We start from the raw sequence: 72,089 nt of genomic DNA, 5'->3' as shown, positions 1-72,089 counted from the left end.
TAGTTATTATGACCTCTGGCAAAAATTGTTGTAATTATTGAGAAGCGGACTTGACGAAGAATTCAAATATCACAGCTACACTCTTCTATCTAGCTCGATCTTGTGTTATGATGTAAAGAGTGTCAAACCTAAAAATTTTCATCAAACGACACATAAAAGGCATTGTGGAGCAAAATATCTTTTATTTAAGATATGTAAAAACCTCAAAATGATAACCTGCCCAAAAGTGTCTCCTTTTGACATGACACGTCACATATGTGACTGGACACTACGAATCAGCCGTAAAGTCGGTCCCGGTCAATTTTGTTTTATTTCGTGTGTAGAAAATATATATCATAATCTTTAAAATTGTATATCATTTGACTTCAAACGATATCAAGAAGCGGGGTTATGGTTTGTTGAATTCTGCTCCTTCAACAAAATGGTACTTTTTTCGGTTCTACATGTGTCCTTTTTCCACATTGCTTGGAAATAGTCATAATTGGCGGTCATTTCAAACCATCCCCAAGTCAACGAGGTTCAGAAATGTCCTCTTATTGTTAATTGTTGGTTGTACACAAAGAGCTTTTAATAAACATAGAGTGGCAATAGATTACGAACGCATTGTTCCTATGTGCCGATTTGATTTACCGACACGCTATTCATCGAGAGGTACCTTTTGTTCGGGACAAAGGGCTTCCGCCATTAAATCGGTAACTGACCTGACATCGTATTATGAGCAAATGAGTTAATACGATGAGCCAGTATTAACCCACCACTTGAACAGGATTTAGCCAAAGCAAACAAAGACTAGAGCTATAGGCCTACTTAAAGAATCTATAGAAATAGGTAGAAGATTATTATCCTCTTCAGCAATATGATTATTGAATGGTTTAAACGCTATCAAATGAGAAACTTGTCGCACCAAATTGAGGTACCTATGAATACGACCTTCACGCACATTTTACACTGTAACTCTTAATACATAATACAATTTGCCGACTTTACGGCTCATTCGTAGTGTACGGGCACATATCTCAAGAACAACAATATACTAAACAACTTTTGAAATTGCATATTTTGCATTCCGTACCCATTCAAATTTTGAAGGTGTAACTTTTCATTAATCTCCTATTAACAAACCCAACCCTACACTCCTGCATCTGCAGTAGCCGTAGAAGGTGTGCATTTTTAATATATTTAAGTGGCATATATTTTGATATCATCTAAAGAATTTGATCACTTTCTAAAAGTTTTGAATATTCTATCGTTTATATGGAAATAGGCATACGACTTTCTTTTGAATTTATATTTCGCTCTGTATACCGAAAAATGTTTCAACCAAGAGACTTCAATATCTTAATTATTTTGATAAGGCTATTTTATTAATAACTGGGTATTTTGTTTGTTCTGGTTCAAGTGATAAATAAATATCAACGCATGCAACATATTTTTATTTATACTGAACAACGCACGACCCGAATGGGGTAGTGCGTTATGATGAACAAAAATAAAACTGCAAATGGATTGACATTTCTAATTTGAACGTCAACAAAATAGTATTATACTAAATATCTGATATAAATTCATACACGTTTAAATGCAAATGAACCAATAGACCTACCAGCTAATATTCGAAAGTTGTGTTTCATTTCTAATGCTAAAAGTGGTTTTTGAATATCGGAAAGGAAAATGGAACGGAAAAGAGGTATATATATATATAATATAGGAGTTCTTTGTTACCGCCGGGATTCGAACCCCAGGCCCCTCGTGAACCAAGTTCTCCATCGCCGACCGGTAGCCATTAATATTTTTTTCGCAAGAACGCTAGTCACTCGATCAGTGGCTATTGTTATACAAGGCTCACTCAGTCAATTAGGCAATTGGCCAAATGAAAAGCAATTATTTTAGTTTTTCAATTTAATATTAACCCATAATGCTTGATACTATATTTTGTCTTAAACTTAGGCGTGAAATTTAGTTTTTTAGTGTAGAAAATTCGATTTTCAAAGGAACATGGCCCATGAGCAACTTTCTAAGTTTCATAATACGGGGCTAGATATCATAGTAGGTATGTCACAGTGGCTGCTCAATTATTCTGCCACACTGTGCATGATGCAGGCATAACAGTAAATTGAAAAGCGCGCGCATCAAAGTTGTTCAACGAGTTGAAATATAATATTATGAAAGTGAATTTAGAGGGAGTAATATTACAAACCACAATAGCTCTAAGCCATTGTGTGTGTCCAAGGCCACACCATTTTTGTATACACAGTATAGTGGAATGGCGGTTCCTTTTACCGTTTGCCCTCCCATGTTAATCCAGTTAACAAAATTTAAAGTCTCATTGCAAATGAATTTTTATATTTACTTTTCGGATTTGGCTTTGAGCAATGGTGACACATACCATGTTTACAGAAAAAATGAAAATTATATTCCAGACACCGTCAAAACGTCAAACTTTGCATTTTTTGTATTATATTAGAGTAATTAACTGCAGTTTCTTTATTCAACATCATAAAAGGTTCATACTTGATAAAACTATGATGAATAAAAAGACTTTCATTTAAATAGTGAAAAAAAAACCCAAAATTACTCATGCCTAATTTACATAATAATATCATGAATACATAATTAGCTGTAATTAGCTAATTTGCATAATTAATTACTTTTTGTGTATTTTTGTTATCAATTGAAAGAACTTTGTATACGTATGTGTGCACAAAAAAAACGCACCCTGATACCATGTACGCTTTTCTATTGGCATCAATTTTGCATAGCTATTAATTAGCTGAACTTAGTCATTTTTCAGCTTTAATTTGTCTGCAGATTGGCCGAAATTGCTAAAATAGTATATTTGGTTAATTTATTATAATTATTTAATGATAGATTTTTAACTTGTACTTAAATTAACACTGCTTTTTCAAGCAAGCGTCCAAATAAACCTTCAAAATCTCGAAATGTGCCAATTTTGTAATTATAGCCATTTGTGGCAGATTTCCATTCCATTTATGAGCATCCTAAAATTGACACTACATCACAATGCATTGACCGATTTCAATTCCGTTTTTTTTTTTTGATGCTTTAACGAAGCTTATTCATGTAGAATTTAGAAACAATAAATAACGTGTTTTTGCTGCGCTTATTTTTGAGGTGATATGCCTAATCATAGTTTTATTAGAATTGTTTTTGATTGCACCATTTTTGCACTTCGCTCGGGCATGAATACAGTATAATAAGATTTGTACAAAATTCTAATTGAGCAAATACATATGCAATGAACTAGTTTTCAAAAGGGGCTATACAAATAATTTTTATGTATTTTATCACTGGTTTGTATCATAGTCTTTAATTTCAAAAATAAATGTCCATCTGAAACATATGCCTGATAGAGCTGGAAAATATGTTTCACTTGCGAACTATATTAGTTTGAAAAGCTAAATATTGACCCTAAAAATGCTCAGGGCCAAGTTCAGGCCTGTCAAAATCTCCGGCAAAATCTAAAATCTTACACTAAAAGACACAATTTTATGCCTAATTTTAACACCATGATTTTTTGTTTTTTTTTTTAATTTGACCGAGAAAATTAATTTTAAAACAAAAAGGTATATGTCTCGAAATTGTGTTGATTTCAACATGTATCAATCGACTTCCAGCACGACTATGCATTGGTACCACATGTGTACACTCGTGGACATCACTCGTGGTCGATAGTAGCTCTAGTATAGAGCCTCTGCCAATGCCCAATAGCACAAGTAATTATGAGGTCTGACTATACCATGTACAAGCAATCTGAGTTCTGACGCGCCTCTTCACACCTCGGCGCTGCTCCCCCCGAAGTCGGCGCTACGCGCCTCTACTGTTGGACATCGCGAGCCGAGGGAACTGACCAAGTTCTAGGCCGATAGCGATCTGATCGAGTTTATTAGAGATTGCGATTTCAAACGTAGCATCGAACATACGTGGAATCTATTCAAAATCCCGTTACATGAGAGTGATTTTGAATAGATTCCACGTACGTTCGATACGTACGTTTGGAAATCGCAATATCTCTCATTTTGAGCTTTATTCCGTGTTAAATTATGAAAAATTGAAAAAAAAAATGTTTTGTAGTTCAACATGACAAATATCAAAGCACTAATCGTTTTATTTCACAACTCCTGCAGACCCTGGAACAGATGCTGTCAATGAAGAAGATGCTGCTGCAGAAGACGCAGATGCAGATGATGATGATGCAGATGATGATGATGCAGATGCTGATGATGATGCAGATGATGATGATGATGATGATGATGATGATGATGATGATGATGATGATACAGAAGAAACCGCAGCAGAGACCGTAGAAGGTAGGTATTTCTCATTTGAATGTCAACAAAATCGTATTCTACATAAATTATGTGATATAAATTCATACACGTTTTTTAAAGGAGGATTTCGTGATCCTAGCGTCCTCTTTTTATGACATTTTTCAGTAGATATCCACGAAAAAAGCTTATTTACAAAATTTCAGTTGATTCCGATTTTGCGTTTGCGAGTTATGCATGATTATGTGTGTTACACTGCTCCATAGACAATGTGTTGTAATTTCGTTCTGGTGCACCAGAACGAAATTCAAATTTGGCGATATTTTTGCTAAACGAATTAATCTGCAAGAAATATTTGGTACATAAACATTATGTAGCCAGAGGTATCCAGTGGTGTAAAAATCTCAACTTTTTTGGGAAAAGTGGGGGATGAGGCTGTGGATCACGAAATGCCCCTTTAAAATGTAAATTAACGAATAACAGCTGATATTCGAAAAGTGTGTTTTAAATCATATATTGTGTCCGCTTTGAGCGTTGACATAATTCTTAGAAAATGTTGCCAATCCGTATTCATGAGGATGTACAATACACGACCAGTTTTCGAAATTGGGTGACTTGTGTTTGGCAGGTGTGAAATACATCTGACTGGGCGTTATTACGCAACGTATAAAGGCTTTGGCTTTATCGAATGGCTGCCTAGTTCTATAATAATAATTAATATTCCATTTATTTATTCATTCCTTTTATTAGGCCTACTTTAAAAGTCCCTCTCTTCCCTTTTCACTCTCCTCTTTCTTTCTTTCTTTTTGTCTTTCTTTCTTTTCATTTCTCTGTGCTTACTCTTTCTTCGGCCTATCTTCTTTCTCATAAAGTCGCAAAGAAAATCAAGGTGCAGTTTCCGGATCTTCTTCAGGAGCATACGTTGACTGCCAACTCTGTGTGATAAATGTCTCATATGTTGTGTGACTTGTCCAAGGAATCCTCAACATTCGCCTGGGGAACCCAATTTCAGTTGCTTGCAATCGATCTTCCATTTGCCTTTGACATTTACCAGCTCTCGCAACAATATGAATTGGTAGTACATAGCAATCCAAGACCATGGTGATATTCAAATTACAAAGTAGAGTGCTCATTCTTGTCCTCATTCTTGTGCTCATTCTTGTGAAAGTCAAGTTGCCATTCAAATTCTCCGATTGATTTCTCTGTCATACCTACCATCTGATGTGATCCAGCTTCCCAGACAGTTAAACCCATCAAATTGCTTCAGATTGCCCCCATGGATTTTAATGTTACAGACAGGAGCATCCTTCTGTTTTGTAATTACCAGAGACTCAGTTTTCTTGCAGTTGATGAAGAGTCCTTTCTTCTCACTTTCGGTCACAACCTTGTTGAATAATTATTGTTCAGGATCTGACTCAGATGTCAGGACAGTGCCATCTGCATACCCTAGATTGTTAGGGACTGTTTTATAATTATGAGCCAAGGGAAAAGGTAAAATTGGGGGAGGCGAGAATTTTCGGCTAGCCGAAAAGGGGGGCAAGCAATTTTGGCAAGCCGAGAGGGGGCAAGCGATTTTTGGCACACATTCATGGGGCACCATTTTAATAAAACGCTCTAAAAAGGCATAGGAAAACAGTATGGAAACGCTTAAATATATGCATATTTTCCACTGATTTTCCTGCTCGCTCCGCTCGAAACATACCTCTAGAGCATTTAAGGTTTGCAAATTGAAATCCCAACAATTTGGCATGTTCAAAGGGGGGGGGGGGGTCGAAGAATTTTTGCCGGGCCGAGGGGGGGGGGGGTAAGCGATTTTTGGCGAGCCGAAAAGGGGGGCGATTTTGGCGAGCCGTTTGGAAATTTTACCCCGGGGAGCTCATAATTATTGCACAGCCCTTAATAATCTTCCCACCAATCTTCACTTCAGGTAAATCCTCCAGTTCTCTCAGTATTCACTCGCTGTACAAATTGAATAAATCCGGCGCGGATAAAACACATCCTTGCCGCACTATTTTCTTGATTTCAACAAGCACCCCTACAGCATTGCCTGCTCTGGTGTCTGGTACAAATACAAATTTCTGATAATTTTTTATGTCTTTTCCATGCCATGTATATATATTAATCTCGCTCAAAAAATTAAACAGTTCCTCGTGTTTTACGCCGGGGTTTTACGGCATCGAATGCCCTGTGTAATCAATAAAACACATATACAGACCTTGCTTCATTTCTATCGCGCCCTCTCAGATAACATTCTCAGCATTTTTAAAATTGCTTTCCTGATTCCACAATCCTCCTCAAAGCCACATTGCAGATTTGTTATTTCTACCCTGATCTAATTATTCCTTGCTCTCTTCATCAACATCTTCAGCAAGATGTTCACTGCATGACTCGTTATGCTGATTGTCCTGTGTAACTCACATCATATTGCCCCAGGTTTCTGGGGTTTCTTTGGTAAAGCAGTAAAGATGGACTTGCTCAGCTCTGCAGGAATTTCACCTGAATTATAGATCTCATTCAACACTTCTGTCAACTTCACTATCCCCAACTCATGCAAGCTCTTAATCAGTTCAAGATGTAACTCATCAGGACCATTATTGCTTTGTTAGTTTTCATATTATGATCCACAGATTGCACTTCAGATTGCATGAAATTTCTGGGTCATCAATTTCCCTTTTGACAGTTAACATTTCTTATATTATGTGATTGGCAAAATACGTCGTTATGTGATACAGACATTTCAAGGTTTTGCAAATACGATATAATTAAATTGATTCATATCTTACTAATTAAGCCACTTTGAGGCATGGTTTTTGGTGGATATAAAACATAACAAACTTATATACCAATTTTCTCAAAATTTTTTAAAATGTCGAATACGTCACTATGTGATACGGCCGACGATATAAGACCGGTGCAAGGGTTGCTGACCCTACCCTGGGGCCCTACACCCGAGAAACGCCAGAGCAGTGTGACAGAGGTAAGCTCCACTGTTAAGGGACCGTTCACAAACACATGCAAAGGGGAGGGAGGGTGATGCAAAAAGGGGGCCTGAAATTGTTTATCCCTCTGAAGGAGGGGGGGGGGGCTATAAAAAACACCTTAATTTTTCTCGTACAACTTGGGTTCACACTATTTTCTATGGGGTTGACGTACATTTTTCACTGTCAAAAGGGTAGCCCTGAAAATAGTTTTAGGTCCGAAAGGGGGCCCTGAAAAAAGGGATTTTTTTACATCAGGCCCCCCTGTAACAAGTGTTTGTGAACGGTCCCTAATCATGTTATAAACTGAAAGCATCATATTGACTCATAACAGTTTGTGCTTCACTGCTGCCATCGCTTGGGGGTGTTTTTGAAGGTCATAGTGTCTCAATACTGCTCGGCAAACATCATATTCCAATTCAACACCCCCAAATTAACCAAAAGAGAGTGTTTGCAATATAGTGGGTGCCAACTTTTATTGAAAAGGCGCACATGTCATACTTCAAATTCTCCCTTTTTTGATTGAGCACTTTATTCAAAAGATAGACTAACTTGAGTAAAATGTTGTTATTACGCTCATGTTTTACAGTTGCGCACTTTCTGACTATCTCCGCTAGACAGACTGACTCTGAATAGACTTTGCACGGCTGTTTGATGTGATCATTTATTAGTTTTTCAAACAAAACATCATGTACAACCCAATTTTAGGCTTAAACAGCTAAATGCGATATCATGCTAATGTATACAGATGCTTTTGAGTCATTTTCAACTTTAAATTTCTCCTCAAAATTATTCACTTTTACAGCCTTTTCGGATATAAAATATATCGATTTATGACAAAATTGGTGGCGCTATTTAGTTACTGAAAATTACTCTTTCAAGCTTTTAATACAACCAGTTCCTTTTAATTTTTTTATGAAATATGTTTATACAATTTTTTTTGCTGCTTGTTTCACCTATTCCATCTGTTTTAAAGGCAGTATTGATCACCTACCCCTTGCAAATTAAGAAAAATGATTTAGGATAAATAGCGCCATCTATAGTTTGCATTTAGTTAATAATGGTTGTGTTGACACCATGGAATGGATATTCATTCACATTCCCAAGAGATGGTAGTCCACCCAGAACATTTCAACGTGTCCTCTGACGATTGCCTTTTAGGCATAAAACTCAGAGTAACGACTACCTATTCTGGAAGGTCTGTTCTTTGAATTTTTATACGCTCTCCCTTTTGGGATTGAGCACTTTATTCAAAAGATAGTATAACTTGAGTAAAATGTTGTTACATATAAAATATATGTGTTTTTTTCTTGCAGAAAACGCCGCCACAGGTGTCGCTGCCCCAGGAGGATTGTTAGCTGCTATTGAAGAACTTACTATTGCTATTGAAGGCCGCCCTCGTGCCAAGGCAGCTCTATCTGCACCAGCTGCCGTGGCCGCTCCAGCTGCACCAGATGCCGCTACTGTCGAGGACATTCCAGCTGCCGACCCCCAAGCTGCCGAGACCGCTCAAGCTGCCGCCACTGCCGAGGCCGCCCCAGCTGCCGAGGCCGCTCAAGCTGCAGCAGCTGCCGTGGCCGCTCCAGCTGCCGACTCCCAAGCTGCCGCCACTGCCGAGGCCGCTCCAGCTCCTGAGGCCGCTCCAGCTGCACCAGATGCCGCCACTGCCGAGGACACTCCAGCTGCCGACTCCCAAGCTGCCAAGGCCGCTCAAGCTGCCGCCACTGCCGAGGCCGCTCCAGCTGCACAGGCCGCTCCAGCTGCCAAGGCCGCTCCAGCTGCACCAGATGCCGCCACTGCCGAGGACACTCCAGCTGCCGACTCCCAAGCTGCCAAGGCCGCTCAAGCTGCCGCCACTGCCGAGGCCGCTCCAGCTGCTGAGGCCGCTCCAGCTGCACCAGATGCCGCCACTGCCGAGGACACTCCAGCTGCCGACTCCCAAGCTGCCAAGGCCGCCCCGGCGGCCTCCCCAGCCGAGGCCGCTCCAGCTGCCGAGGCCGCTCCAGCTGCACCAGATGCCGCCACTGCCGAGGACACTCCAGCTGCCGACTCCCAAGCTGCCAAGGCCGCTCTGCTGCCGCCACTGCCGAGGCCGCTCCAGCTGCTGAGGCCGCTCCAGCTGCTGAGGCCGCTCCAGCTGCACCAGATGCCGCCACTGCCGAGGACACTCCAGCTGCCGACTCCCAAGCTGCCAAGGCCGCTCAAGCTGCCGCCACTGCCGAGGCCGCTCCAGCTGCTGAGGCCGCTCCAGCTGCCAAGGCCGCTCCAGCTGCACCAGATGCCGCCACTGCCGAGGACACTCCAGCTGCCGACTCCCAAGCTGCCAAGGCCGCCTGCTGCCGCCACTGCCGAGGCCGCTCCAGCTGCTGAGGCCGCTCCAGCTGCCGAGGCCACTCCAGCTGCTAAGGCCGCTCCAGCTGCTGAGGCCGCACCAGCTGCTGAGGCCGCACCAGCTGCCGTGGCCGCTCCAGCTGCACCAGATGCCGCCACTGCCGCGGACACTCCAGCTGCCAACCCCCAAGCTGCCGCCACTGCCGATGCCGCTCCAGCTGGTGCCGTTGCAGCTGCAGACCCCCAAGCTGCTGATGCCGTTGCAGCTGCAGACCCCCAAGCTGCCGATGCTGCTCCAGCTGCCGCCACTGACAAGGCCGCTCCAGCTGCAAACCCCAAGCTGCCGATGCCGCTCCAGCTGCCGACACTGCCGAGGCCGCTCCAGCTGGTGCCAACCCTAATGCACCAGCTGCCGACCCCCAAGCAGCTCCAGCTGATGCCGCCCCAGTTGCTCCCGCCCCAGCTGCCGAGACCCCAGCCGCCGCTCCATGATCCAGCCGCATGATGCCTCAGCCCCAGCTGCTATAAGACAGGCAAAGACAAACTAGACAATGTAAAACGTTTCACCCGCCAGTCTAAAACACCGTCAATTCGAACCCCGTCACACATCGTCTTCACCAGGTAAATAATTATTTTGTATAGGCAGTGAAACGAGCTGGTCTATAATGCTCCGCCAGCTGCCAAAGGTCACCAAATAACTTCGTGCGGTAAGCGCTTAACATTGGCTAAAAAACCGGCTAAAACCTAATCGCTTTATAGCTCAGCGATTATGTTATTAATTTACTTGTTTGAGTTCTCTTTCAAAATATCCAGGCAAGATTGATTATTCTATTGTTGAATGTTTGACAATAAAGCTTGCATTTACACAGTATATATAGATTTGTTAACTCAATGAATAGTCCGAATCGACTCGCATTCCTGAAGCACTTATAATTAGATTGATATGTATTGTGTGACCCAACTACGTACGCTCTTATAGCTACATAGGCCTATGTTGGTGTGCTTACTATTATGATAAAATTTCAAATCCTTGCATAATTTGTTATTTTTACTATTTGAACAAAACTTTTGTAAGGCATGCACATGAATATATGTGTTGAAAGAATCTGATAACCTTTACCCGCTTGCGTCTTGTAAACATAAACTAACCAAATAAAATCGAATTTGCTTGCGTTAGAAACGTTAAAAGGGTAATGAGCATGCATGAGCAGATATAGCAGCGGAGCATATGATATGCGTAGTGGAAAAGAAAAGTTATGTATATATCGTACAGGTGGTGTTCGTACAGGTACAAGTGGTGTGTTTTAATACTTTGCCTCGAGTGCTCGGCCTTTTATCTCGAAACTATAAAATCACGGCGGAACAAAATCGCCATGCAGTACTGTTGAACAACTAGTGGTTCGCCCTACTATCATGTCCATTTCTGACACGAAAATAAAGGGATGGTGACGCTGTGCGTCAGTCCGAAAATCTTATCCTAACCCTAACCCTAACGCCCCCTAACGCTAATATTAACTTTAACCTTATGTACGATCTTTTTTCAGAATATACCTTTATTTTTTTCAAAACCGATTTCTTTTGGCATATTTGTAATACTTTAATGTTCCAACTTAAATCTATGAGCAAACTGTCGAATTCGCCCTATTTGTAGTAAAACGGATGGTTTTCTGTTGGTCCGACATATTACCATAATTGTCAGATTATGGTGATGTATCAGGACGATCGTAAATCGTAGTCTCACTCTCCTACGAAGCCAGTTTGTTTACGCTCCCTCCACACGTGAAGGGAGCGTAACCAAACTGGCTGCATAGGAGACTACCTCTGAGGCCGCCCTCGCCGTCCTATATCCAAAAATGCGAGATATTTCGAGTGATAGAGGTTATGATGTTGTTTCTTTGCAAATTTCCAATGTTTTTCGCGTCCAAATGTATTGGGAACTTTCATAATGATTGCATATTATCATTTTTCTTTTTTTCTTCTAAAATGATAATATGCAATCATTATGAAAGTTCCCAATACATTTGGACGCGAAAAACATTGGGAATTTGCAAAGAAACAACATCATAAACTTCACCTCTAGCTACCTCAATCACTCGAAACATCCCGCACTATTTGGATTAGGACAACGAGTGCTGCCTCACGAGTTAGTCTCCTACGCGGCCAGTTTGGTTACGCTCCCTCCACATGTTAACCAAGCTAGTTTGGTACGAGACTACGGTTTGCGATCGTGGCCGACATAAAGTCATAATCTAAAAAAATTATGACTTTATGTCGGACAACAGAAAATCGTCCCGTTTTACAAATAGGACGAATTTGACAGTTTGCTCATAGATTTAAGTTAAAACATGTGTAAGTATTACAAAAAAAACAAAAATCGGTTTTGAAAAAAAATAAAGGTAAATTCTGAAAAAAGATCGTACATTATGACTTATCATTTTGGAAGAAAAAACGAAAAATCTAAAATTTTAAAAAGATCGTACAATAATGCTTTAACTCCAACACTAACCATAACCCTAACCCTAAATTTTCGGACTGACGGTGTGGTTCGGATTGACGGTTTTGGTCTTACGGGGAGACCTCAAAGATGATGTCGAGTATTTATGCGACGAAAAAAGAAACCTTGTTCTATGAGCCCGACCGACCCAGATTTTAAGAGATTAATTGAGAAACAAATTTTTACTGTATAAATGAATGCCGACCCAAATTTCGAAAATATGAGTAATTTTTTTTTTTACACTTATGAGGTTTTGGCGATTTTTCGGATCATTTCCAAAACAACAACAAACAAACAAGAAAAACACACACACAAAAAAAACACGACCGAACGACCCTACTTGAAAGGTCCGCCCGCTCGTAGAACAGGGATTTTTATCCTTATAAAATAGTGCCTTTAATCGTTACCCAAGATTCTCTTTCAAATTATAGGGCGAAAAAATCAATAGCGAATAAATTAAAAATTAAATGAATAGTAAAATTATCTTGAGCTTACTTGTCAATGTATTTATTTGTTCTTACCTAAAGAACCCTTAATTTTGTTTAGCTCAATCGATGAGTGAAGTTTACTTTCAATATTTGGTCAATGTTTGGGAAAAATAGGGGGACACTAACCCCGAATTTTGTTTTTAAATTAGTTAGGTGAAAAGTTCAATTTGGTGACCACTCTCTGGCTAGTAAGGTTTGACGATTGATTCGACTTCTATGGACCATTTAGAAAATAAATAGCCACCATGTCCCTCGCGAAAATCCCGGCATTTTTCGCTAGAGGCCAAAATCCAAAATGGCCGCCGCCACCATTTTGAAAATGTAAGTTTTGAACCAGAGCACCTATAATCATGCACAAAGACACTTTTTCGGATATGTCGAGTACAAGGATTCCGATTCTGACATTAGTTTGACATTACGGCATCATTTTCACCCAGAAATCCAAGATGGTGGCGGCACCATCTTGAAAAAATTAGTTTTGAACAAGAGGACCTAAAATCGTGTTCAAAGACACTTTTTGGATAAGTCGACCACAAGGATTTCAAATTTGACATTACTTTGACATTACGAACTCATATTTACCCACAAATCCAAGATGGTGGCCGCAGACGCAAAATTAAAAAAAAAAAAGTTTTGAACCAGATTACCTAAAATCGTGTACAAAGACACTTTTTCCGGTAAGTCGACCCCAAGAAATCCGAATCCGACATTAATTTCACGTTACAACATAATTTTTGCCCAGCAATCCAAGATGGCCCCCATTTGGTAGAGCGTAAATGTGATTTTTGAATGAGAGCAGAAGCATAAGTGTGTCATTTCCGCCTTTTCTGGGGTTCATGTCTCCTAATTTGGGGTTTAAACTGCCTTATCTTGGATTTACATCCCTTATCTAGGGATAAGGCGCCTTATCTGTGGTTTAGATGGCCATATCCTGGGTTTACGTTCCTTACCTGTGGCTAAGATGCCTTAACCTTAGCATATCGCAGTCTAAGGCATATAAACCCCAGATAATGCGCCAGTAACCCCAGATAAGCGACGTGAGACTCCAGATAAAGCAGTCTAAACCCCAAATAAGGCGCCTTAACCCTAAATAAGGAACATAAACCCCAGAAAAGGCATCTAAACCCCACATAAGGTGCCTTAACTCTAGATAAGGGCTGTTAACCCCAGATAAGGGTCGTAAACCTCAGATAAGGCATCTAAACCCAAGATAAGGCGCCTTAACCCCAGATAAGAGACGTAAACTCAGATATGGCAGTCTAAACCCCAGATAAGGCGCCGCCTGGGGTTTACTTCTCTTATCTTAGGTTTATGTTCCTTATTTAGGGTTAAGGCGCCTTATTTGGGGTTGGGACTGGTTTATCTAAGGTGTATGTCCCTTATCTGGGGTTACGGCGCCTTTAGATATTGTTTCAACATAAGGTCAAGAAAAGCGGGCATCCCTTATTTTGTTTTAAATATTGGTTATTACATGTATTAAGAGATATAAAAATACAAAATTATTGACTGACAAGTCTTTCAGTTGAACAACTCTGGTGGAAAATACACACACAAACACGCACTGAAAATCAAGATGATGGCCTTTCTTTGTGTGTACTAAATTGACTGTAATTGTAACTTTTGTTCCCATTTAGATCAGACTACAAAAAAGGTTACAAAGCTTTAAAGCTATAATTTATGTTTTGATGTTATCCGACAATACTTATGTTGACGATTCTCACGAAACGGAGACAAAACCTGCACTTTTTTTTTCTCGCAAATCAATTTCACATAATGTGCAATTGATTTGGGACAAGAGAAACTGAAATTTTCAGTATCTATCCAGTATCTCTTGTCGCTTTCGGCGAGTTTGTTTCACAATTTTTGGGAATATAGTAAGCCCAAAAATTAAGGTACCCAGTGGCGTAGATTTCTTTTTGACATTGGGAGGGGGGGGGGGGGAGGTGGAGTTGGAAAAAAATTCTTAAAAGTATAGTCAATTGCAGCACCTTTTGGCGACAGAATAAGTTGATGGTACAAATGGGCGCGAAGTGCGCGAAAAAATTTGCTATTTTGAAGCTAAACTGATGAAATGTGGTGTGGAATAAATGCGCGCAAAGTGCGTGAACATTTGCACTTTGGGGGCTAAAATGGGCAAATATGAGGTTAATTGGTCAGAAACCCATTATCAGGCGTCAACATTGAAGGGGGGATGATTGGATGGACCACCCCTCTGGCAAAAAATTCGAATCTACGCCTATGAAGGTACCAGTTGTGTCCACCCCTGTATACCCTAAATAGAGACAAGTATGTCAAAATTAAAACAGACAGCCAACACCTGTACTCTTTAGCTCTGATTTAAGACCTTATTGTTGAAATTGGTTGAGAATTAAAGAAACAGTGATCTAAAACCTAATGAAGAAACGAAATCAAAAGTTGCACTTTTGTGTTCTAATCAAAGAAAGCACGACGCTAGTTTTAACGTGCTAATCAATGCAAGCACTGCGCTAGTTTACTTGTTCGCGATTGCTTTGTGTACAAATCAATCGGACTTGCAATGGAGCAAACTGCAACTTTTAAACTTGGCATCTTTCTTGGGTATTTTGATCGTTGTGGTTTTATTTCTAGAACAATTTCAACAAACAAGGTCTTAAATTCGAGCTAAAAGATGCAGCTATTGGCTGCTGGTGACGGGCACACCTTTGACCTCACATGTTGACATTACAAATGTTAATGTACCCAAGGGTCACTATATCCAAATCCCACTGAAATGAAGCATGTGGCAGAAATTAACAAAAGAGGCCAGGGTTAACATTTTTTGCCAAGGGTTAACATTTTTGCACATACATCATACAGACGTACTTAGATACATACGTCAGAGTTCATTTCATAGTCCCCTTTCCAAACTTTGATGAGGCCAATAAATAAATCCACACGAACACACAAAGATTTGAGCATTTAAAACACCCAGCCTCCATAGCTTAAAATATATTGAGCATCTTTTACAGGACAAAATGTACATCTATATCAACATGAATATTTATCTGTATTGGTATGGATATCATAATTTTGGATTTTGAACTTTTGATCTCAACACAGGATTAGACAGACTGCCGTAAATTTTTGGACATAACGCTGACCTTCATCAGTCAACCAATCCTCACTCAACTTAGTCTGGTAGATAAAATATCACCCTGCGATAAACTGTGATCAAGTGTAAACTTGGGTACAACTATCATATTTTTAATAGATTAAGGTGTGTACATTAATTTGATGGGGTGCCCACTGGACAGCCCATCAAATTCTTGGGCATTCTGAGATATCTAGGGTCAAAGTTTACACAGGAGTCAAACTCAAAATTGTTCCAATTAGTTAAAGCCTATTTTAAGGCCAGAGTAAGGGGAGACACATTCGTCCACACCCGAATTTGAGATTTCTTGATATTTATCAACACTAAGATGTATTCTTTCACTTGAAACTGATAAAAATACAACTTCCGAATATTTACTTGTATTTTTGCTTGATTTATTTCACTCTTTTCAACTCTAAAAAGTCACATGGCTCAAGACAACTTAGTAAATTGGCGGAAATAATAAGTCGGCAATGCGCTTAATGCGAAAATATTGTGATTACGCTGCGATTCGTGATCGCGTGACGCCAAGGCGCAACTATGCGGCGTATGTCCAACGCAATCAAGGCGCATTCGGTATGTTGTTAACGCCAGCAAATGTGATGTAAACAAAACAAAAATTTGCAGTGAAAAAGCCACTTAGATTTTTTATTTATTTTGGATTTAGGCGCACTAAAAACAGACATTATAGATTCATTGGTGCAAAAAGATGCATATTTAGACTATGCACCAGATACAGCTTTTACAAGCGTGAAGGTCTTGCCGTTTTAAAATATAAGGACGTTTTGTGCATAATTTTGACATTTTTTTACTAAAACGTTGATTTCTCCGAGTTCATTTTTAACAATATTGTGCGATTTTTGTGACAAGATAACTCGAAAAATATGCAAGCAAATAGTAAAACTTTTGCACTATCGTTTAGAGCACATCAAAGTCTAGGGAAGATTTTCTCATTTTTTCAAAATATTTGTTTTGAACAAAAATATACACCATTATGTGCAATTTTTAGCTTAATAGAGTGACAAAATTGCTTTTTTCACATGTTTTTTGCAATATTTCGAAAAATAAAAAAAAATAAAAAAAAATAAAAAACCTTCCCTAAGTTCATGTCTCTTCTCCATGAAAAACTAACTAATTTTTTTTTAATCCGAACGGATTTTTTTTTAAGTTGTCACAAAAAAATTGGGGTAAAAAAGTGCATTTTTGTAATTTTTTCAAAAACTCGAGATTTTTGAACAAATCTGACGTCACCATGGGATTCCTTGACTCATTTCCTTTCCAAAAATGTATAGTTTTATATACTTTGGACATACAATTCAAAAATAATGATGCTCGAAAAGGTCCGTGTTCTCTCCCATTACTCTGCCCTTAAGATATTCCTCTCTTCATAAGGATTAAAAAATATACAATTTGGCCTACTTACGACTGGTCAGTCTGCAGTTATTAGTGAAAGGTCAAAGATCAACATTGGTCTCAAAAAGTATAGTTTGCATTACATAGGACATTCTTATGACCATGGAAATACAGCAAAATTAATGAGATTGAATGACCAATTTTGCTGTGTTACCCAAGTAACAAAATGTCCTACATAATGCAAACTATTCTTTCTTTTTTTATTGCTATAACAAGACAAACAATTTGAGACATTTTCATAAAAATTGGGAGGATATTTTCTGTTTTAACTTGTGTGGAGCTTAAATGTTGACCATCGACCATTTCACTCTAGACTGCTAAGTTGCAATATAGGTCATATTATATATATATTTTTGAATGCTTATGTCTAGAGACACATTTCAAAAAAGGTTTAAATTTACACCTAAATTTACACTCACAACCACATACTACCGACAGTGTGACAGGGCCGATGACAATTACCAAGAGTGTGGGATACTTTTAGGATAAAGTGTCCAAAAGGTCACTGATCCCAAACTTGGGTTGCTAGTCTCGTAATGAAGGTCAGAGTTATCATCGAAAATTTGTGGAACATTTAATCTTGTGTTGTGATCAAAAGTCTACTGCTCAGTGCTAGAAGTGGGCAAGTGCAATAGCTGCCGTGTAAACATTTGGCAATTTACACACAGTATATTGTACTCATCTACACATTGCAGCTATTGCACTTACCCACTTCTGGCACTGAGAAGTCGAAGTTTAAAATCCTGAATTAATTACATCGATATCTTTTTCTTTTATATCACACGATTACTGTTAGTTTTTTTGACAAAAATGCCAACTTTTAGTACTTGTCTAACACAATTTAGACATTTAAAAATAAGATATGCAATAACCTATATAAAACACATTAAACATGGTATATAATGTTTATAGATACATGATTGATATATTACTTTTTTCTTGGATAAGATACATTATTGTATTACATTGGCTCTAAATATATTCTGATATATTTAGACTGCAAGATTTCAAGAAAGTTATACATTACAGTATCCAGGGCAGGACTGTGAACAAGCTTTTATTAAAATAAGAGGGTCAAATAGGACAGTTTGAAAATAATAATTGGCTTATAGGGCTAAAGTGACAAAGAAAGTGGCCACCCATCGGACTGCAACCATCAAATCGTAAGCTGTAAACATCTGATGTTAACCACAGGAATTTTCATGATTGCTGCTTGAAATAGATCAAAAGTATTAAAGATTTTCATGATTTGCGAAATCTCAAATATTTTCATTTGCAGAAGATAAGGGGGGGGGGGTGTACTCCATGTATATTGCACTACAGTTAAGTGCCGTCCTCAAGACCCCCATCTGAAGTTTTTTATATAGTTATATAATTATTTGAACTCCAAGCATTTATTTTTGAGAAATTTTAGGCAAAAGGGCACTGAACGAAGCCCCTTATTTAGTTCCAGAGTCCCCATTTTATATCCCCAACTCCCGTCTGGAACCCGCATTTCTGAATTCTGAGTGACACTTACCTGCCCTGCCCCCCAGAAGTAGTAATGATTTATACAGCATTTTGCCAAAACAAGGGATTAATGGGTAAACTTTGTAAGGATTTATAGGCATATGGTATGAAATATATGTGTAAAGCCCTGAGCATCTTCAGAAATGCTGTTTCTTAAGGGCTCAGATAGCGACGTTTGCACAGTATTTTTGTGGAACCTGAGAACATATCAGACACAACAAATTGCATTCTGAATACGAGCCACTAGGTTTCACTGCCTCAACAAAATTGCCCATGTCTCACGTCCTTTTTCAACCAAATCGACGGTAATAACTCTTGTAGTGAGCTATTAACATTTAAACACATATTGCCTCAGGCAAAAAAAACTTTCTGGGAACTAAACACCACACAAGGTCATTGTATATAACTCATTGACCCATCAAGTATCATATAATGCCTCTTGCTATAATGCAGACTGGTGATCTTGGTCACCCCACTGACAGATACTTCAGGAGCAGGAGGGATTTTAAGTTATGATCAATTCTGATCAGGCAGCGTAACCTAAAAAAAAAGCGCAGTGATTTATAGTGCGCTACACACAGACACTCTCGCACCATAGTCGAACGCCTTATGATCAATTGAGCTAACTTGACTGCTCCTCAGCAGGCCACTCCCCAAAGATGCATAATGGAAACATGCATAACGCCTCCTCAGCAGGTCACTCCCCAAAGCATAACAGCATAAAGTCATCTTATGAAACTCTGCATTACAATATAACACATCTTTTAAAAGATACTTCATGTACAGTGGGGAGGTTCATAAAAATATTTCAAAATCATGAATACAATAACTGTTGAGCTGATCAGCTTCAATCCCATATATACACATAACAGTTTTACATGTTTTACTTGAACATGAAGCAATCACACAAAAATAATTTTCTGTCATCAAAACTGATTTTGAAATATTGGATAAGGAATTGTTTCAATTTCATAATATTTCGAAGTATAAGTATTGTCGCTTGCATCCCATACTGTAATTCTGTAGAGTGTTGCCTAGGGTACTAAAAATACACAAATTGTCTCTATAGTCTGTCTCATCTCAGGTTATAACCCCATGAGAACTACCTGCCGATTGGCCAAAAAGAAGTTTTCATTATCAATTGGATTAATCAGCAACATTGTTAGAATAATTTCACCAGGCAAAAAAATTGGGGTGAATTATTTGCAAAGCTCCATTCTGATTGGTGATTAAAGTGAAGATATCATATAATTGACAAATCAGAGGCAATGTTAGATCAGCAGGTAGTGCTCAGGGGGTTAAGAGTAATGCCATGTTGGATTTTGCAGTGGTAGATTCAAATCACGCGCGCTAACCTAATCCCATAGACGTATACATGTGCAGAAAGTCAACTTGTCTGTATCCTGGCGACGCAACAGCATAAACGCACAGATTCAAATTTACCACTGCAAAGACCACCATGGCGTTACTCTCAATTTGAGACGAGGTACACTATAATTCTGATCATAAATGTCTTGATTGGTCTTGAAATGTTCCTTCATAAGCCTCACCAGTTGCTGTGGTTTACTGCCAATCAATGAGCATGTAGCCAAGCTGATCCATTGGACACCAAAACATGGAAACAGAAAACCTGGTAGACCCCCTCTAACATACGTGGATGTATTGAAACAGGACACTGGACTGGATGTTATGGATTTGGGAATGGCCATGCAGGACAGAAGGACTTGGCGTGCTGTTGCTGTTCAAAGACACCACTGGCCCATTCCATGTCAACTCAGGGATGTGCACGCAGCACCTCTTCAATTTTTTCTTTTTCTGTGTGGTGGTAGATATTGATGAGAAAGTAAAATCCGAAAATTTGAGCTTCATACTCCATTTCGTTTTCCGTGGCATCAATTTGAAATTTAGAGGGTCAGCGTAAAAATGTGCATAGCAGAGCGATGTTTGGAGGTCCATGAATGTATAAAGGGAACCATTACAACTTTGAAAAGTATGTATCCTGGGGTACTTATTTGTGTAGAATTCAAATCTGGCATCAGAAAACTTGTAACTCCTTTACTTTAAAAGATATAGGGCCCTCAAAATACAACTTCGTCCATCCGGGACCAACTTTGGGGGGTCAAAACTCCAAAAGTAAAAATAATTTTTTGTCCATTTTTTTGCTAGTCAGAGCCCTTTGGTAGGACATTACTCTTAACCAATATTGAGCCTATTAGAATATTTTAGCTGAGATATTACCCATGGAAAACCCCAATTGTACATTTTTTGTACATTTTAACCCCCCTGAAAACCAATGTCAGGCATTTTGATCCACCATCAACTTCAGGTATGTTGAAAATATGTCCTTGGACAACATTTTTTAGAGATATTGGCTTTGGGACTCGATGGCTTCAACACATCAGTAAGGTTTGCATTCTCCATAGAGCTCCATAGAGTTGTACATAAGTCATTATACATGCGAAATCAAAATGTGTACAACTCTATGGAGAATGCAAACCTTACTGATGTGTTGAAGCCATCGAGTCCCAAAGCCAATATCTCTCAGAAATGTTGTCCAAGGACATATCTTCAACATACCTGAAGTTGATGGTGGGGCAAAATGTCTGACATTGGTTTTCAGGGGGGTCAAAATGTACAAAAAATGTACAATTGGGGTTTTGCATGGGTAATATCTCAGCTAAAAGTATTCTAATAGGCTCAATATTGATAAGAGTAATGTCCTACCAAAGGGCTCTGACTGGCAAAAAATGGACCAAAAATTATTTTTACTTTTGGAGTTTTGACCCCCAAAGTTGGTCCTGATGGACGAAGTTGCATTTTGAGGGCCCTATATCTTTTAAAGTGAAGGAGTTACAAGTTTTCTGATGCCAGATTTGAATTCTACACAAATAAGTACCCCAGAACACATACTTTTCAAAGTTGTAAATGGTTCCCTTTATACATTTATGGACCTCCAACGTTGTCTTTCAGGCTATGCACACATTTTTACGCTGACCCCCTAAATTTCAAATTGATGCCACGGAAAACGAAATGGAGTATGAAGCTCAAATTTTCGGAATTTTACTTTCTCATCAATATCTACCACCACACAGAAAAGGAAAAAAATTGAAGAGGTGCTGCGGTGCACATCCCTGGAGTTGACATGGAATGGGTCCACTCATCTAAAGCAAATTAAGCAAGCCAATCTAAAATGGGTAAAATTGAATAGAAGTGCTATAAAAATGTGTTTCTGCTCTGCTTTAAAAATGGGGAGAAGTTCTATGATATAAAATTCAATTGAATTCAATTTAAAAAAATCAAGGTAATTGAATGCAGAAACGTTACCACTTTTTCATAAAATCATCATCTACCGTTTAGCGCCATATTCCATGCAGCTGAACAAATTGTTTTATCTTTTAGTGAACATGATAAAACAATTTTATCCTTTAGTGAACATGAGTTCTGTAATCTTGTTAGTGACCTTTGAATGAAAGGTTTTAACATGCAGTTTGATATCTTGGCCTCTTGTCTTTTAATTTCCTTAGTGCAGTACTATTATTGGTTCTTATGGTGCAGGCCTTGCTGTCTAAATTTTAAAGGTGAGTGATCAATCTCACTTGCTAGCATGATGCTAGGGGAGTGGGCGAATCATTCTCAGAACTGAATCACTCTCTATGTATTGCAGGTCGAGTCACTCTCTAGGTCTGAAAGATCATTCATTCCAATATGAAACACTGTTTGCACCCTCTCTTTTGTTTTCAGTGATTAATTGAGGCTAATTATTACGATAAACATGATAAATCGAATACACTGATAGCGCTGAAACTTGAATGTAGTATAATTTTGGGTGATTCACAGCGAGTGGTATTTAGTGTCTATGGTGAGTGAAAAATCGCTCACTAGAATTGGGCGAGCGGTACGTGGCGAACAAGAGCGAACGCTAGCTTCAAACGGCAAGGCCTGGTGGTGCACCTTGTTTCACACACATCTCAGGATATATTGTATCGCATTGAGTGTGAACATACAGGTAATACAGAAAATAGCACCCGACTGTGATTAGGTCACATATACAGCTTTCTATCAAATTGGTGTTTAAGATTCCATAGTTTATGTTCACTACAGGAAAAATATTATTTGCATTTTCCCATCAAATCCCATCATATTCCAGTGTATGTATGCCTTTCCTGAATGAGTTTATTGGTTGAGAACTACAGACAGCTGACCAATGGACAAAGTCCCTGTGCGTTGTATGCAATGAGAATTTGAGATTGTTTGATTGACAGTCTCTAACAAATCATGCACATTATTTGGATTTATGTGATAAAGGATTGCACGCCTTTGCATTTTATGTGAAAGACGCAAAAATTATGTTGGTACGGGGGCAGCAGTTTCTTATGTTGCACTTCATATCGAGCGATCGGCCTTTCATTAGACAGATGATGCTTGGACTTTGCCAATTGGTGAATTGTCTGTAGTTATTATTACTATGGTTACATATATTGTGTGTCATCATAGCCCATCATATTCCGGTGTTTGAGTGCCTTTTCTTCCTGCTAATAGTTTTGGTTTTCCAGACGTATTGGCAGCAGCTTTACTGGGTTTTCTGGACGAATCACTGAAAAAAACATAAAACAAAAAGATTCAAGAGTTTACATATGCTCACATCAAAGCAACTGCTTGTGGAGAGGTGTTGAAGTTTACCAGTTTACACAATATTTGATTTTCGCTCCCCAAAATTTACTTCCATTGATGCAAAACAGCAACAGCATTATTTGAGTAATTTTGGTGTAAATTTCTCTGATTTAGAAACACTTAGAAACTTTAATTTCTCGATGGTGTTCAGCGGTGTGGTTCAAAATGATTGTGATGATCTGCTGTCTCAATTATAACCTAACTGATCAATTTAAAATAAACCATACAACACAACAAGCAAAGTTCTAACATTATTAATACTCAAATTCGTTAAAGCTCATACCATTGAACATTGCCCCTTGCATTGGCCTATTCCATCCACACACCCCTATAAAAAATATGACCTTAATCTTCTACACAGGAGGTGTAGATTTCAATGGAGTCAGGTAATGGAAGATTAAGGTCATGTCTTCCATACAGGGTGTATATAGATTTCAACTGGAATAGACCATTATACTGATTCCCCAATACTATAAGACTTACTTAAAGAATGGCATGATGGAAACCAGTGTTTCCTTACAGGGTCTCTCGGATAATTCTGATGTAGATTTGATGCAGAAATTGAGCACACATCTAAGATACTGCTGTAGTTTCTTTCTCCTAATTTCCACAAACTTGGCATCCTAAAAGAAAAGAAAAAGAAATTCAATGGTAATTTCTTAGGTGGGAATTTGAATGTGTGTACTATAATGTTCTGCAAAGTCCTCTTTAAGTGGTAGTCCTTGCGTATACAAACTTGTGCAAAATAACATGCACTAGACAGTTATAAGGGCCGTTGATATATCAATAATAATCAATAAATCAGTTATCCAATAAAATCAATACCACTGATATTACTTTTTGAAGAAAATCAATATATCCAAGTTGCCGATAATGAAAAAAGTATTGAAAAATCTGGCGTTTACAATGTGTTCGCCACCGCTATATTACACCAGAGCAGACACATTTTGAAATGTCAAAACCTCTGGAATTAATAACTTTTGCTTTACATACAGCAGTTGGAAGTTTATATTCCATATTCTACTTTTTGAAGCTTTTAGTAACTTAAATTTTCAGATCGCAAAAATTGTGTGGAAAATGGATATATCCATTTTTATTGATATTGAGTGGCTGATATATCGATTTTTTATAATCTTGACATGGAAGGTCCTTAGACCTTAGCAGTACGCATAATTTGTAAAAAGAAATCTGCAAAACACAGCATGTGATTTGTGTGACTCAAATGAGGGGGGAATCTAATTGGGACACAGACAAACATACACTAAAACAAACAGATACGACACAATCATTCCACCTTACCTTACTACCAATGGCTTTCTTTGGCGGGAATTCAAAGGTGTGTACTACAGCATGTGATTTGCGTAATCTGAGGTGGAAATCCCTAAACTGGGTGTATCTCTTGTAAACATTCCACTCCTCATCCTTGATTCTTACATATATCTGATGAGGTAAATAAGAGAATAAACTTGAACCATCTGAGCCTGACAACAGATCATGTGAAGTTAATACATGTCCTGTCCACACTGTAAAGCACCATATCTTATTTGGTCCTATAGTGCTATCGGTGTCAGATTAGGTACTGATGACTCTGTCTATCACACCCTGGTGATGCAATAAATTTCATCCAGAGTTTTTCGGAACTAGAGATAGATGCCGTTGGCGGCGTCTGGCCAGATGAAGGGGGCTATACCCGGCTACCTGTACATGTATAGACTCGTGACATCACGCAGACGTCACAGGTCTATTAGATCTGTCGATTAAATGCACTTTTTTGGCCCAGATCTATGCCGTTTTGTATATTTATCAGCGTTTCCAACCCTTTTGAAACCATTCTAAGGCATTCCATGCGCTACAATGTCAAAATTGTGGCTACATCATAAATATCTCGGGCATCTCAGAGCATTACCTGGTTTTTCCATATAAAAGTAATTAAGGTGTTCCATCAAAGCTTTCGTTGTGTGCTGCCACCTAGCGGTGGTTCCGGGAACGTTGCGTCAAGCATAATAATTAACATTTGAATAGTTTCCCTTTTTTATTTGAATAAAAACAAAAGCACAGGACATGATGGAAATTAGCCATAATTGGTACCTATTGGGGCTATATTTTTAGGACCAAATTAGACGTTGTGCCCAACCCTCATCCTATGGAAGCAATCTATTTTGGCCTGTATATTTATTACTGACCAATGGTTTGGTGAAGTCAAAGTAACAAAATATTTTGTTAGCTCTGATAATTGTTTTACTATGGTTAGCACTTGTGTGTGGAAAATAACTTAATATATTTTACAAAATAGCGAAAGTGGCTCATCTAAAGGGCAATATCTATTGAGGTAAGTGAAGTGCACCATCTACAGGCGAACCTGGATATATAAAGATATGCTTTCTACCTTTAATTAATACGATTATACCACTGTGGAGTCTGATCTTAAATCAGGCTGTGTCTACAACATTGCTTTCAACTTGAATAGCTGCAATGCCCTTTATCAGGCAGTTGCAGCTGCCAGCCTCTTGCTGGAATTGGTAGACAGCAGCTCATCAAGTTTTTAACCGCACCACACCTTCCATTTCTTCTGCATCTCATTTTCTGTTCTTTGGACCACATGTACATTGTTGTCAGTTTCCAGGACAACAGATAATTGCTTGTTTGGAAGTTACCTATCAAGTATCAAGTAAGGTGAGCTTCCAAACATGCAGTTGTTGTTATTGACTATTCTTGAACACTTGAGGAAGTTCCTGTAATCTCATTGGTTCTTTAATACATGTAGCTGTATATGATACAATATAAGATGGTTCAGCGCCTGTGCGGCGACATGATACATGTACGTGCTATTTGAACCAATCAGAGGCGTATAGCAACACCGGGACTGATTAATTCTAAGCCCTAGGTAATTCCTTGTAAAATGTAGGATTTAATTTAATTAAAATTTGGTATACCTGTGATTACTGATTTAATTAAAGAAACATGTATATGATTATATTTTTGAATGGAATCATTCAGGTTAAGAATGACAACAAATTTAGTAAGGTATCGTTTTTAGCTGCAGTCGTACATCTATCATCTCATATAACAGTGTTATTTTAAGTAGAACAATGTGGCAAGGCCGTTTTGTTATATGCCAAAAATAATGGTGTCGTCTGTGTTATTAACATGGGCGACACCATTATTTTTAGCATATAACAAATAGGCCTAACAACTCACTTGGTACACATGGAATGCATCTTTCCCTTTGCCTCTCAAGAATGCTGACGGTATCCACACATTGATTAGAGGACGCGATGTGGCTGCTGAGAATGGCTCGCTGTTACAGAATAATGAAGACACTTTAAAATGTATTACTTAACAAAATAAACAGTGCTGAACATAAGGAAGGCCCTTGGGCCAATGTAAATTGAGTTATGATGAACCATTAGGTTCCACTGCCTCAACAGAATTGCCCCTCTGACCAAAGGGCAAAGGAAAAGAAAAATGGCAAGGAGCAACTTTGGCATCAAAATTTGCCCCAATCATGGGCCAAAATAGTGTAAAATACAAAATTTGTGCGCGCTGTGTGTGCACATTGTCACAATAAAACCATTTTCATCTCGATCATGGGCAAAAATAGTGTCAAATTCAAAATATTTGCGTGCTACACACACACATCCCAAAAAAGCCTTTTAGCCTTTTTGGGAGGCTCAAAGACATACAGTCTCTCTAAAAACAAAAAATGCATGTTTCAGCTGTGCCCCTGAAATTTTATTTTGCCCCCTCTGACCAAGAAAGCTGGCTACGCCCCTGCCCTCTTGGTACTCAAGAAGGGCATAAATTGAGAACAAATTATTGCTGAAAGAAATATCTTAATCTCGGTATGGCATGTTGCGATTGTTTACAATTGAGTGTTTTTAGTTAAATGTACTCACAATTCTGATACAGGTGAATTTGGATCCGAAGGTACATCTTCAGGAAGCTGGACAATCATAACAAAACAACAACAACAACAACAACAACAACAACAACAACAACAACAACAACAACAAAATACAAAAAAGATAATAAATTAGTGTTGCATAGAGTATTTTCATAAAGTTGCAATTTTTGATTTTTTCCTCCTTATTGTCACTATACAGTCAAGTTTTCAAATTGTTCATACTAATATTGCTAGCATGTTTGCATTGAGATGCTCTTTATAGCATGTACCATTTTAGAATAATTTACAAAGTGGCTGACTTGCTCCTTTAAGAATAGATCATTGGGCAGAAGCAGCCAATTGAATCATGCAGAATATTAATTTATTTATATACTAATTACAATATTTGGTTTTATTACATGTTTTTTCATGTCATCCTTTCTGTAAGTCCATAAATAGTGCTCTATGATATAGTTGCTTGTATGCTTTGAACGTAAAATTTACAAATTCAATTCTTTTTTTGTTGCAGGTTACCAAAAAATGAGTAATTAGATAATCGAATTATGGTCCAAGCAACCCAAACAGCAAATATTACCCATAAAAGCTCATTCATAATTGTTAAAGGGTTGGGAACAAGAGACACAGATGTTTTTTCGAAGAAAAGCCTGTGGCGACCTGAGTCTAAGCATCTATTTTTTAACATTATTCGATTCAGGCAGCGCAGTATCAATTCTGACAATTGATTGTACTTGCTGTATGGTTAATCCATCCATAATCATGATGTAATTCATGTTAATTGTCATTGAAAAATAACTCTTGATTCCCAGCAAAAACTGGTGAACTAAGGCCCCTCATCCATTTCCCAAGCCTGCCATGCGTGATCAAAGGGCAATTTCAGTTGAAATCCACACACCCCCTAGGGATAACATAACCTTAATCTTCCACACAGGGAGTGTGAATTTCAATTGGGTTACCGGAATAGCTGGCTCCATTAGTAATCTCCACCCCATATGTGGGAGATCAAGGTCATGTCTTCCAAGGTGCGTATGGATTTCAACTGGATAAGACCAATACTTACCGGCCCTCGTAGATCTACCAGTTCATCTTTAAGTCTGCTAATTATTGTCTCTTTAATCTTGAGTTGTCTGCTGATGTAGTCATTGAATTCCATCAATTCTCCGTGCATTTCAGCCACCTGGATTAGTTTACGTTCATAATCAGCCTCTTGGTCACTGTAATACACAAAAGATTCTTTAAATGAATGCCATAATGTACAATATTTTTAAATGAATTTGGTAAATCTTTTTCAAACCTGATTTTTTTTGGCTTGCCAACTTACATTTAAAAGGGGATTTCGTGATCCACAACCTCATCCCCCCACTGTTCTCAAAAATAAAAATAGTTGAGATTTTTATACCACCTCTGACTATATAATATATGCAAAAAAAAGTTCTTGAAGATTAATTCATATAGCAAAAATATTGTCACATTTGAATACATTCTGGTGTACCATATGGAGCAGTGCAATATACATAATCATACATAACTCGCAAAATCGGAATCAACTGAAATGTTTGGAATAAGCTTTTTTCGTGGATATCTACTAAAATATCAAAAACAGAGGATGCTAGGATCATGAAATAATCCTTTAAATGGAATCAGCCTAATTTGTTTTCTTGGTAGGACAACAGACCATTGAATGTTGTAATACAACATTAAATACCCCATAGAGCTTCACAGTTGAGCGACCAAAACAGCGAGTGCCTTTTCTTTCATTATATCTCAGTATCTCAGTTTAAAATGGACAGGAAATATTCCTGACATTTGTTACTAATATTAATTCATAAATTTTGGCAAAGAATAAGAAAATAATAATTTGGGCAAAGAATAACAAAATGAAAATTTTACGAAAACCTTTTGGCTTAATAAGAAAGTATTATGTGAAATGTCCATTAAAGGTATCATATTTGGCATTTACAAAAATAAAATGAAAAATAGAGGAAAACGGTATCAAATCAAGCAAAACAGATCAAAAACAAGCTGAATATGCATACAAACTGCATCAATTTAGGCTAAACACTTTATCAGGAACACACATTTTTGTACACTTGGTGTTGGGTCACATTTGTGATGTGATCAACAAAAAATAGTCAAATTCTGTTTCAAATTATATTTTATAATCATGGCACTTTCAGAGCTTTGATTTGCTGAAAAACTGCATCACAAAACTGGTTCCACAGATATGATCATTTTAGTGTTGGTCAGAACAATAAGATATTAATGAAGTTGAATACTGTTTATGGCTGTGTCTCAAAATCAATATTAGCGAAAACCACTCACTTAGCTTCTTCATCACATCACATCACATTTGTATTATGAATTCCGTTACCTTTGTATTGCATGTGCTGATGGCTTAGGCTCTGGTATAGCTGGCTGCGGTTCATCTAGTCGCATACCTGGCAAACCTGGAAGTAAAATCATTTTACGGTACCAAAGGTTAATTTACAGCATAAAGAAACATACTTGTGATCATGTGATCTGTGAAAACCCTTCATATATGTCACATTATCCTAAAAGGTATTAAAAGCTAATTTTTTTATATTTTTCAATCCTTTTTTGCTCATATCTATTGATGTTGAAGTCCAAATGTGGCCTGCTCCCATGAGCGGAAAGCCGTAAGTTGGTAGTTTTGAGACCCTTGGCTGCTGAATTGATGTTCTTTGTTTGCCGCGCACCAGTGTACATGCCAGAAGTATGTCTTTGTGAATGTGGCATTCTGTATGCGGAGCACAACATGCACAATATAAAAGAGGCGATCAAATTTATTTCCATTATTACATTGTTTTTGGTAAAAAGGAAATAATTGCATTTCAGGAACACAACATTTGTTTTCACAGAATATGCAGCATATTGTTCCATAATGGACACAAATTTAACAAATGATACATTTTTTCTGTATGCATCGCATCAGAATTGATGTAGTCATCTTCTTACCATCTACAGCAGCAGGTCCATCTCGTCTTAACATCTGCACAGCTCCTACATACTTCTTGAGTTGGTGTTTCAGCACATCATTTTCCCTGTGTATTTTATTTGTGACAAAGAAATAAAATGAAACCATGTGGTAAATTAATAATGAGAAAGGTTTACATTTAATGGATTTGCAAGTGAAATTAAAGGTAGGATGATTGTGTTTTGTACCCCGGTACCTCACATTGAGGCCTAACTATACTGAAATAATTCAATTCCCAAGTTTTAAGGTAAGTTCCACTATAGCTGTTTTGATATTATAAATGTGTCTCACAATGGCACATAGAACGGTATGAGTGGTATACCACATTGGGGATTTTCATTCATAACATATCTAAACTAAATATATTTTAGGCCTAAAATTTCACAGGGATTATGAGCAAAATATGAGCTTTCTTCTGATGCCAAAATCTCCATTTTGATAGGAAAAAGTTTGGGGATGAGGCTGTCGATCAGGTCACCCATCTTTTATAATACTTCAATATTGTTTCTTGTACATGTAGACCAATAATGAGACTTATCACCACCACCCTGCAACACTTACCTAGACAATACTTGGACTTGCATGTTCAATTTATCCTGTGTTTCTATACTGGATTCTTTCATGGTTTCAAGCTCTCCTCTGAGTTTAGCAGCATGCTCCATTTCACTATCAAGCAAACCCCTCAAAGACCTATAAGGGAATTAATAGTACAAAAAAAAGAAGAATAATTATAAACAAGGCACAGATTTATATAGTGCAATGATTTGGAATTGATAGAAAACTACGACCTCATTAAGCTCGGCCCAAGATACACATTATACATTGTAAACCATTTACCAACATTCAGGGATACTGCTCTAGATATCAGTATGCAGAACCCTAACCAGCCTGTAAAGTGAGAATAACCATCACAGCCAGGTTCAGCTCTCCAAATTTCATACAGGTCATCATCATCAGTCCGCTGCGGAGCAGGTGACTACAAGTTTTCTTCAACTGTTGTGATCTTGGGCTAGCGTAACAATTTTGTTTGGCTGCAGAATCCCTTTAGTATTTCCCAGGAAAATGTCACTTTCTATATTAAAGCGGATTCCCCATCAGGATCCTATATTACAGTGTGTTTGGCTTATATAATTGGTGAATAAATAAGACTCATAGCATCATGTATTGATATAGAATGGCATGCACACAGTTGTGCGCAGCACTTGTACTAGTTGTGCAATGCATGACTTGTGCACGCTTATGTGAATTTACACAAGCGTAAGTTCAGACATTATTGATGCAGGACTTTACCCTTGGCAATATGAGAAACTGGTAAACTGATCATTTCAGGGACAGGAAGGATTTGTTTTGGATACTGAAAAAGTGATTGCTGGAAAGTTTGAAGGAAGTGTAGCATCATGACATGACACAGAGACATCATGTATTATAGGCGTACATGTACATTGAATACATTGTATAGTTACCTGTTTTGGTCTTGAAGCTCATCATTACGAGTCATCATGGCTAGAACAGCTTGACGTAATTCCTCTGAAAATAGAGAAATTTTATGATTTCAGATTAGAAAAAAATAACTACCTCTATAAACATACAAATATCGAAGTGCTCAGCTGCATTATAGGGTGATTACTCCCTCATCCACATGCACGCACACCCAGCCTTCAAATTATTTTTTTACCTTGGGGTGCACTTTTGCACCCCATTTGAAAGTTGTGGTGCAATTTCATTTGACGCAGAGCAATTTGAAGTGCAGTCTCAGACAATCAACACATAAAGTCAGTACAATGTGATATCACAATTTTGCACCACACTCTTTAAGTTGTATCGCAACAGGCAATTTTTAGGAGCAAATTGCACTGCGATAGGGCTTATTTCAAACGCTGCACACATGTAACCACTGACTAACATGGATACAATTCAAGCAGTCAAGTTAGCTCAATCGATAAGGCGTTCGACTATGGTGCGAGAGGTTGCGGGTTCGAACCCTGACGGTGCCTATAGCTAGTACGCTCTCGTGGAAAAATTGAGTTAGCTTGAAATTCCCCTGGACAATTACTGCTAAATTGTCTCGTTGTAACCCGTACGAAACTCGGGGAGCTGATCCTGGTTGAGAAGGTTATTTGTGGAATGTCTAGGGTGTGCGCTCTAGAAGCAGCAAAGCCCCTGAATTGTTATTTACTGGTTTGTGGAATGATGTGGGGCCGTAGTGGTCAGCGACAACCTGTAAAGTGTGCTGAGGCTTGTGGTCTAAGCGTTGTGCCTGTGCGTAGCGCACTATTAAATCACTGCGGGTTTTTTTTTGGTATTTTACAATTACACATGAGTGTGTGATTATGAATATTGTTATTATTCAAGGTTTACTAGATTTCTTTTTGGAACAATGTGGATTATTACAGTTTTTACTGACCGCTGAGTGCGGACTCACTCAGTAAATCGCAACTGTGGATGTTGTTTATGCATCTTTATCCCATTTTGGATTTAGTACTCTGTCCAGGAAGCATCAATTCCCATAATTGATTTGGCTATATTGCAGTTGAAATCCATACAATGTAGCTGAAATGGCCCATTGATTGTGTTTACAAACACACACCCACAAAGATAATCACAAACTGTTCATACCTTTGGACATAGTTTGGTAGCGACGAGATAAGTCATCCCCAGCACCATCACCAAACCAAGAAGAAGGCTTCTGTTTGGACTGGTTCATGCTATCAACAAAAACAATTACAACTTGTTAAAAGATGAACAAAAAGGCAAACTTGTACAACACATGCAACATTTTGGTTTGCTTTTAAATTACAATGTTTTAGTACTCTATAAAGGAGAGCAATTCAACTTACACAACCAGATTCTTATTGCGGCTGCCTGCACAGGTACACCGTAGGTACTGGGAATACAAGCGTAGTACCAGTGCAGTACCACTGTGCAGTAGCAGCATTGGTACTGTACCAGTCAGATAAATTGGCGACGGTGTACTTATGCAGGCGGCCACAATTAGAATAACACCTACACAAACTAATGCTTCTAAATTACATCCATCCGTATTTATCTTTGCCCTCGAAATCACCGGAAATTTTAAAACATATTTTCATTCCTATACATTTAGTATTCTGAACAGTCTGTAATTAATGGGCCACTAATCTGTGACACTTTGTTTCAATTTCCTCCCTAGATTTTGAAAAAAAGAAAAGAAAAAAAAGAACACATTATATTTGACTATAGCCATGCAAAGCAGTTGCAATTGGCCCTTTAATCTACGAAAAACACGTTTAAGAAAACCCTACATCATTTCAAGGTCAGGATTGGACTATTCCAGTTGAAATCCATACACCCCCTGGAAAAAAAAGAAAACCTTCCACACAGGGGTTGTGAATTTCTAATAGGGTTAATCTCAAATCTACACCCCCTGTGTAGGATTTCAACTGGAATAGGCCAGAAGAATGGAGCTAAATCAACAATATTCTAAACTTGCACATAACTTGGGTATCCGAAGACACATCCAAAAAAAAAAAACCTGGTGATGGTGATGTAAGGGCAACAACATATGTTGATTTGGCATGGAATCACCCTATACTAAATTCCCTTTCTTTTCAGCAAGTCTTTTTGCGCCAGTAGTAATCTTAACGCAGCAATCTCTAAAGTTTGTTATGCTTTTATTATAGGTGGAAATTATTCGGCTTTTGTTACTGCGCCAGTGAATAAATCCCAACTCACGCTCGCGTAAATACACATAAGCATGCACCGGTCATGCATTACGCAATGCACAAGCATTTTGCCCAACCGCTGCAATACACTGGGTTATGAGTCTTATTTTTTCCGCCTTATATAAACTAAACAAACTTTAACTCTGCACCAAAACCTAACATGCTAGAATCACTGATTGACAAGCACATTCCCTTACCTTTCAGCAAGTCCTTTTTGCGCCAGTAGTAATCCTAACGCAGCGTTCTCTGTCTCAGCACCAAAACCTAACATGCTAGAGTCGTTAGATTGTGTCTCATCTGAAACATAAACAGGAATCAAAATTTAACACTTGTGCAAGCCACTACTTTTAAGTTTATTTGATCTCAGCTACTATTATTTGGGTATGGAACAACATGCATGCTAACAATTTCCATATTAATTGCCCAGGGTGCTTTACAAACTCATTTTGGATAATCATCCATCACCATCTGATAGCATTTAGTAAGTGCGCCCTTACAAAAAATGGTGTTGAGAATGTGTCCAGGATTGTGGCGTCCGCCAGAAAGTAAAAACAATTTTGAAGTCAGAATCACCTCAAACTTGGCTCATATCCATTTAAAAAAAGAAAGAAAAAGTGATACCAAAATATAAAAAAATACTATCAAAAGCAACATTGTCTTTGAAAAATAACACCATACATTGCATGGCATATATGTAATGCGATCAAGCTAAAATTTCAAGCCATTCTCAGAGCTTTATATTTCTGAAAACCCTGTCATACTGCGACTTATGGTTCAGGGGTGTAAATGGGCAACATATCCATTTCCTGAAAATCCAACTGATTCTTGGACAGGTGGCCGAGGGCTTGCACATAGTATGGAACATTTAGAGGAGTTTGTCTGGGAAATAGGCTGCAAGGTATCACCCCCCTCCTAAATAAGATTTTTGGCTCCTTTTATGACAAATTATCATCATCCAATTCCAGAAAAAAAAGCCACATTTCCGGATTTTTTGGGGGGCCAAATTTCCGGAAGATTTATATCCCTGATGGTTATAGAACTATGGTCATTTTAGTGTTGCTCACAACAATAAAATACAACGGAATTTGAATACTATTATTGGCTTTATAAAATCAACATTCCTGACATCTGCTCATTTTGCTTGATCAAGTAGCATTATGTGACGTGATCAAACAAAATGATTCAGATATTGGAAATATTGATTTTGAGATATAACCAATAATGGTATTCAACTTCTTTATTTTTAACAACAACACTAAAATGGCCATATCTGTGGATGGTTTTCAGCAAAATAAAGCTCTGAGAATGGCTCATGTAATTTAATTGAAAGCTGAATTTTGATTTTGATCGACATCAGACTCATTTAGTTTGAACATATCACATATAATAATTAATACGTTTTACAGCTGACCTCTTCATACCTACCCTGCTGTGATCCTAAATCATGTACTATAGGATACATCGCCTCAGCATCCTGGTCACTAAGGATATGAAAGCTCCCTCTAGAGCCACCAAGTGGAGAATCACGACCCGTTATGTTCAGACGTTTGTCGCTCACTGATGAGTCATCGGCACTGTCTTCTGTTTTCTCTTCCAAAGCAGGGCTAGCAGATCTAGTTGAGTTTTCTTCCACAGAAACAACATTTTGTAACTGTCTTGCAATGTCATTAGCATCGACTGAGTTGCGAATTCTATCATACTGAGCAGCTGCGCTTTCGTATGGTGAGGGCGGGGGCGTTTTGATTTTAAACGAAATGAGTTGACTTTGATCTACGTTTGATCTTGATTCTAAGAAATCGGTTTCATTTACAGGATATGACTGGTTTTGACTAGTCGGTACAGACTGCGGCTGACTCGTTTCGGTCCTGTTGATCATTACTTCATCCGACTGGTCTTTACCAGTTTCAGACTTAACCAGACCAGTTTCAACTGGTTGGTTCCAGTTTATATCATAATTTACACTACCATTAGCTTCCATTGCAGGAATGTAGCTTAAATTTTGTTCAACATGTATGTCATTTTCAACCTCAGTTCTTGAGACGCTGTTATCTACTATTTCACTAATGCTGTCATTTCGTTTGTGGGCCGTGTGCGCTGGAGATTCAACCCCTGTTGATGAGCTCTCGTTAGATTCGACAGATTCTTTGCGAGACCTTCCTCGTCTCTTAGGAGATGACCCACGATGTCTGACTGTAGATCCGGTATCAGAGTCATTGAAGGAAACAATAGAAATAGCTCCTTTTTTCTTCTTCTTTTTCTTCTCTTTCTTTTCCTTTGGACCTGAAATGACACACAATAATATCAATTTAGATGCTGTTGACAAAATTCACAAAAAAAATCGTTGTATATTTAAGGGGTGGGGTATGAACGTTTGGACAGTATTTATTGTGGGACATTAGAGCACATCAGACATATCGAATTGCATTCTGAATACGAAGAATGTCCTGATATCAAATAATTTTGATTTTTTGAAATTCACAATGTAATACACAGTTTATGGCAAATGATTAAAAATTGATATTTTTGATATTTAACAGTACTCGAAGTAAACTTTATAAATCTGATGATTTATACTTAAAGTGTATGTAGGTGGGATGAAAAGCCGATGATCAATTGAAAATTTTGACCTTTCAGTATTGAAGATATGGATTTTTCCCCAAAACACCAAAAAAAATTAGGTCTTTGGGTAAAAAAAATCCATATCTTCAATATGAAAGGTCAAAATTTTCAATTGATCATCGGCTTTTCCTCCCAGCTACATACACTTAAAGAATATGTCATTAGATTTATAAAATTTACTTCGAGGACTGTTATATATCAAAATGTGAAAAATATCAAATTTTAATAATTTGTCATAAAATTTGTATTATATCGTGAATTTAAAAAAAAAAAGAAAATTATTTGATATCAGAAAGACATTCTTTGTATTCAGAATGCAATTCGATATGTCTGATGTGCTCTCATGTCCCATAAAAAATACTGTCGACACGCTCAAAATGCTGATTCCAGATCCCTTAATTGTAGATTTAATCCAATGCCTTTATATTGTCACAATCTATCAATCACATCAAAACTCAGCATGTAGCTCTGCTGGCAAATATCAGGGTTGCCAAACCCATGATTTGGAAGCCCAATTGGGTGACTTTTGAAGATTTTGCTTGATACTTTTGATAATTTCCTGTCTCAAAGAAACCAATGGTTAAGAACAAAATTGGGAGACTTTTCAACATTAGCTCCCGCAACTTCTGTCTGTTTCCTGTCCCATAGAAACCAATAGTTAAGAATGAAATTAGGAGATCTTTCAATATCGGCTCCTGCAACTTCCGGCTAATTCCTGTCCCATAGAAACCAATTATATTACCAGCAATTCTGGCTCACTGAAATTTTTTGGCAATACTGCGAAATACTGGTTCTTGGTCTGCACATGCTACTTGTGCAATTGGGATATATATCATATTAAGGTTGGTGTTTGTGAGGTGTATGTGGGTGTGTGGCAGGGTTGTAGCTACGATGGGCAGCAGTGGGCGAAGGAGGCCACCACTCACTTCTCTGGTGCCCACCACTGAAGGTTCATTTGATGCTAGAGCCCACCAATCAAACTAAAAAAACATGCATATTTTACCCAAAGTATCCTTTTAAAACAGGGACTGTCTTTTGGAATTTGCAGGAGAGCATTAAATAGCTCTTCTGGGGCCTTCAAGGAGAGCTGTTTATAGCATTTACAATAGAATGTAAGGAGAGAATGGTCAACTAAGGAGAGCTAAAAATCACTCTCCTATATCAGAGTTAAGAAGAGCAGTAGAGAGTGATTGCTCTTGCTCTCCTCAAAAGGTAGTCCCTGCTTAAAGTGTTCACTAGAAATCTTGCTAAATCAAGCAAATTCTGTAAATTGCCACCCTGGGGTGTGTGTGTGTACAGTGTGACATACCATGCGGGTTGGCTGTTGCTATTCCAGCAAACATTTATCATAGCAAATTTGGTGTGTGTGTGAGGGTGGGGTGAGTGCGCAGGTGTTTGCCGGAAAACAAGGACACAAACATGACATTTCACATTTATCTGCAACGGGGGATTGTCCTCAGTTCAATGAGGTCTGCAAATGTCCACAATTGCATGTATAATACATTTGCCAGATTCACATTCCTTACTACATTACATTGTAGATATACAGTCTGCAGTTGCCAGGTAAAATCTCATATATACACACAAAATATGGTGCAAAACATCCTCGGTATGTCGCTTGAGTACGGAGGAGATTACACATGGAGATGTGTGGGTGTGTATGACATTTATTTATTTATTTATTTCTTATTTAACCTGGGGTGACCAATCAATGCACTGGCACTGTTCTCCCTTGGTTCCCAGGTCGTACACTGGCACTGTTCTCCCTTGGTTCCCATGACATACCTGGTGGGGTGGCTGTTGCCATTCCAGCAAACACTGGTTCCTGATCTGCATCATCTAAACTATCTGAACGTACTACTTCCGTGCTCTGCATTAATGATGTTAGCGTTGGTGTTACCTAAAGGTATAAATAATGAGACAAAGTCAATATTAATGGTATATCTATGATTTGCAGCTTCAACTGTTAGGCAATCCAACAGTGTAGGTAAAGGCTGCATATTTTAAAGTCTTGTGAAGGCGATTAATGTAGACATTTTCAGATCAATCCAAATCAATATGTGACCTGAACTGGTCCATGGAGGCCAAAGGAAGCATTTTAACTATTACCTTACGTTCTTGTGCACACATTAGGTTATCATATATATTGAAAACAGCAAAGGTCTAGTATACTTGGTTCTAAAGTTTTATGATGTCTATTTTCTTATGTATTTTATTGTTTTTTACTCCATATCTTTGCCTTTATCTCAATTTCAAATTTGCCGTCTTTGGCCTCCAGGACCAGATCCGCATTGTTTAAACTGCTTTTGAGCCTATAAAATGGAAAACAATTCAATATCATCACTTGTTTATTTACATTTTGTACATAGTGGCATCATAAACGCAAAGCGTATTGCACAATGGTCACACACCCATGTCGCAGTGCCTCATGCAAACGCTTTGAGTTTGCATGCAGATCACTGCGAATGCCGTGTTTTCACACAGGCTGTCTCTTGAACCCAATGCTGGGTTTTACTGATGATGTTACTGGAAAATGGTCTAAATCTCAAATTGGGGAAAATGCATCTGAACTCTTCCAATGTACTGAAAATTTGAGGAGCAAAAAGAGTGCTGCAGCCACACAGATGCCAATCAATACACATGCCAAAATATTGTGAGCAACACGATCATTATGGCGATTACAATAATGAAGTATCGTGCTAAACAATATATAAACAGTATCGTGGGCAAGCCTTCATAATACACTTGTTTACTTACTTGTTTAGGCCCATTCAACTCGTCTTTGTCTATGTTAATGGCAAATAGAATAGAGCAGAGTCCTCTAGCCATGGTAGGCAGCATACTTGACCGCTCATCATCCAAAAGAAACGACCATGGTTCGTAGTATTGCCTGTATACCAAAAGAAACACGCAACAGATAAAAATGTGCTTTAATGCCAACTGCAACATTTGATGCAAATTACTTAAGGACTTGATTATTATGCTCTTTTTCTCTCCCTCTCTTCTTCTCTCACTCATCTGCTCTTTTGTTCCTTCTCACTTTCCTTGTTCTCTCTTCCTATCTTTTAGAGGGCTTCAGTTCAAAGCCCCATCCAGGCATGTGATTGATCTCTCTCAGGGTCAGGATTAGGATTAGCTTACACAAAATAATTACATGAAGGATTGACCCAAATTTCCCAACCATAGTGCATGTAGGGGAGATCACCCTCTGTCCATTTGTCACTATGAATGGGGAATCTGCTAATGCATGGGACTGACAAAATGCCTTTGACAGTCACAGATGTGGATAGTTGTTAGTTGTAACTGTTTCATTACATACCTTAAGTTTTCTGGTGATCCTAACACCATATGCAGGTATCTTTCAAGGGAGTGTTCATTTAATGTACTTCTGAGCCACGCCCTGCCACGCCCGGCATCAGTGGTGATGCATTTTAATGACAAGAATCTCTGTAATTCATGTTTGGTGAGATGTTCCCGTATAACTGGCCATAGCCCTGTAATGGAATGTGAAGTTTGGAAAGTTTTTTTATTAGTGCATACATGAAAATCTATTTTTCAAGGCATGTGAAATGTGATCTGCTCTCACAAAATGAGCATCAAGTTGACGAAATTAATTACTGATTTGAATTCCTTTCTTCGTAAGCTTTAAAATCATACAAACCTGATAGGGTTTTTCCTTGCTTAATTTGGTCTTCAAAAATTAAAAAGCAGAAATCAATATGTGACACGATCTGGTCCATGGGGGCCAAAGGCAGCAAATTTAAAACTGAGATTAAGAAAAAAATGGAGTAAAAAAAGCAATAAAATACATCAGAAAATAAAACTTCATAACTCTAGAACCAAGTATGCTAGACCTTTGGGGTTTTCAGTAAATGATAGCCTATTGTATGTATAATGTAATAATTACAGTAACTCAATTTTCAAAAATGCCTCCTTTGGCCCCCATGGACCAGATCATGTCACATATTTCCTCCAGAATTTCTTTTGTTTAGCCAAATTCATAAGATAGAAAACAAAAATTAAAGAAATTCTGGAATGGCCTTCTCAAGGTCCTGGAGAAGTTACACTCATTTTGTGAGAAAGGTCACAAATGTTAAAACTGGCTTCTTAGCATTGAATAATGGTAAATGATCAACAGCAAAGGTTTGGTAAAAAAAAGGATGTCATTAAAACTTTCATCAGGCAGGATGCTCTCTAATTTCTTCAGGAAAAACCTATCTTCATATAAAATCACAGAGCTCTTAACAGGATGGAGGCAGGCAGTTCGGTCAGAGTTTGACCTAATTTTAAACACCTTGATTTTAGATTAAAATAGAGTTACAAATTTGTCTACATGTGCTTTGTGCACACTGATCCGTTAAAGTCCAGGAAGATTATACAGTCCCCCTTAAAAAATGTCTAGTATACATTTAGGCCACTGGGAAAATTTTTATCTTTGACACCTAGACAACTGACCCCTTATGTCTCTGTCATGTAAATCCTACAACTGTATTTGGCCCGTAAAAATTGTGATAACCCAGTGGCGTAACTTTAGGTCAGGGTGCCCGGGGCAAAAGTAGATCGGGTGCCCCAAGGGTGTGCCTGGTGCAGAGCAAATCAATTTTGGTATTGAAAGCCATACATACCTACCGAATAACTTACAAATAGTGTTCAGGTCAAATTTATTTCATGCTTCAATGAACTTGAACAATGAACTGGCAAGAATACAAAATACTCCCTCTTCCTAAAACAATTACGCGGGGGCGCATGAAAATGTCTTTGGTCTTTCAAATGACAATTTATGATGTAATGGGCGTGAAGCATGCAAAAATTTTGTGTTGAAGGGGGCACCGGATGGGGGCACCCACATGAAGAGTAATTCTATGCATATAGCGGATAAAGGTTTCCACTTCTTTCTTATAACACGGAAAGTACATGTACTATCATGTCAAAATAGTATCCAGGCCTGGGTGCCCCCTTAGCCTGGGTGCCCGGGGAGCTGCCCCCCAGCAGAGCGCATAAGAGTTACGCCACTGTGGTAACCCTGCTAATGTCTCACCTTGGTCTGCCTCAGGTTTCATGTAGGGTAAACCTGTCACTGTGATCCCTGTCATTTGCCTGCATGTGAGGAAAAACAATAATACAATATTAGAAAAACTAAAAATTTGCCTGATTTTGCTATGATACATTTATCCTTTTCTCAGTTTTACTCTTAACCACAGGAAGACTCCTTCCTCTTATTCTATCACCCCCGACTCTAAATTGATCACTTTAAGGGGTACTACACCCCTGCACAATTTTGTGCCTATTTTTGCATTTTTCTCAAAAATTATAGCGCATTGGTGACAGATATATATATTATAGGGGCAAGGACTACAACTACTGCACTGGTAAATGTATTTCAGCACAGACAGCAGTTGTGGAGTCAAAAATGGGAAACCCAGTATTTGATCAATAAGTCAATAACTACTTACCTTGAGTTGCGGAATTTTCAGTGCAGTAGTCCTTGCCCCTATAATATAAATATCTTACTTCACCAATGCGTTATAATTTTTGAGAAAAATGCAAAAATATGCACAAAATTGGCCAGGGGTGTAGTACCCCCTTTTTAAAACCCAATGTGTGTAACAAAGGCCCAACTCCATGGAGTTGGACCTTTCTTCAATGAAAACAATGATTAAATTGTACTTGGAAGACTATTTAGAGAGTAAATTTGGGTCCTTCTTTCACAAAAAAGGAAGAAAAGTCTGCTGACAATAAAATGCTGGGGGTGTAGATTTCAAATTGAGTCACCCATTTAGGTATAACCCCATTTGAAATTCACACTACCTGTTTGGTAGACTACAGCAGGGGGTGTATGAATTTCAACTGGAATAGTCCACTTACTTGAGAGCATTAAGTGGGTTGGCTGTAGCCTTTTTCATGCCATGCTGTAGTACAATCTCAAACTGTGCACATAGACAAACTACACGGCTGTCGTTATCCGTTGCCAACTCTGAACGCCCTCCAAATCGTACTTGGCATTGTTTGACGGCATCCAGTAATCGGTCTAGTAGGTGTTGCCGGTCTGTTGTTACTTCCTGGGTTGTCATCTTTACACCTGATAGCAAGAAAACATCATAAAATTTGTTAACCCCTTTATAGGCAACATGCCTTTTGCCTTCTTACTGCCTTCTGCCCTTGATTGGTTAATTACATTTAGGCCAAACAAAATTAATTCTTTGTCTCACGTCACTTCGGACTTCCAAAATTTGATGCGGAATGAGGCTTTCTTCTTTTCTTTTCTTTTTCAAATTCTTTATCTCAAATCACTTAACAGTGCATCTTGCATACTTATGTTCATCCAGTGAATTCAGCGACACAAGGGTTTTTTCCATCTAAAAAATGTTTTCTTTCAAAATTGCCATGTATTGTAACATGTACATGTAGCTGAAATTATATTATTTCATCCTATGCTTCCTCTTTCATACAACACCTTCACTCGTATTATTGACATACAATGTATATATCTGGAGCCATTTTCATCAAAAATTATTAGAAAGAAGTAGGAAAAAACACTCTGCAAAACTCGGTCAACTCAGCTCGTTGCCTGACAACAGCTGTACATATCAGTCTCTGACACGGTACGGTACTATGTGATCACCAGCCAGGCTAGTGTCTCATTGCATGCATGCATGGTGAGGACAAACAGTACAAAATATATTTCCTGACAAGCCAGCAACTAATTTCCCAGAAGCATAGTATTATGATAACACTGTAATATTTTTAGGCAATTTTAGCTAATTACAATACGGTAAGTCCTGCAACTTGTTGATGGTTTTCTTTCAAAATTATTCGGGCATAATCGGGCAAGCAAAAGTTGACCTAAGCTTGCCCGATCGGGCAATTGAAAATAAAAAATTTATCTGAGCCTGAATAGATCCAGATGGTTATTGGTTGACGCATTCACATGTCAAGCGATATCGCAGGGAAGTTGAGATTTCTTCAACTTGCAAAAGCGACATCGCTTTTGCCTGAGCATGCATGAAAATCGCTTTTCTGCAAAAGCGATCGAGTATAAATTCAGCTTAATAATAATAATATCATGAATATTCCTTCAACAATTCCCCGTACATGCCGTACACTTACAGTCGACATTGACAGTAACGGTCTTATACTAGGTAACCCAGGCAAACCTTAGTTAACACATTTGCTAGTCAGCCAAATTCGCCGAAAATGTCAATGCATATTTACATAGAAATTTAAAACAACTGTCCTAAGAAGGAAACCTACATAAATATGTTTTCTATACTTCACTTGACCCAAATATATGATTTTTTATGGTGATAAGTCACTTTCGCACATGGAATTTTAGAGGATTTGGATAGCAGTCCCATTAAAAAAGCTGCTATCATAATGAGACTAAGATCTAGAAACACCCCTGAAATGCCGTTTTGGGGAATTTTGCTAGCTGAAACTTTTTGATGAAAGTCAATCTTTGACAAGATGTAACTTTGCTACGGAAAGTGCTATGAAAAAATGGTTTTCAGTTTTGGCTTTGTTTACTCAAGGAAGGGCTTTGATTTGATATATAAAATGATGCAGTTTGATGGCAAATTTGAATTCAGCATACCTACAAATACTGTTGACTGTTCTATACCCGTATGTTAGACATGTCCACGTTGCTTATTATAGAGGGCGACATTCAATCCAAAAAGTTGTGTCCACAGTAGCTCACAGTCAATGGCTTAACTGTGTAATCCCCATTAAGGCTGGCATTTTCGGTCGGGTAAACGGGTACCGCCTGAGATTACATTACCAGGTAGGAAATACCCTCCCGGGTACCCGAAATTCAAAAAAAAAAAAAAAAAAAAAAAAAATTTTTTTTTTTTAAGTTTTATTTTTCGGTTTTGTAGTATCCTGGACCTAGACCTAAATGCTAGGATCATTCATCATTCATGGTTGACCTAAAAAAAAAAAAAAAAAAATCAAGATATTTTGTTATTTTTTATATAAAAATTGATAATTTGTATTCATGTCATAGTCTATTAATGATTTCAAAATGCATTCAAATTCAATACATTTTGAAATCATTAATAGACTATGACATGAATACAAATTATCAATTTTCATATAAAATTTTTTTTTTTATTTTTTATTTTTTTTTTTTAGGTCAACCATGAATGATCCTGGCATTTAGGTCTAGGTCCAGAGACACTACAAAACCGAAAAATAAAAACTTAAAAAAAAAAAAAAAAAATTTTTTTTTTTTTGTATTCAGGTACCCGGTTACCCGCCTGAAAATTGCGGCGGGTACCCGGGTACAAAATTACCCGAAAATGCCAGGCCTAATCCCCATAGGGAAATACAAAAATTTGAAATTTGGACACCAGAAACTTGACGACGTAGTCTAAAAAGTGCTGGTACTTTATTCACTCGGTCGGACATCCGGGAACATTGTCCCCTTTGTCCCCTTTGCACTAGCTCGCGCATAGCAACCAGCTCGAGAAAGGGGAACTGCACATGCGCTGCACATGCGTACACTGGTTTTACAAGGTTATTTCCCCTTTGTGACGTCAGCCCGACCAAGAGAATCCTTGATACAGAAGTCGGCATGCAGTTAAAGTTAGATTAAAATAAAATCGCCTTTGTGTAAAATGGATCATCGTGTTAAAAAATGGTGCATTACATGCTTTTTTGTACAGTAAGTCAGTGTAAGGCATTGTCAATGATGGGCGCAGAAAAGTGCAGTTTTTTAAAAACAGACATTTGTCCATAACTTCGCTAATTTTTGACCTACAGACATGGTTGACCCCTCATTTTTTAAGTTAAATAATCACCTTTTTAAACAAAATAATTTCAATGTGAAATATCCTACTTGAAAATTTTGTGAACATGCCTAACATTGTCCAGAGACAACGTAAGAGTTGCTCGAGAAACACTAGCCACGAATGCCTCGAGCATTCGTGGCTACTAGTGTTTCTCGAGCAACGTAAGAGTTCCCTTTACTGTGCAATCGCCCTATTCATGATGAACATGAATCATCAACGCATGATGCTGATCATAATTATTAAATTCATAAGTAACATATTAAAGATTTATGGACCATGACCATCCATGTCATTGCAATGTCATGATTGTCATTCCAACAGTCTGTGACTGAATCAATGGATGGTCATGCATGATGGTCATGATATTGATGTCATGCCGGTACCCAACCTCCCTCACTATTAAATCTATAGACGCTATGCCATAACAGCATGCACTTTGCAAAGCACTCAGAAAACTAAATTCCTGTGATTTAACAAATATTATTAAACAATTACCTCAAAAATCGCTAATTTCTGTCGGCTACAAAACAACATGTTTCATCATTGACCCACCAATGTTTTGATACGCACAGGGTTGTTTCTAGATGATTTTGAATGAAACATAATTATTGTACATTCATAATGATACAAATTAATATTGCATCAACAAGCAAGTAGGAATATTATTTTCTTAAATGAATACGCATAAAATGTGCCCATTATTTGGCCGTGACATAAAATTCGAAGCATTTTTAACATTCTTTTAGGTAAACACCTAATGGGAGTATCGCATTCTCTGCATTGTGCAGATTATTTAGTATTGCTTTTTTTCATGCATTTTGTCCGCGTGAAAAAAGAAGCAGTAAACCACCAAACTGTTAACGGCGCACAGCCACCTAAAAGAAAAAACCACACCACTAGTGAATAAACCCTAATAAATCTCTAAAACGGCTGAGGCAGGACCAGCGATTGGAACCCTGTGTGGAGACACTGGATGCCAGGGGACCGTTCACAAACACTTGTAAGGGGGGGGCTGATGCAAAACAATTTTATCGCGAAAATTTTTCGGGGCCCCCTTTACAGACCTCGACAATTTCAGGCCCCCCCCCTTTTTGACATGAAAATTATGGGTCAACCCCATAGAAAATCATATAGGCCTAAACATATTTTCAAGTGTAAAATTTGTGGTCATTTTTTCAGGGCCCCCCCCTTAGGAGGGTCAAAACATTTCAGGGCCCCTTTTTGCATCAGCCCCCCCCCTTACAAGTGTTTGTGACAACGGTCCCCAGGGCTATCAACTCTCACGCATTTGGCCGTGAGTCTCACGCATTGGGGGATTGGGTCACTTTCTCACGGTCTCACGCCCAGGTAGTAAAATCTCACGCCCAGGCTGAAAAGCTGAAAAATGAGTAAAATCTCACGCATCGTCATAAATAATTTGTTGTTCTTTGTCTTTTTAGCATAAAATTGTTGGCCTAATGTATAACAAATTACGAATTGTATCCAGTTAATTAGTACACTAATTAGTTATCAAATATAATTGCATGAAATTGTTTAATTTTTGGAAATAAAATAAACTAATTTGTGTCATTTACTTTAAATTCACAGAAATATAATTATTTTCATTGTGAATGACAGAAGCAAAATTTGCGCTTCATACTCGAACACAAAAATCACAGTCTCTCGTGCCATTAATTGTTAAATCTTAGCGAATTAATTAAATATAAGTGTCAATCCAGATTTATACTTGAATTTTGCATTGGGATATGTGCTTAACTTGTGCAAAAAAAAAAAACTTCATTTCTCTAGTAATTTGCATTTCACAACAATTATAAAGATAATGAATGGTATGTAATGTCTACATATAGACTTAGGGACCGACCGTTCACAAACACTTGTTAGGGGGGTCTCGAAATTTTGTGGGCCCCCCTTTTCAGGTCTTAAAAATTTCAGGGCCCCGCCTTTTTGACATGAAAATTATGGGTCAACCCCATAGAGAATCATATAAACTCAATTTTCCCGGGAAAATTTGTTGTCATTTTTTCAGGGCCCACTTAGGAGAGTCAAAACCTTTAAGCCCCCCCCATTTTGCCTCAGCCCCCCCCAACAAGTGTTTGTGACGGTCCCTTAAGGGGTTGTGCAACAATTATGAGGGACAAGAAGAAAATTTTGAGTGAGTTATGAACCATGCCAACATGTCAAATTATCTAAAATATCCAAATATCCAAATTATCCTAATGAGGCATAATAATATCCAAAATTTCTAAATTATCCTAATTATCCTAATTAGCCAGAATAATACCCAAAATATCCTAATTAGCCATAATAATATCCAAATTATCTAAATATCCTAATTAGCCATAATAATATCCAAAATATCTAAAATATCCTAATTAGCCTAATTAGCCGTAATTTTTTTAATATCCAAATTTTCTAAAATGTCCAAATATCTGAAATATCCAAATTATCCTACCATAATAATATCCAAAATATCTAAAATATTCAAATTATCCTAAATAGCCATAATAGTATCCAAATTATCTAAAATATCCAAATTATCCTAATTAGCCAGAATAATATCCAAATTTTCTAAAATGTCCAAATATCTGAAATATCCAAATTATCCTACCATAATAATATCCAAATTTTCTAAAATATCCAAATTATCCTAAATAGCCATAATAATATGAAGAATGTCTAAAATATCCAAATTATCCTAAATAGGCCTAGTTCTAATAATATCCAAATTATCTAAAATATCCAAATATCTGAAATATCCAAATTATCCTAACAATATCCAAAATTTCTAATATCCAAATTATCCTATTCCTAATTAGCCAGAATAATATCCAAATTTTCTAAAATATCCCAATATCTAAAATATCCAAATTATCCTACCATAATAATATCCAAATTTTCTAAAATATCCAAATATCTGAAATGTCCAAATTATCCTAATGAGGCATAATAATATCAAAAGTGTCTAAAATATCCAAATTATCCTAATTAGCCATAATAATATGAAGAATATCTAAAATATCCAAATTAATTTAAATAGTCCTAATATCCAAATTATCCTAATTAACCATAATAATTATCTAAAATATCCAAATATCTGAAATATATAAATATCCATAATATCCTTGAAAATGTCCAAATTAATTATCTAAAATATCCAAATATCTAAAATATCAGTAGGTGCAACTATTTATCCAAATTATCCATATTATCCTTTAAAACAATATACAATTTCAATTTTGTTATTCTTTATTCAAAATGTTGAAATAATATTAGTAATAACTGATGGGAAGGGTTGATGTCCATTTTAAGTTGAAATAACAAGGTAAAATGAAAGAAACCCCATTGGTTATTTTGGCCATTTAACATGCAGTTCTATGGGGGGACATATTATCATAATTTTTAAATTATGATAATATGTCGAACTTTGCTCTGTTGACCTACAAAGACAACACATTTGGCCGATTCCATTTAGGTGCAAGTTGGGACATGTGTAAACTGACAGTAAACATTACAAATGCAAAAAAATCAGGTTTGAAAAAAATTAACCAATTTCATAAGATCGTACAATCCGTACATATATCCAAATATCTTAAAGGAGTATATCGTGATCCTAGCATCCTCTATTTATGTCATTTTTCATTAGATATCCACGAAAAAAACCTATTCCCAAAATTTCAGTTGATTCCGATTTTGCGTTCGCGAGTTATGCATGATTTATGGTATTACACTGCTCCATAGACAATGCGTTGTAATTTCGTTCTGGTGCACCAGAACGAAATTCAAATTTCACGATATCTTTGCTAAACGAATTAATCTGCAAGAAATATTTTGTACATAAACATTATGTAGCCAGAGGTTTCCAGTGATATAAAAATCTCAACTTTTTTTGAGAAAAGTGGGGGATGAGGCTGTGGATCACGAAATGCCCTTTAAATATCTAAATAGCTTTTAAGCAAATAGCTGAAGCTAATTGGATATTTGTCAAGATAATTTAGATAGTTACAATCACGCACCAGGATCTGTGCCAATTATCAGGTTGTTTAGTGGAATAGTAATCGAGAATAGAAACGCTTTATACCATGGAGATGAAGACACTGGCAGGAATAATAGACAAAGGGATAGGCATCCTAGTCTGCTGCCCTCATTCGAAATATGTATCCTAGGTCTAGACAATAGGCGGATTAGCGGCCATTTTGTCTTCGACATGATTTATTTATTTATTTATACTTTAGTACACAAATATATAAGTTAACAGGTTTACAGTATTAAAATTATATTCTAAATATACATTCTGTAGTAAATCGATCAAATGACGGTGATTGTTCAGGTATTATATGCTTGATAAAATTAAACTGTCTGACCAGCTAGTATTCTCCTCCGCCGTCAGTGTGATTCCAGACACTCCACGTACCGTGTTGCGAAGGTGGAGGAGACTAAAGCTGTATTGACAAACACGCATGCGTTAAAAAATATGTAGCCTAGCTCGAACAATAGCGTTACGTAGTTTCTGGCATTGTTCCTATGCACTTTCACCCTCCTGACACTGGGTTCGTTAAAAATTTTGAACTGGCGATGGCGGTGTGTCCCATGTTGATGCTGATCGGCGTGAACGTGAATGAGGGATGATGGGAAGAATTTTCTACCTCTTTCGTGGATGATCTGTAAACAGGCCAGGGTGAGTGACTCAACACATTTATAAAATTGCTTGTCATCCTCAATTCTGAACAAGCATCAGCAGTTTAAAAGTATCGGAATACGTAGTATATATGTTAGTGAAACTGTATTCATCGATATTTGGCTAATTTTTTGTTGATTTTTGTTAAATTTCAGCCTGCAGATTATCAAGATGGGACGTCGACCTGCCCGATGGTAAGTCTGTGCCACACATGCACAGTGTATTGTAATTAACAGCAGCATGTGGAGATTCCGAGACTGATTTGTGTGTGGGGTATTGCTTGTCATGCTTGTGGGCTGTATAAATGGTCATATTTCATAAAGCTTAGAAAACTACAATCTTATTTAGATTTTAGGTGCAGCTTGTTTTTCTGATGAGCATTTCATTGTTTGACACCAAAAAAAAATCAAGCGAGTCCAGAGCTGTCCAACAATTTTTTAAGGAATTAAGCATTTTATTTTGTAAGAACACCTTCACGAAAGAATGAAATTTTTTAAAAGAAAAATAAAGAACAGAAAAAATGTACTGGACGACGAAAGAAATATGAGGAATAACTATCGACTGTCGTATGTGTCGTATTATTGAATATTGTCAATATGACCCTAAAATAAATTGTCTAATTTAAAAAATATCGAAAAGGAAAGAAATTTCCATGCTATTTTGTCCGAATAAGCTTACCGTACGAGGTCACATGTCTTATGGTGGGACCCCAAAATACCTGGTGACGTTACATTTTTCTCTCCTCTTTCAGATTTAACTTGTTGTCACAGGGCTATTCTTGGTCTAATTGCATCAAGTTTGGGCTCATTATACAGCCTGATTATTCTAATTTTCAAATATGTTTCTCAATTTGGAATGCCAATTTGTTTAATTAGTGAAAAATACCAAAATGTTAACGAAGATAAACCTGGTGGATAAGCGGTAGTGGAGTATGTGCATTCTCTATGGGAGACATGGCATCCTTTTGAATTTTAAATTATATCATTGCCAAATTGGGTGCTATACTAGCAAATCATACTTCAAATGAAAGCTTGATCATTCATTATTCATATTCAGCTATTAATTTTATCTAATCGTGTTAACAAGTATTCACTGAGAACCGCAAGTCACAAGAACCTCAATTTTTTCCTATTCACTTACACACAAATGCCAAGATTTTCAGTCACGACATGCGTTTTAGCTTTCAATTGTTGTATCTTGAGAATTATACACCCTAAGATAGGAAAAGTATACATTTTTGGAAAGCTTTTTACCCCAGGAATCCAAATATGCAGTTAAAATAAATGTAGGATACACTCTAAAGAAAATATCTTCAAAAATGTAATCAACATTTTGTGCGTGAAGTTACGTATATTTTCACACCCTGTATCACCACTTTGGTCAATCATAACATGGCAAAAGTATACATTTAATTTAAGCTCATAGTGTTGCCTGCCACAAAATTATATTACATTTGAGGTATTCCATATCAGTAGCAAATGCAATAAATTATGAATTTACTAGTAAAATTAATTTTTTTTATGATATCACCCTATATATTTTCTTACGCACCCTGTATACCAATTTAATTTTTGCCTAGTTGGATTCCTTGGAACATAAGCTTTCCAAAAATGTATAGTTTTGTTGATGTGAGATGTATAGTTTTAGAGATGTATCAATTTTTAATGAAAAGGAGGACAAATGATCAAAATCAGTGCTTGTAACGCAAATATGCCCCACCATATGACACATGACCACGATTAGTTCGCAATGCAAACTTAATTAAGTTAAAAAACAGGGCAAAACAGACACATCATTTATCGGTATGACATTTTTGTATTGGTGCTGCCCCGTTGTGCAGTGCTACTAGTCTACGGTATGGGTTCCCTGTACTACCGTACGATCACGTTTTCATCGGAAAGTCAAAAATTACCTCCCGAAGTTGACCTGAACCCGGAAGTAGAACGAACCAGGACGTATTACACCGGAAGTCAGCAATTGTAACTCATATCTGCATGATTTTAAGCTTATATCTACATGTATCAACTTTTTTCAGCATTTTAAAATCTCATTACAAGTTTCGACATGTGTCAATTGTCGTATTTTTTCACCAACGAAGCGTTGAACTAGAAATCATGTGTTGATAAAAGGCCTAATGAGGAAGGAGTTACTTAAGTTTTAAAGAAAAATATGTGAATGAAAAAAGATGAAAACTTAAGTTCAGGGAAAAAAGAAAGACATAAGGTCATGCGCCATGAATTGGGGTATAGGAAAAGGTGGCGGTGTTACATTTTTTTTTTTTTTTTCCCAAACATTTTGTCACAGATCTCAAGAATGGATAGGTGTACTGAACTGGTTTTGGTCTTATTTTCTTGCTAATTTATCTGGGTAAAATTGTGGAAGGTAAAACTTTCATACTATTTGTACTTTGTGAGATATTGCCAATCAAAGGATGTTAAGTCAGGGGTGGCGGAGCCTACGGATGAGGAGCCTACGGATGAGGCATGTGTTAAAGTATAGGGAATATTGTTTTTTGGTGACTCTCAAATATATTTTTTATTATAACTTCATAACCCAGCAAGGTATTGAGATGGATTATGTACCATTGTTTTGGTATTTATGTCCAGTAGGTAATGTGACAAATTTTACTTTAAGCTAGTTTAATTTGTTGTAAATGTACTGCATTCTGTGTCATGGGTTCTAGGCTTTTCCTATACGTTACTGTACTAAGCATGCATAATCAGCATTTACGCTCCAAAATGTTCTGAATGTCATATTTCTTGAATAAGTTACCCTACTTCTGTAAAAGTTATCATTTCTTAGAAGGAAATTTGATGAGGAATTCAAATATGCCATTGGTTTTTGTGTAGGGCATGAAGGAAAAAATGTTTTGATTGAAAATATAATAAAAATCATAAAAATTTTGTAGGACTTTTGAACACCCTGTATCTCAATTATGGCAACATAACTCATCATTACAAGTTTGCTTTTTTTGAAAGTCTACAATGTTATTAGCACATCTAAAAAGGTTTTAACAGACCGGGTGTTTATTTTAGTAAATAAGAGAGGAACAAAATTGTCTCCTTTTTGAACCAAAATTTAACTTTTCCACCCTATATGACATTTGTGGCACCCTGTATATTGACCAAATGTTTGTATGTGTGTATTCCTAGTACTCTAAGCTTTACAGGGATATATAATTTTATAGGGTTTTGATGGACAGAATATGAATTAGATCAGTTTAAGTACAAAAACATGTAAATTGTTGAATTTTTTAGTATGTAACGCATTTGGCCCCCAATTCATGGCGCACAACCATAAGGCCGTGTAAAATTAATATTTTGGTTCTCGCCCCTCCCTCCTCAATTTCTGGGATTTGTCAGATTTTTTTTTTTTTTTTAGATTTTTCAATTTTTTTAGACTTTGGAATGATTTATGAAATCTGCATACATATAAATAAGATGATTAGAGAACAAGCATCACTTCCAAGTCTTTTGTGGTAATCTAGCGGCTTCCTCCCTCAGAATCTCACATTTGAAAAAAAAAAAAAAAAAAAAAAGCCTCATCGTTTCCTCGAGCACTGTTGGAGAAGACCGAAAACTACTGACAATGCTAATTTTACATTGAAAAAAAAAAAAACACCTCCCTCCCTCATCAATTCATGAAAATCCTCTGGACGAGAACCAAAACATTAATTTTATGCGGCCTAAGTTAAGTTCAGAAAATGATCAATAAAGAAAGAATTTAGAAATAAAGTGAAAGGGGAAACAGAAAAATGGAAAACAGAAAAAAGTAAAGGAAGAAAGACAATTGTTGAAAATAAAATGTGAGGGGAGGGAGTAAAAAAAAGGCTGAATTTTTAAAAAAAATTTATAGTAAAACAGTGGGTAAATGAGAAATTAGCCCACCGGCACTGGTCGCCGGGACGGGCAGGCTCAGGGCACTTAACACAAATGGTACAATTTATACCGGTACCGAATTGGGTGCAACTTGCTAGACTAGAGTTCAGTCCTCGTTTACGGAGTTTAGGGTTAGGATTGGGGTAGGGCAGTCTTGTTAAGACTAGTAGAGTTGCACCCTATTCAGCAATCGCTCCATGTACACAAATGACCATGTATACGGGTATGCCCCTATATTTAACCAAAATAGAGCTCCGAAAGACCTTTGATTTTGAAAAATTTTGACTCCTAAAGAGTCCCAAAATTGCTCATTCCTCATATATCTGTTTTTTTCAGGTGATTTTCAACCAAAAAGCCAAGAAAGACCCTTGATTTTGACTTTTGCAGCTCCAAAAGTCCCCATTTTAGTATTTTTACTTGTTTGGAGCCCGGTTCACAGCTCCAAAAGACCCCCTTTTACTGGTACGCCTTCAGCTCCCAAAGACCCACCACCTCAAAATTCTGGGGGGGGGGGGACATACCCAGCAAAATATTTTGATGTGCCCTCCCCCCGGGCTTAGGCCCGCATGCCCCGGGAAGGAAGTAGACACAAGACCGCTAGCCAGCAGGTTGCACGATCCTGGTGTACCGGTACGGACAAATCTGAAATTTTCCCGACGGCCGTTTCTCAGATGTTTGCTTTGCGCTTGCGTGCGTGACCACTTTCTCAATAACAAATCATCAATACATCCTAACACTCTAATCTTTCATAAAATTACATAATTTTATATTTGATTCATGCCATTTTGTGTTTTGTTTTTCTGTTGACAGTTACCGCTATTGCAAGAATAAGCCATACCCAAAGTCAAGATTCTGCAGGGGTGTGCCAGGTAACCTACTGTTAAATTTTGTAGTAAACTAATGTGGCTGGAACCAGTGTCCAATTTACAAATTTTTTCCTACCTGCACTGGTGCATGTAGCCCAAAATTTCTACATGCACAGCAAAAAGTGTGCATGCACCAAAATTAAAGCAAACATAAAATCACATTGAATCACGATCATTGTCAGTTAAGCTTGTAATAATATTCCCGGCTCCACTGTCATTGTCATTTTTATGCCGATCACTCTCCGATTTCTTAGCCAAAACACTGGATGCTGTGGCTTCATCTGTTCTAGAACTAGTCGCCGACAAGGTGCACGATTTCCAGAATGATGCAAGTGTTTTTTGAGCTATTTCCTTTTTTGCTGGACATTATTATGATTATTTTCCGTACGTAAACAAATATTTCCCACGGTTTAAATTCCGGTTCTTTTTTTTTCAATGAAATGAAAATGACAGCTTCTACATGTGCGAGGGTTTCGGGAATTGGTGGATGACATCGCATTACGCTAGCGCCTCTAAGGGAAGTCATAGTCTCGGACCAGACTGTATGTGGCTATCTCGAATGTTCGTTAGGATCGACAAGTATCAGACCGACGCAAACTGGCTGTGTAGGAGACTAGGGAAGTCAATGAAAAAAAGTGACAGTTCTCACGTGATAGGGGTATCGGGAATTGTCAATTGCGCGATTTACGCCAGCCCTTCTAATGAAGTCAGGATATTGCGCTAAAAATAGATTGGGTTTTTCCAAATCGGACTGACTGCTTGTTTACTTTTGTATATTGCCTTGTCATATCGCTAGCGCTAAAATCGTACATGCACACGTGCAGGCAGGTAGTGAAAAGCTGCATGCACAGAGGGAATGTTACATGCACTGGTGCAGGTATGCAGGTGGTAAATCGAACACTGGCTGGAACATTCATCATCCCATAAATTTCCTATACATCAAAGACATTCATGGACACTTTCTCTATGGATAACCTAAAAACAACTGAAGTATGTTCTGCCATAAGTAGTCAACATTACCTTTGCTTGCTCACCGATAGCATCGAATTCAAGGCTAGAGACAATTGCATTCAAAATCTAGTCGGATTTTCTATTAAAGCATGACACTGAAAAGCAGTGGAAGTTCAGAAGTAAACACAGACGATCACGACGGGCGATCACATAACAAATGTTGCTAAAATTGCACAAGTTTCAACAAAATTAGACTGTTCAAAATAGGCAAATTTATTAAAAAGATACAGTTGACTCATCAAAATAATTTTCATCCAAATATCAACAGAATAAATACGCTGTCAGACCGAAAAACAACAGTTTTCGGCTACTGCCTCAACTTCCCAATGTTATCAAATTTCAATTTGAATTTTTAATACGTTGTTCTTGACTATATTTTCTTGTCCCCATGTGATATGAAAAAATAATTTATGAGCCATGGCAAGCTTTTAAGTTTTTCTGCATATTACTGCAAATAAACCACTAATGGATGGCAAATTGTGTAATTCCATTTTAACCCTTAGATTCAAAGATCCGTATCTACGATCTGGGAAGGAAGAAGGCACGTGTAGATGACTTCCCTTTATGCATTCATCTTGTCTCCGATGAGTGGGAGCAGCTCTCCTCTGAGGCCTTGGAGGCTGGCCGTATCTGCGCCAACAAGTACATGGTGAAGCACTGTGGCAAGGACTCCTTCCACATCCGCATCAGACTTCACCCGTTCCATGTGATCCGCATCAACAAAATGTTGTCGTGTGCTGGAGCTGATAGGTGAGTGAGTGAGAATAAATATTAAAGAATGATTTGATCCAAAAAGAGAACAGACTGTGCAATGTTTGCATGATGTCACATGTGGGGAGCAAAATAGTGTGCCTCCAAATTCAGCAGAGTCCCAGCAACTTATTTATTCCAAGTATGTGCTTGCTATGTTCTGTGCGTACTATGTCATGCTGATAGTTTGCACTAAATGGTACGCCAGCATGCTTAAGTTGTATTACATGTAGATTTATGTCAAATCCTGGAGTTGCACTATATATTAAAAATATTTAATAAAAAATGGCTTAGCTGATCATAAATTTACCTATGTTTTGCATGAATACTAAAATCTTAAAATTGACTTAACGTCAAAATTATTATTATTATTTTTTTCAATCTGTTTTGGGCCTTTTTAAGGCTGGATTCATATGCTTTTTCAGGTACGTGGTAAAAAGCCATTCTTATGCAGGAAATTGCGCGGACCAAATCCTATTGCGCGAAGAAAGCAAATTGTTTGGCCCACGCCATCATGGTAACACTTTTGCTTCATGTTTTTCTCCTGAATTGCAGGCTCCAAACTGGAATGCGTGGTGCTTTTGGCAAACCACAAGGCACTGTGGCACGAGTCAACATTGGTCAGACCATTATGTCTGTGCGCACCAAGGAAGGACACAAGGCTTCAGCCATCGAAGCTCTGAGGAGAGCCAAGTTCAAGTTCCCAGGAAGACAGAAGGTATGATATTATATATACAGTACTTTTTAAAGGGGGTACTAAACACCTTGATAAATTTGTGACTATTTGTGCATAACATACTGGTAACAAGAGTTATGTATATTATTTATAGGGGTAAAATCCAGTTACTTCACTGGCATTTCAGTGACTCAAGACAAGCGGTACGTTATTTATGATAAGAAAAGAAGTACCGCTAGAATGTACCTCATTTCTTAACATTAAATATAATGAACCACTTGTTTTGAATCACTGAAATTTCAATGAAGTAATTGGATTTTTACCCCTATAAATAATATACATAACTCTTGTTACCAGTGTTAAGTTATTTTTTGAGAAAAATGCAAAATTAGTCACAACATTTATCAGGGATGTACCGTGTAGTACCACCTTGTTTATGTTGGGGGAAAAGTCACATTTGATTTGCACTTCCAACTGTAGTCTTTAGCCCCATTTGAAATTCACATTCCCTTTGTGGAAGATTAAGGTCATGCCTAAGGGGTGTATGTATGTGACTTGAAGACTTTTGCCCAGGGTTCGGTTTTTGCCGGCAAAAACCTGTTTTTGCCGTTGCCGGTGGCAAAAACTGGCAAAAACCTGTTTTTGCCAGTTTTTGCCTGGTTTAAACCGGCAAAAATGCAAAAACTGGCAAAAACTCAAATATAGTCACTCAAATGTTAAAAAATAACACAGAAAGCTCATAAACAGCAGCACACAACTTTTAATGAATCATTCAACATAATTTTTGTCTCATCAAGTCCTTAAAATGAAAAAGTTTTCAATCTGATATATGCCACATTTCGGATAAATGCACTTGAGCAATGAAAACGCATGCCTTTAATTTCTTAATATGTTACTTATATTTATAAAATCTGGCCTTGTTACACTCAGGAAATGATTTTTGTTACTTAATAATTTGTTTTGAGATGAAAAAACTGAACTATAAATCATTTTTTTAGTTTTTGCCGGCAAAGACTGGCAAAAACTGTTTTTGCCAAGCGGTTAAAACCACGGTTTTTTCCACCTGCGGCAAAAACCTGCGAACCCTGCTTTTGCCCTTGATGATTGTATACTGCAGCACTGAAATGATTAGAAAAAAGCCAAAGATGTGTATTGCATGGGTTATGCACATCCTTGAAATGTTCAAGGGTAAAAGGCTGATCCTTAAATTTTCTTGAGGAGTGTGTAAACGGGATCATAAACCTGTTAAATCATAAACAATTTACATCCCAGGATCAGCAAACAAGCAATCATACTTAAAATGCCCTTTGACTATCAAAATCAAAATTTTAGTTGCAAAGAGTAGGGTTAATACTATACCCCACCCAGCTCCGTGTAGAGAAGTAAGAGAAGTATTATTTTGAATTGGATCTACACTGGAAATGACCCCAAATCTATGATAACGTAATAGTAATAGCTATTGGATCTACAAGGGAAATGACCCCAAATCTATGATAACGTAATAGCCACTAACTAAGGCGACAAAGAAAAGGCCTGTTCTTCAGGCGTACGGGCTTGCCAACCGGGTCGGACAAATATAATAAAGGTAGATCAGCGAGTGATAAAGTAAGCATTTGGCCATTTTCTGACAGTAAATATATTGTGATGTAAAAACAGGTTTCAGGTGGTACGACACCCCCTGATAAATTTTGTTACCGGTACTAATTTTGCATTTTTCTCAAAAAATAACTACACACTGTTATATTAGGGGCAAGGAATAATTTCAGTGATTCAAGATCAGGTGGTTCACTATAGGGCCATTCTTCGGTCACGTGTGTGACATAACTAGGGGTATTTCACACTAATGCTCCTGTGCCTGCTTTGTAAATAAAACAGATAACACCATATCTTTTGCATGATAGTTACACTAATGTCTATACTTTTAAAAAATATTTTTAAAAAAATTTTACGTTGTGTTATTTTCGTGTCAGGGGTCAACAAAGGGTCGGTCACGTGTGTGACATCAGACGGATGCAAGTTTTGGATTTTAAAATTCATTTCTAAATTTCTGTGAATGTTAAAGGACCTACATATTCATACCAAATGTAGCAAAGCATTGATATCTTGCAATTACAATAACACCAACATTGACAAGAAACATTTGTGCCTGGCTGCGTTAATTGAGGGTTTGATACTAAACGTTTGGTAACGTGTGTGACATTTGGTTTTGGTCGTCTGAATGTCACACACGTTACCAAACTTTTGGGTGAACAATTAAAGTATTTTATAAAAGCAAATTTGTTTCCAAATTTATTTATTATATGCCCTATAACCAACTAAATGTATTGTTTAGGGAAAAACAGTGGTGTCATGTCAACAATCACTTCATGCAAACTTTCCATTAAAACTGAAATAACCGGATGGTGACACAGAAATCCATATTCTTAGGGGTAGGGGTAAAACTTCGGTCAGTTTTTGCTCTTTTAAGAATATTTCAGGTGATGTTGAGCTAAAACTTTGTGTTTAGGTTCATTTTGTGATTTACTTTTATATGGCAACTACAAATCAGGTAAAAATTACATGTTTGGGTTTTTTTTCTTCCATAAAGTCCATTTTTAGCCTATTTGTGTGTACAATCAAGGTTTTATCACATTTGTGAGGACACAACCACAAAATGATACCATAGCAGCAAGGTATCAAAAATGTTGGTACTTATTTTGGTGTCAGTGGATAGAGGAGACCCATGGCTATACATTGATACCAAAATTCAACATCATAGGGTGCTCTTAATGGAATTCCATGGCGGAGTTTGTACGTCACACACGTTACCAAACTTGTCACACACGTGACCCCGGTCACGTGTGTGACTTGTTAATTATCATGAATTACGTAAAAACTAACAATAATAATTTCCATTTAGGAAGCTGGAATGGAGGGTATAATCAGTCTACCTTTTGACATAAAATATGAAGTTCAGTTAATAAAATCTTTTCTGATGGTAAAAACAATTGCATGTTTTTGGTCACGTGTGACATACAAAACCAATTAATTTGTTTCAGTTAATTACGCTGTTGTTGTGGTTTGAAAAATTTTTCAACAGTTCTGATTTGTTTTAGTGGCATCATAACAGCATATTTTTTAGGAAATTAAAAAAACAGAATTATAAAAAGTTAAAACTACAGTAAGTTTTAAAATGGCCCAAAAACCTTACTTTTAGACCCAAAACTAACAATTATGTTAATTTATGCAAATTAGGGTGTTCGGCGATTAATTGTTCATGAAAATTACAGTTCTTAAAACTTTGAACTGTACTTGTCGCAAAAAAGTTTTAAAATAAATGATACCTACAATTTGATTTTTTTCAAATTAGTTTCATTTTCTGAAGAATGGCCCTATATAAGAAATGAGGTACATTCTAGCTGTACCTCTTTTCTTATCATAAATAACATACTGCTTGTCTTGAGTCACTGAAATTCCAGTGAAGTGACTGAATTCCTTGCCCCTATAATATACATATCTTTTGTTACCAGTGTGTTACTATTTTTTGAGTAAATGCAAGGGGTGTAGTACCATCTTAATGTAGATTTGTTTAAATAGATGGTAAATGCCCAACTCGCTCAAAAATATTGCATTTGAAACCGACAATAAAGTCTAAATCTTTTTGCACATAAATCAGGAGATATCAAAATTACTACGTAATAACTTTTTTTTTTTCTTGACAGATCCACATCTCCAAGAAATGGGGCTTCACCAAGTTCAACAGGGAAGAGTTTGAAGAGATGAGGGCCGATGGACGCCTGGTAAATGATGGTGTCGGTGTCCAGTATCTTCCCAACCATGGACCCCTAGACAGGTGGAGGAAACGTCAGCTGGCTGAGTAGGCACTGACGATGCTTTTATCTCACAGAACATTGACACTCCCATAATTTGTAATTTGGCATACCTCTGGAATATCCTTTACACTCTTATGTTATAATGAGCTTTATTCCATAAAATGTACAGTATGAAGGGTATTCTGGAGTTATAGACCAAGTTAAGATCTAGAAGCAGATTGAAGACTTGATGAGATACATCGCAAAATGATTTCTTGCAAAACAATACCACAACCGTTCAATAAATCAGATTTAATATCTGTGTGGCAGAAATAAAGAAGAGAACAAAAAGAAATAAAAACATTGGTTTTGTTTTCATTTATTTAATGCCTAGTCTACCAAGGGTGAAAATAATTGGGAGACGGGAGCCGTTTGACCCCCAGAAACTCTGAAATGGTCCCCGGTTCCATCTCAATTGTAGTTTACCAGAGGACATTTTTCTCACAAAACTGGCCCCCTGGATAGCAGAGATGTAAGTTTTCAGTTTTTTCTGGAGTTCAGCTTTTTTTATCATGAAAAAATAAAAAAAATAAATAAAAAAATATCAAATTCAAAGCAACTAGTGCTTTTAAAAAAACTCAAACAGCACATATTATTTTTTATTGGCCCCTTGGTGATTGGAAATGGTCCCTGGTTCCTGGTTAAATTTTTTGAACTACACTCGTATCAGCTCGTAATCGGCGGGAATTATTAAGCTTTTACCACTACGCCAAAAAGTAAACCCACATTATTGGGTACATGTTAAATAAAGTATAGGGACTTCAATTAATAATTTGATTCTTCTGGCGAGATGTTGCAAGACAATGCTCAAAATATATTGATATTAATCCGCGATGTTATAAGGCCCGCCGATTATGAGTTGGTCAAACTATAGGTGCCATTTTTATGCAAAGTGGGATCAACACTAAATCACTTAGACCTACTATTGGGGCCTTTTTAAACACTATATCCGAGAACCGCTAAAACCCACTAAGCGCTCCACCCGAAGGGGGGGGGGAATATAGCAGTCGCAGGGTTTTATAGCAGTTCCTGGATATTGCCAGGTTTTCTGATAGCATGGTTTTTGGATCACCACAGTCAAAAGGCCCTATACTAGTAGAGCTAAAATCACTTGGCATTTTATGTATCAACGAAATATGGCTAATATAGTCCATATGAATATGAGATTGTACTTGTAGCCACCATATCTACCGACATGTTCACTTTAAATCACTCAATATAAACTCATGAATTCGACAAGTGTCTTACATGATAACATGCAGAAAAAAACGGGACATTTTATCTGAAAAGCAATGTCTGTGGCGGATTAGAACAACTTCTGATTTTGAAATGTGAGTGGTGAGTTCAGTATATTTTTTGCACCGCGAAATAGCGAAAAAAGTCAATTGTTATCGATATAATTTTAGAATCTACCGAAACCGCTTTAATTTGATTTATTTTGCCAAGTTTTGCAGAGATGCCAGAAATGGCGCTTGGAAGTATGCCAAATTCACATGTGTTTTTATGGGACGCTGAATAAGTGTTACACTAAAAGCGCTCCACAGACTCCAGTATTATGCGTACAATATTAGTATGCAACATATCTATTATTTTATCTATTGCCATTCTATTTCCAGTAATGTTTAAGTTCTAACGAATGTTTGATGACGAAAAATCGATAATATGTTACATGTAATATCTAGTAGAAATATATTATCGATTTTACGTCATCAAACATTCGTTAGAACTTAAACATTACTGGAAATAGAATGGCAATAGATTAAACAACGTAGATATGTTGCATACAATATTGTACGTACAATAAAAAGTCTGAATACTGCTTAATTCAGGGTCCCATGCCTAGGGTTAGTGTGAATTGGGCTATTTTAAGTGCCATTTCTGGCGTCCCAACAATACTTGACAAAATAAATTTGGTATCAAATTTAAGATCCTTTTCTGTAGATTATAAACAAATTATATCGATGACCATTGACTTTTTTCAAAAGTATATTAAACTCTCCACTCAAATTTCAAAGGCGAAAGTTATCCTAATCCGCCAGAGCAATGCTTTTGAGATAAAATGGGTTTTTTCTGCCTGTAATTAATGAAGACACTTGTCGATTTCATTATTATGAGCTGATATTGAGCGATTTAAGGGGGTACTACACCCCTCGATAAATTTGGGTCTATTTTTGCATTTTCTCAAAAACTAATAACACACTGGTAACAAAAGTTATGTATATTATAGGGGCAAGGAATCAATTACTACACTGGAATTTCAGTGACCCAAGATAAGCGGTTAAGCTATTTATGATAAGAAATAAGGCACCGCTAGGATGTACCTCATTTCCTATCATATATACTGAACCGCTTGTCTTGAGTCACTGAAATTTCAGTGTAGTAATTGAATTCCTTGCCCCAATAATAAATATACATAAGTTTTGTTACCAGTGTGTTATTATTTTTTGAGAAAAATACAAAAATAGTCACACATTTACCACAGGGGTGTAGTACCCCCTTAAGTGAACACTAGGGTCCGTATGCACAAAAGAGTTAGGACCGGTCTAAAGTTAGACCTGGTCTAAGTGGAATTTAGTCCCAGGAGAAAGGACATTACCCTTACATTTGCTTAAGTTATTTTTGAACATTACATTAAAATCTTAAGAATTTGCTAGCTACTCGAGAAAGGAAATAGAGTTAAAGACAATTTCTGATGGAACTAAATTCCAGTTAGACCAGGTCTAACTTTAGACCCGGTCTAACTCTTTTGTGCATATATGGACCTAGAAGGTTCATAACTCGCAACCAAGTATTCAAGGGACCTGAAGATTCAACATGTTCACTTTAAATCATTTAATATCAGCTCAGGAATTCGACAAGTGTCTTCAATGATAACATGCAGAAAAAACGGACATTTTATCTCAAAAGCAATGCTCTGTGGCGGATTAGGACAACTTCCGATTTTGAAATGAGTGGTGAGTTTAGTATATTGTTTGCACCGTGAAATAGCGAAAAAGTCAATGGTGTGTCATCGATATATGCCGACAAAAGTTTTGGAATCAACAGAAACAGTTTTAATTTGATAGCAAATTAATCTTGCCAAGTATTGCAGAGACGCCAGAAATGGTGCTTGGAAGTATGCCGAATTCACACGTGTTTTTATGGGACGCTGAATAAGTGTTTCACTAATTCAGGGCCCCATGCCTTGGGTTAGTGTGAATTGGGCTATTTGAAGCGCCATTTCTGGCGTCCCAACAATACTTGACAAAATTAATTTGGTATCAAGTTTAAGCTCCTTTCTGTAGATTATAAAAATAAATTATATCGATGACCATTGACTTTTCGTTAAAAGTAAGGGTGAAAGTATATTAAACTCTCCACTCATATTTCAAAGGCGGAAGTTATCCTAATCCGCTAGAGCAATGCCCGGGAGCAATGCTTTTGAGATAATTATTTTTTCTGCATGTAATCAATGAAGACGCTTGTCGAATTCATTATTATGAGGCTATATGAGCTGATATTGAGTGATTTAAGTGAACACTAAAAGGTTCATAACTTCGCAACCAAGTATTCAAGGGACCTGGAGATTCAACATAATAATTCACTTTAAATCACTTAATATCAGCTCATGAATTCGACAAGTATCTTCAATGATAACATGCAGTGAAACACGGACATTTAATCTCAAAAGCATTGCTCTGTGGCGGATTAGGACAACTTCAGATTTTGGAATGTTAGTGATGTGTTTAGTATATTTTTGCCCTTACTTTTTGCACCTCGAAATAGCGAAAAAGTAAAATGGTCATCGATATATGCCAACAAAGTTTTGGAATCTACAGAAACAGCTCAATTTGATACCAAATTTATTTTGCCAAGTGTTGCAGAGATACTTCACAATAGATGAAGTATTTGATTGACAAGGTTACCCCTGCGTCCCCTAGTCGCTTGTTACTGGTCAAGTATGTACTGTGCAAGTTAGTAATGGTAGAAACTCATTTTCAAAATTTCCGACTTTGGCTTGAGTGGATAAGATTGAGTCGTATACACCTATCCGACTTCGCCATTACTGCGGTGTCCCCGATGTAAAACTGCGGTGTCCCGAGGTCGGGGGTTCTATCCATTATTTATTGTGTGCTATACAGAATTGTACCCGGAATTGTACACAACAGTGATATTCAATACACAATCATGAGTATTGAATTACGAATTAAATCTCCCGCTCTGGTACATCTGTGTTGCCGTCAATAGAGGGCCAAATACAGTAAACGCTTCTCGGATTGGTGTATAGCCGAATTTCGTTCTTACATAAAATGCGTAGTGATTTATTGTCACCCTTCTACCTTCACTGCCGCCCTCATTCGTCAACTTTTTGGGTTGACGACTGAGAAAACCATTACATTGTAAAGTAGGTAATGGGGATACGCATCCTGCACAAGAACAAATAAACACAATGGGGAACGATTGCTCGCTACAAGAGGAAACTGAATATATTTAATACTAGCGGGATACCCGCGCTTCGCGCGGGTCCCCGCTAGATGAGTAAATGGGAGCGATCACTAAAACAGGAGGAATTACTGAAAAGGTAGAATCATTGAAAGGTAATTTTTTTTTCTAAACCTGTCCCTTCTTGCATTTCCATTTTCTTTTCAGTTTCTTCTGCACGGGCCTAGTTTGTTTCCATTAAAACCAAATGCTATTTAGCTTGTGATTTTCCGTTTCCATGTTATTTATCTATCTAGGCCTAACCCCATTCCCATTATTTTCTAAATCTATCCTTTCTTATACGTTTCCCTTTATAGCTTCATTTTTATTAGCTGCTTAGTTTGTGATTTCCCGTTTCCTTCAGTTGTTATTTATCCCGCTAGATGAGTAAATGGGAGCGATCACTAAAACAGGAGGAATTACTGAAAAGGTAGAATCATTGAAAGGTAATTTTTTTTTCTAAACCTGTCCCTTCTTGCATTTCCATTTTCTTTTCAGTTTCTTCTGCACGGGCCTAGTTTGTTTCCATTAAAACCAAATGCTATTTAGCTTGTGATTTTCCGTTTCCATGTTATTTATCTATCTAGGCCTAACCCCATTCCCATTATTTTCTAAATCTATCCTTTCTTATACGTTTCCCTTTATAGCTTCATTTTTATTAGCTGCTTAGTTTGTGATTTCCCGTTTCCTTCAGTTGTTATTTATTTTTCTTATTTTTCCTGATTAGTTTCTAATTTTAACTTCTATTTTTCCCTTAATTTTCCTGATTAATTTCTTTCTTTCCCTCTTTAGTTTGCTCCCGTTTCATTTAGTTACTGTAACCATAACCCGTATAATAGGCCTACCCGTACCTTTTTTGTCTTCTTCTTTTTTTGTCTTTTTTTTTTAATTCATTTAGCTCCTTTCTTTCTCTTCAGTTTCTTTTGCATAGGTCTATTTTGTTCCCATGCTGCTTAGCTTGTGATTTCCGTTTCCATGTATTATCTTATAAATCTACCATTTCTTACATTTCTCCTTTTAGTTTTGGCTTTTTCTACATTTTATTCCCATTTTCATATTTCCTGCTTAGCTTGTGATTTGCCGGTTGAATTTTATCTATTTAATTATGTTCTCATTATTTTAGTTTTTTTACATGAGTTATTAATTAATTAATTTATTTATTTATTTATTTATTTATTTATTTATTTATTTATTTATTTATTTATTTATTTATTTATTTATTTATTTATTTATTTATTTATTTATTTATTTATTTATTTATTGTTTATTTATTTACTAGCGGGATACCCGCGCTGCGCGCGGGTCCCCGCTAGATGAGTAAATGGGAGCGATCACTAAAACGGGAGGAATTACTGAAAAGGTAGAATCATTGAAAAGGTAAATTTTATTGTTCTAAACCTGTCCCTTCTGGCAGTTCATTCAGCTTCTTTCTTTCTTTTCAGTTTCTTCTACATGGGCCTATAGTTTGTTCCCATTAAAAAACATTGCTATTTAGCTTGTGAGTTTCCGTTTCCATGTTATTTATTTATTTAGGCCTAACCGCATTCCCATTATTTTCTAAATATGTCCTTTCTTGCATTTCCCTTTTAGCTTCTTTTTTATATGCTGCTTAGCTTGTGATTTCCCGTTTCCATATTAATTCTGTTCTCATTATTTTAGCTTCTCTTTTCTTATATTTCCTGATTAATTTTAATCTAATTTTAGCTTTTTTTCTTACGTTTCCTGATTAGTTTCTTTCTTTCCTTCTTTATTTTGCTCCCGTTTCATTTAGTTACTGTTACCATAACCCGTATCTTTTTTGTCTTCTTTTTCTTTTCTTTTTTAATCATTTTATTCTTTCTTTCTTTTCAGTTTCTTCTACATAGATCTATTTTGTTCCAATAAATATATGCTGTTATTCTCCGTTTATTTATTGATTTATTATTATTTGATATTTTATAAATCTACCCTTTCTTACGTTTGTCCTTCCTTTTAGCTTTGGCTTTTTTTCTACATAGTTATTTTGTTCCCATTTTTCATATTTCCTGCTTAGCGTGTGATTTCCCGTTTGCATTTAATTATGTTCTTATTATTTTAGCTTCCATTTTTCATGAATTATTTATTTGTTTATTTATTTACTCTAATCCACAACCCTGTACCCATAACCCATCCAAGTAGGCCTACCTTTTCAGTTTTGTCCTACTTTCTTTTCTTTTCTATTTCTCTGACACGGAAAGTTGGCCTATGCATATGCGCCCCGTGCGTGCGAGTCACATCCCTTGTAAGCCAACGCACTAACACCAACGCGCTGCCAGTTAGGTACTGTACGCGCTACCACTGAGTTTTGACAATAAAAAAGCCCGGGAAAATAAACCCGGTTTTAACCATATTTGCTGACCGTTTTCAACCAAATAAAGTGCAATGCATTTCCCGTATATATTCCTCAATCTCGACGATTCATATAGGCCTAGAATAAATAATGAAATTGTACACTGACTGTCTGCACCCCGGGTCTCCACGCAGGCACTATCACCACTCTTGGCTACCAGACCACTGTTTCCTACGTTACCTTAGTGATGACGCAAATACCTGATTCACGCGTCGTAGCCTTAATTTCTTGGCTGCCAACCTCGATGCAGTGGCGGAAAATGGGGCGCGTAGCTTTGCGTAGGGACGAAAAGCTCGTAAGATCATTATTAAATTATGCGCTGTTGTGCATCTAGATAGCCTGAATCATTTCTTGGCCACCTCGCAGTTGGCAGAAAACGGGGCAATGTTGCTCTGCGTATGGTTTTTTAATGGAAATATTATTACGCGGTTCACACTGTCCTTATTACCCATAATGCACCTGCGATCGATTTTGCATAGCAACACGACAGTTTTTTATGTTATTCTCTTAGTTACCATCAATTTTGGAAAAACGAATGTCCGATGGAAAATGGCAATATGTACCCGATCAATATACCACTAAATCAAAGCCGAAAGTCTAGGCAATTCGGAGAACACTCGCGCACAAGATGGGCAACCTTCCTTTTATTTATATAGATTTATTTATTTATTTATTTATTTATTCTTTCATTTTTAGCTTCCTTCTTTCCTCTCGTATCCTCACGATTTTTTTATCATCCTGGCGGGTAATCTCTTAACCGAATCCAGTACCATGCATATAATCCACAACCCGACCCATCCATAGGCCTACTTTTTCAGTTTTGTCTTCCTTTCTTTTCTTTTCTATTTCTCGGGCACGGAAAGTTGGTCTGTGCATATGCACCCCGTACGTGCGCGTCACATTGCTCAGTACGCCGACGTACTAACGCCAACGCGTTGCTGCCAGTTAGTTACGGTACGCGCTACCACTGAGTTTTGACAACAAAAAATCCCGGGAAAAGCCCCGGTTTTAATCATATTTTCACTGATTTTGAGGCCAATTCTTGGTCTTGACCGTTTCAACCAAATAAAGTGCAATGCGTTCCCCGTATCTCCCGTATGAATTTGGCTGTAAAACTAAACAACGATTCATAGGCCTAGAATAAATAATAAAATTCACGCGACGTAGCCTTAATCTCTTGGCTGCCAACTTCGGTGCAGTGGCGGAAAATGGGGGTGCGTAGCTCTGCGTAGGGGCGAAAGTTCGTAAGATCATTCTTAAAGTACGCGATGTTGTGCATCTAGATAGCCTGAATCATTTATTGGCCACCTCGCAGTTGGCAGAAAACAGGGCAATGTTGCTCTGCGTATGGTTTTTTAATGGAAATATTATTACGCGATTCACACTACCCACAATGCCACTGCATGCGATTTTGCATAGCAACACGACAGTTTTTTATGTTATTCTCTTAGTTACCATGGCAATTTTTGCAAAAACGAATGTCCGATGGAAAAATGGCAATATGTACCCGACCAATATACCACTAAATCAAAGCCGAAAGTCTAGGCAATTCGGAGAACACTCGCGCACAAGATGGGCAACCTTCCTTTTATTTATATAGAAGAAAGAGTGAACAGTTTAACCAACCCAAAGTGTTACAATTAAACATGACAACAAATAAACACAAATCCCGACCGGCACAAGGCGTCCGTCTAGAAAAAAGCAAGGAATGTGCCGGCATGGGAATCGATTCCCGGCACATTCCTTGCTTTTTCTCAAGTTGGACGCCTGTTAGCCTAATGGATCGGGATTTGTCTTTATTTGTTGTCATGTTTAATTGTAACACTTTGGGTTGGTTAAACTGTTCACTCTTTCTTATTACATTGTAAATATTTGTGTTAAAAAAGTGTGACATTTTCCCAGAATCTGGGGAACTATCCAAATTGACCTTTTGACCGTGTCTGTTTCCTAACACGTATTCTTTAGAACTTAGCCTTCAGATCGCGCTCCTGTCACAATGGGCGTTAAACACTGGTGCCGTAGCTGCACAACGAGTCCAACACAATACGAAGGGTAATTTTTTAGTCACAAGCATAACCAACACAAATACATGCGCAGCAGACGATTGTAGGATTTAATATAACCTCTCGAAGAGAGGACCCAAAGAGAACTGACTCAGACATGACAGATTTTGTTTTTTTTGGTTTTTTTGTTTTTGGTTGATTTGTATGGCGCTTGCAACTACTGAGGTTATTTGCGCCAGTACTCACTCCTTTGTCAAGTTGCACCTGTATAATTCCATTCAGTCAAAATACATAATTATCTGCTTCACTGCACCTTAGTTATTTCTATCTTCTTCATGCCTATCTCGTTGTATATCTTTTGCTGTTTGCTCGTACGATGAATCCAAATTTGTTTCCTTGTCGACGTGGTAAAAACCCAAACAGTGTCTCTTCAGAGCCACCACAGGCTGAGTCAGCCGAGGAAGGGCTAAAACGTGGTCAAATTACTTTGCATGATCCTACGCTAGCTTGACTTCCCCGCATCCAAGCCTGTTCCCCAGAGCCCAAGTTAGCGTTATCCATCCGACACCACGTGGAGGTTTGGGTTGAGTTGCCCGCGAACAAATACTTTGCCAGCTCTACGGGCCTTGTCGGACAAAAGACATGACAGAACATGGAACTGCCCTATTTATGCTGATTTCATACTGCATGCCGCGGAACCGAGCAGCGCGATGCTTCATCAAGCCGCTTATGTTTTTCTTCTGCAAGTGGCACACCGCGCGCGAGAGCCGCGGCATGGGCATGACTCTGAAAACCAATGTTGCTGCTCTGTGCTTATTCGCATCAATTCAGGCATGAGAATTTTCAGGCTTGGCCTTTTAGCCTAATTTCGCGCGCCTTTTCAAACTTTTCAGGTTTTTTCATGGATGATCGATCATTCTCATTCATGCCTGCATCATCAGGGGTGCATGCATCATAATACGTCAGAGCGCCCGCTCCCGAGTTGACTTTAATTCAACTCCTAGCGATTTGACAGGTCTGCGATTTGACGCTGTTATTTTTTTATGGGAAAGTGGTGGAGTGATCAATATATCGGCTTGCCGCTGGTCACAATTGAAAGAATAATATTCTATACATTATCAGGTTAAATTTTGATTCCATAGCTGAAATACGTTTTTCAATTGCCAAAACGCTATCCAAATGTTTGTCTTTTGCACGTATATCAATGGCGCGTTTGAAATGTTGACATGACGTGGTGCGCTATTTTTCAAGATGTTTTATCTTCTGTACAAAAAGACACAGAATAAGGCCAAAAAAAAACATGTTTATTAAAAAGGTATTATAAAAAATGTGTGATATTTTCTCCAGTAGTTTTTCACTACGCTCGTTTGTTGTGTGATGTGTAAATGTTTACTTCAGTATAGTGTTTTATCATGTTTATATTATTTTTTGCGATTTTTTTCCGGTTTGGGTTTTTTTTTTCTGTAAAAAAAAAAAAAAGTTCTAATGCGCAAAATAAGTCGTCAAAAACCTAATGCGCGCGCACTACAGGAAACAAACTTGGTGTTTTTTTGTTTTTTTTGCCTAATGGTGATGGTGAATGAAAGAAGTCAATTGCTTTAAATAACTTTTGTGATTAATTTTAAAAATATTATTAGGTTGTCATGGTTGTTATGGCAATTCGTGCATTTTTCTATTTTGGAAAACACTTTAGCCAAAGAAAATACTTGCGGCACCAAAAGGCTCAATATCTAATTATTGGCTTAAGGTGGGTCAAAAAGAAAGAGCCATACATTTTCAGTTTTAGCCATAAGGTCTATTTAGTTCTGGATCCAATGATCCCTTGAAAGTGTAAAAAAGTAATAAAATTGTTTATAAATTGCCTACAAGTCTAGGATAAGTCATTAAAATTGTCATCTATTTCTGAAATGAAAAATTTGGCAAAAACGAGGAAAACAGCAATATTGACAAACTTGAGGCCCCGTTCAAAAACATGTAGCCAATTTCTCTTATAAGAAGTACAGAAATTGCAGATTCATGTAAAATGTCTTATTTTGTATTTAATACACAGTTATTGGATTAACCACTAACAGTAACAGGCTCTGTTAGCACTGAATCTAATAGGTGTCAAAATCTGAACTTTGATGATTTTTATGATCCTCCGGATGAGGGATCATCACTGCATGTGTCATAACTAGAAATCAGTATATCAGTGTATTATCACTCAAAAGAGCACACAGCCTGCAGGATGGATCTACGATTATCACGCGCGGTTTTGTTTATGCTG

The 72,089-nt window shown here is 37.4% G+C and overlaps 3 protein-coding genes across 4 annotated transcripts in view; 2 read left to right on the top strand and 1 right to left on the bottom strand.

Annotated features, from left to right (window-relative positions):
- The window catches only part of LOC140163533 (uncharacterized), an 18,657-nt gene extending 7,101 nt beyond the window's left edge, over positions 1-11,556 (top strand). Inside the window, exons 4-6 of the mRNA XM_072186846.1 lie at positions 4,146-4,328; positions 8,581-9,227; positions 9,284-11,556. Of these exons, the coding sequence (XP_072042947.1) occupies positions 4,146-4,328; positions 8,581-9,227; positions 9,284-9,634 (1,181 nt within the window). The 3' untranslated portion in view covers positions 9,635-11,556. The remainder of the gene's footprint in view (positions 1-4,145; positions 4,329-8,580; positions 9,228-9,283) is intronic.
- A 10,768-nt stretch (positions 11,557-22,324) lies between these two features.
- On the bottom strand, positions 22,325-45,923 carry LOC140164499 (sorting nexin-29-like). 2 transcript variants are annotated; one of them, XM_072187790.1, is made up of 19 exons: positions 45,780-45,923; positions 42,361-42,574; positions 41,534-41,592; positions 39,815-39,989; positions 39,253-39,385; positions 38,281-38,395; positions 35,302-36,156; positions 34,074-34,173; positions 32,792-32,880; positions 31,639-31,702; positions 30,737-30,865; positions 30,157-30,242; positions 29,552-29,627; positions 28,241-28,394; positions 27,176-27,222; positions 26,478-26,577; positions 24,579-24,719; positions 23,763-23,902; positions 22,325-23,202 (listed from the first exon to the last, which is right to left on the bottom strand). In XM_072187790.1, exons 2-19 carry the CDS (start codon positions 42,564-42,566, stop codon positions 23,097-23,099), a joined length of 2,775 nt encoding a protein of 924 aa, XP_072043891.1. In that variant the 5' UTR covers positions 42,567-42,574; positions 45,780-45,923; the 3' UTR covers positions 22,325-23,096. The 2 variants fall into 2 exon arrangements, with proteins under 2 accessions (XP_072043891.1, XP_072043892.1); XM_072187791.1 differs by having other exon boundaries at positions 30,157-30,246; positions 30,741-30,865.
- Positions 45,924-49,860: 3,937 nt separating this feature from the next.
- On the top strand, positions 49,861-61,292 carry LOC140164498 (large ribosomal subunit protein uL16-like). Its single transcript, XM_072187788.1, has 6 exons — positions 49,861-49,959; positions 50,115-50,153; positions 54,648-54,706; positions 56,218-56,464; positions 57,020-57,182; positions 60,842-61,292. The coding sequence occupies exons 2-6, from the start codon at positions 50,131-50,133 to the stop codon at positions 60,998-61,000; spliced, it is 651 nt and encodes a 216-aa protein (XP_072043889.1). The 5' UTR covers positions 49,861-49,959; positions 50,115-50,130; the 3' UTR covers positions 61,001-61,292.
- Positions 61,293-72,089: the final 10,797 nt, after the last annotated feature.

This window comes from Amphiura filiformis, chromosome 11 (assembly GCF_039555335.1).
Source record: "Amphiura filiformis chromosome 11, Afil_fr2py, whole genome shotgun sequence".
Classification (NCBI taxonomy): domain Eukaryota; kingdom Metazoa; phylum Echinodermata; class Ophiuroidea; order Amphilepidida; family Amphiuridae; genus Amphiura; species Amphiura filiformis.
Note: the sequence above shows the minus strand (reverse complement) of the source record. Positions and strands in the feature narration are given on the sequence as shown.

Coding starts and splice junctions, on each gene's coding strand:
- LOC140164499 (XM_072187790.1), bottom strand. CDS start 42,566: ATGACAACCCAGGAAGTAACAACAGACCGGCAACACCTACTAGACCGA. Junction 29,628..30,156: donor TGGACCTGCTGCTGTAGATG/GTAAGAAGATGA, acceptor TTTTACTTCCAG/GTTTGCCAGGTATGCGACTA. Junction 24,720..26,477: donor ATGCATTCCATGTGTACCAA/GTGAGTTGTTAG, acceptor TTACCTCATCAG/ATATATGTAAGAATCAAGGA.
- LOC140164498 (XM_072187788.1), top strand. CDS start 50,131: ATGGGACGTCGACCTGCCCGATG. Junction 50,154..54,647: donor GGACGTCGACCTGCCCGATG/GTAAGTCTGTGC, acceptor TTCTGTTGACAG/TTACCGCTATTGCAAGAATA. Junction 56,465..57,019: donor TCGTGTGCTGGAGCTGATAG/GTGAGTGAGTGA, acceptor CCTGAATTGCAG/GCTCCAAACTGGAATGCGTG.